This window comes from Balaenoptera musculus, chromosome 10, assembly GCF_009873245.2.
Source record: "Balaenoptera musculus isolate JJ_BM4_2016_0621 chromosome 10, mBalMus1.pri.v3, whole genome shotgun sequence".
NCBI classification, from domain to species: Eukaryota; Metazoa; Chordata; class Mammalia; order Artiodactyla; family Balaenopteridae; genus Balaenoptera; species Balaenoptera musculus.
Window position 1 is genome coordinate 94069243 of NC_045794.1, and position 69379 is coordinate 94138621.

The 69379-nt window shown below is 54.6% G+C and overlaps 1 protein-coding gene and 1 long non-coding RNA gene across 11 annotated transcripts; one reads left to right on the forward strand and one right to left on the reverse strand.

Moving 5' to 3' along the window:
- Positions 1-1589: 1589 nt before the first annotated feature.
- Positions 1590-60079, forward strand: LOC118901782 (TRIO and F-actin binding protein). 8 transcript variants are annotated; one of them, XM_036865378.1, is made up of 24 exons: positions 1888-1987; positions 2481-2610; positions 3561-3721; positions 8782-8921; positions 10424-10613; positions 12073-12241; positions 17297-19877; positions 23935-24049; positions 24747-25880; positions 29419-29496; positions 31672-31809; positions 41165-41221; positions 43850-43918; positions 44041-44130; positions 44522-44631; positions 46102-46627; positions 47265-47396; positions 53112-53259; positions 54989-55091; positions 55658-55817; positions 55896-56009; positions 57005-57091; positions 57852-58015; positions 59388-60077. In XM_036865378.1, the coding sequence occupies exons 3-23, from the start codon at positions 3608-3610 to the stop codon at positions 58011-58013; spliced, it is 6417 nt and encodes a 2138-aa protein (XP_036721273.1). In that variant the 5' UTR covers positions 1888-1987; positions 2481-2610; positions 3561-3607; the 3' UTR covers positions 58014-58015; positions 59388-60077. The 8 variants fall into 8 exon arrangements, with proteins under 8 accessions (XP_036721269.1, XP_036721273.1, XP_036721266.1 ...); XM_036865371.1 differs by lacking the exon at positions 31672-31809; XM_036865372.1 differs by lacking the exon at positions 31672-31809 and having other exon boundaries at positions 8782-8889.
- On the reverse strand, positions 29110-35790 carry LOC118901785. Of its 3 annotated transcripts, none has more exons than XR_005021467.1 (4): positions 35723-35790; positions 34749-34831; positions 29413-29434; positions 29110-29129 (listed from the first exon to the last, which is right to left on the reverse strand). It is a non-coding gene; the product is annotated as an uncharacterized LOC118901785 (long non-coding RNA). The 3 variants fall into 3 exon arrangements; XR_005021468.1 differs by lacking the exon at positions 35723-35790 and adding an exon at positions 35474-35675; XR_005021469.1 differs by lacking the exons at positions 29110-29129; positions 29413-29434 and adding an exon at positions 33473-33564.
- Positions 60080-69379: the final 9300 nt, after the last annotated feature.

Below are 69379 nucleotides of genomic sequence, written 5' to 3' on the forward strand. Positions count from 1 at the left end.
CATCTATACAATGGGGTTGTAGCTGCCCTTCCCATCACAGGGATGAAAGTACCACTGTCCCCCCCAGGAGGGGGCTTCCTCCAACAGACCCCTTCACTCATCCCAACACACCCTTGGCTCACCGGCCCCCTTCAGGACCCTGGCTGCTGTCCAACCCCAATCCCCCCACCCCAACTGTTTTCCCTGCCTTGGAGGAATGCAGCCAGGCGGCTCCAGAGCTGCGGAGAGCACTCAGGACAGCCCACCAGTCCTGCCCACTGACTCCCCCTCACCTCCTTATTCTTTCCCCTCAGCCTGAAATGCTTTTCCCAGGACCTGCAGGCTCACTGCCACGTCTTCTCCAGGTTTTTGCTCAAAGGTCGCCATCTCAGAGAGTCCATCGCTGACCACCTTATTTATTTATTTTTTAATGTTTAACATTTTCTAAATATTTATTTTTGGCTTTTTGTAACGTTAAATAAATAGAGCCATTGGAATTGTTTTATTGACTAAATATATATGTGTATATATATGAGATCCAGCTGTAAATACTTCCTGACCACCTTATTTAAAAAGTAATGCTCTCCCCACACCAGCCACTTCCAACCCCCCGACCCCTTCATTTTTCTCCTTAGCACCTATCACCAGCTGACATACTCCATATATTGCTTCTTTATCTTGTTTGGGATCTGTTTGTCTCCACTAGAATGTAAGTGCCACAAAAACAGGAGGTTTGCTCGTTTGTTCACTGATGTGTCTTCAGCACACACAACGGACAAAGTAGGGGCTCTGTAAATATTGAATGAATTGAAGTGTCAGGAGTGCCACGCTGAGTTGGTTCCAGATTTTACTGGTTGGTGGGGGCTAGAGAGCTGGGGCCATACCCTGAGTTTCAAACTCAAACCAAGCACCCACCCACCCCCTGGCTCAGAGAGGTCAAGTAACTTTCTCAAGATCCCACGGCCTCACTACAAGTGCTAGAGCCTCCCTGCTCCCTGTTTTGCTTGTAGTAATTGGGACTGAGCAGAAAGATCATTATCCTTGTTATGAAGGTGTGCTTTCACCCACTCCGTCCTGTGCCAGGATGACCTGTTCAGGGGTCTGTCTCTCCCCCTGGTCAGTGGGTTTCCCCTCTCAGAAGGAGCCACGTTTTATTCATGTTACCATATCCCTGGTGCCTGGCACAGGCCTGGCATGTACCAGGTACCTGTGAATGTCTGAGTGAACTAGTGAATGAAGATGCTCTGTATTGGCCAGTGGAGTCCAGACACACCAGGGTTTTAGTCTTGGCTCTGCCACTTACTAGCTGGGTGACACTGGCGAATTAGTTAATTTCTCTGATCCTAGTTGCTGTGAAATGAGGATGTTGATACTTAATCCTTCAGGTTACTACATCGTCATAGATGTAAAGATTTTGGAATAGAAGCTGGCACATAGTGCAGAATGTTAGCTTAGAAAAGAAGGCATATTTTTTAAAAAGGAGGAGCTTTGCATTTTGTGAGTGAGCTCCACATCAGTGGAAGTGTGCAAATGGATGTGCAAATGGTCGAAAACCCCTGGGCATTTCATTTCATCCTCACAGGTACTACTGCCACCTCTCCATTTTACAGATAAGAAAATTGAGACGCAGAGCCAAAGCCAGCCTAGGAGACTGTGGCGGGAACGAACCGAAGGGAAAGAGATTAAAAAGAACCAGAACCGCCAGTGCCAGCCCTCTCAAGAACCTCCTGGGAACCCTGCCACTGCTGCTCTGGCTAAGCGTGCGGCGGGTCTGGCACTCGGAGGCATCTGGGCGCCGCCCGCCTCCGCCCCGCCCCTTGCCCTCGGGTTGTCCAATCCCAAGGTCTTCATGTAAATGAAGCACCTAGAAAGAGCCTATGCGAGAGCGGCAGGGGCGTGGTCTTCGTCCACCTCCCAGGCAACGTTCTGATTCATTGTTAAAATAGAAAGGCTGTGACCCCTGGCACCCAACCCCAGCACCCCCTTGTGTGTGGAAACCCGAGCCGAGGTTAGTACCGCGAGCGGAAAGGTTGAGAGGGAGGAAAGGCTAGTGAGAAAAGGTAGAGGGGTGAGGGACACGGCGAGGGACTAACTAGCTGGATGGAGAGAGGTCCAGGGGTCCATTCCCCGGGTGGGGCATGCATGTCCGCTGAAGGTTTTTCATTGTTATATCCACACCTAAAGTGCATTTTAGAGAAGGATTCTGCCAATTGGTTGGGGGTGGGAGGGGGAAGCGGGAGCAGTGAGGGGCATGTGTATAAGAGCACCCCACACCCGCCCGCAGGGGATTAAGCTGCTTTCTCAGTCTGAGGCGTTGCTCCTTTATGTGGCGGGATTGGGAAGGAACCGCCCAGGCTGGGCAGGACGGATGCCTACCCTCTGCACTACTGGGAGCAGGGAACGACGCAGGGAGATAACAGCTCGGGAAGAATTGGAGACCCCGGGGCCACTGAAGGGCCAGTGGTGCCCCCAACCTCCACCGTGCCCTGCCACTTCCCCAGGTCTGATGGTGAAGGAGCCAGGAATCTTCTCCCTGGTTGCCCCAGGGGAGGATGTGAAATTCCCCAGCTCTCCCCCAAGATTGGCAACTAAGGCCAGATCCCCTGCGACGCTTTGGAGGAAACTCGACAGGTATGAGCAGATGACTTGGGGGCACAGTAAGGTGCATGTGTGTTTGGGGATATGGATTCCTCTCACCCCACCCCGCTTGCTGGGGTGAGGAGAGCATCTTCAAGTCACTCTTCTGACGGGGCTCCCCCCCACCCCACCAGGGCATGGGGTTGGAGCCCTCAGGGGCGCCCAGAGGAAGAGCCCTGTGCTCATCACAACACCAGGGGTTCTCTTTGGCTGAGCTCTGCCAGACTTGCAGTGTGACCTTAGGTTGTTCACTTTCATCCATGATTTTGTCCTCAATTCCAAAAATACCTGGCTGGCCACTTGCCTCACTCTCAGGGTTTCCCAAGGGACCTGTATGAGTTGGCAGTGTGATCCAGTGTCCCTCACGCCCACCTCTGAGAGGGTGGGGAGGCACAAAGACTGGGTTTGAATCCAGTTCAGCCACTGGGACTTTGAACAAGTTATGGAATCTCTGTGAGACTTAGCTGCCTCATCTGAAATTGGCATTAATTTTATCTACAATGCAGGATAACTGTAAGGCAAGGGCACTCAAACTTTGGGGTGTATTGGAATCGCCTAGGAGACATGTATAAAATGCATTGTATAAATGCCTTGTATAAGTGCCTCACCTCCAGAGATTCTGGCTGGGTGGATCAGGGAAGGAACTGGGAATATGCATTTTATGAGCAGCTCAGCTGAGCCTAATGCAGGGTCCTCAAAATACACTTTGAGCAACACTGCAGTAATGACTAGAAATCACATGTCAAATGTTTGGCCGAGTGCCTGGTGCTTAGGAGGTGCTTAATGAGTGTTTGTTGAGTGAATAAGTGAACAGGTGAAAGAATTGATGGATAACCTCATTTCCTTGGTCCTTGGCTATCTGGGGGCAAGCTGGGGCTGGAGTCCGGGTGGGCTGCCAGCCAGTCAGCTGGTCTTTGCCTCCCCCCACCCCCAATTCTTCCCAGGCCCCACCATTGGATTGCAGGAGCTGCCCTGGCCTGATTCAACTGATATGGAGGGGGTGGCTGGGAATGCCCCCTGTGAACACTTCGAAGCTAATGTGCTTGCCCAGAGATGCTGTCAAAACTGCTTCCACCCTGAGGAGGCCCACAGAGCAAGGCATCAGGTGGGCAGGCTTTCCTGAGTGGTCGTTTGGGACAGGGGAGTCTGTGATGGGGGTGCCTGGCAGGACCACTAACTTGCAGCTTAACTCAGACACTGACCTTCCTTGTGGTCAGAGCCTCAGTTTTCCCAGTCTGTTCAATGAGGTGGTGGGACCATGTTAACGCTTCCCAAATGCCAGTTATTCTCCTCCTGCTCTTATGATTTTTTTGCCAAGCCTCATATAACCTATTACTTACCGTACTGTCCATTAAATCAATACGCATTTTTTCACTTATATTAAAACAAAACTTTACATCACCACCACAAATAGAAAACTAGAATCATATTCTTCATATAGAAGGTTCAAAGGAAAGAATAAAAAAGGAAAAAAACAACAACCCAGAAATGTCACTGAATTCTAACTAGAGAGTGTTGTCAGCTAAAGGTTCTGAGCCTGAGCCCTGCTGTCTCTCTGTTAAAAAGGGAGATTGGTAGGTGTTAGCCATTAAAGATACCCCACATCCACTGGAGGCTTTCTCCTTGAAGGTACTGAAGGAGTGAAAGGGGAGGCATTTTCTCACTTTGTGATGGATGAGGTTTCAGGCTAAGCCCTGGTCCAAGTAAACCCAGAGCTATGAGAAGCACGGGACTGTGAATCTCCAAGGGCGCTGCAGCCTTGACCGCCTAATGGCTCTGTCATTCTCAGTGGGACTTGAGGCTCCTCTTGAGCCTGGAAGCCATCTCCATGCAGGCATTAGGCTCTAAGAGGTGACCATTATAAGGGAGTTGCTGTTCAGCTTTGGAGCCAAAGCAGACCAGAGTTCCAGTCCTAGGTTTGCCATTTACCCGCTGTGTGACCTTGGGTCATTGACTGCTCTGGTTTCACTCTCCTAATGGGTAAAGTGGGGCAACAAATCTTCTCACCCAGGGCATCTGGCCCTGCTTAGCCCAAGTCACATGTGGCTAATTCGATACCCATTCGTTTCCTTTCTTCCTCCTTCCCGACCAGAAAAATAAACCTGGGAGATTCTTTTCTACCCGTCCTGATACCTCTAAAAACAGCTCCCCTACCCTCGCCCCCAAGTTCAGGGAGCAGTTGCCTGAAATCCCTGTGAGTCCATCTCCCATGCAAATGACCTTCTCCCGATGGGTGGGGAGATGGCAAGCATGGAACAGGAGGAGAAACTTGGATTCAGACAGGTCTGAGTTCTAGTCTCAGTCCCACCACTTCCCAGCTGAGACCTTGGGCCAGCTCATGTGTTCACATATATTGAATAGGTGCTTAAAATGTGCCAGGCATTAGGCTAGATATTGGGGAAACAGTGACAAATAGAACAGACACAGTTCCTGGTTCATGGGCTTGTAGTCTAGCAAGAGAAATGGAGACTAAGAAAGTAATTATGCAAATAATTTTTGAATCATGGTTGTGATAAATGTTGTAAAGGAACAGCAAGTGGCATGAGGGTAAATGATAGGGCATTCGGGGAATGTTTCTCCAAGGAAATGATACTTTAGCTGCTTGGTAAGGGCTATGAGGGTGTTGCCAGTGAAGTTGGGGTAAGAGGAGAGGAAGGGAACAGTAAGTGCAAAGCCCCTGAGGCAGAAAGGAGGAGGCACACTGGAGGGTGGAGAGAAGCCAAGGATGGAGAATGGGGTGGGGGCTGGGTCTCACCGGCCTTGTGGGGACTTGTGCACATGCTGAGAACCTTGGACTTTTTCCTGAGAGGCATGGGGAGCCACTAAAGATTTTAAACAGGGGAGTGATGTGATCAGATTTGCATTTTCAAAAGTCACTCTGACTGCAGGACAGAGAATGGACATTAGGGAGTGAGAGTGAACAAGGTGACCGATGAGGAAAAAGTGCAATTACTCATATCAGAGGTGACAGACTTCTTTTTTAATTAATTTTATTTTGGCTGCACTGGGTCTTCATTGTGGCACGCAGGCTTCTCTAGTTGTGGCGTGCGGGCTTAGTTGCGGTATGTGGGATTTTAGTTCCCCAACCAGGGATTGAACCCGGGCCCCCTGCATTGGGAGCGTGGAGTCTTAACCACTGGACCACCAGGGAAGTCCCTGATGCTGGAGATTTTGAGATGGAGACAAATGGACACATTTCAGAACTAACTGAATAGGAGAATCTAAAGGATTTGGTAACTGAGTAATGTGGAGAGGCTGGAACATGGCTGACTGCTGTGTTATTTTCTGAGGCAGGGTTCTTGGAATGGGAGGCCCGTTTAGAGTTGTTTGGGGTGGTGAGTGGGAGGTGCCTGGGGGACACACTGGAGATGAGAGGAGTTTACTTAATATGAGGCGCTCAGGAGCCAGACCTCTGCAGGAGATAGAGGCTTTCAAGTCATCAGGATCTGGCGCTGATGAAAGTCCTGCTCATGGATGAGCAGTTTCAAACACGTAGAGTCACAAAATCTGTGTGTTAAAAAAGCATCCCCCAGCCAGATCCTTAATGACACTCCAGCACAAACTCATCCCTGAGGGGCCTGATAAAGGTATCACCTGGGGCTAGAGCCAGTTGACATCTTCACCTATGTTAGAAAATGCAAGGACTTCCCTGGTGGCGCAGTGGTTAAGAATCCGCCTGCCAATGCAGGGCACATGGGTTCGAGCCCTGGTCCGGGAAGATCCCACATGCCGTGGAGCAACTAAGCCCGTGAGCCACAACTACTGAGCCCATGTGCCACAACTACTGAAGCCTGCGCGCCTAGAGCCCGCACTCCACAAGAGAAGCCACCGCAATGAGAAGCCTGCTCATTGCATTGAAGAGTAGCCCCTGCTCACTGAAACTAGAGAAAGCCCGCGCACAGCAACGAAGACCCAATGCAGCCAAAAATAAATAAATAAATAAATTTATTAAAAAAAAAAAAAAAAAGAAAGAAAGAAAATGCAGAAAGGGCCCCAGGTCACAGAGCAAACCTTTCCCAGAAGCTTGCTCCAGCTCCCCTATGATCCTGGGCTCTGGATGCATCTCTGCTCTGCTCTCAGCTGAGTCTCCCAGGCTGGGAGGTGTGAGGAGGGCTTATCCCTGGAAATCACACAGCCTTGACCAGGTCATGGCCAGGTTCTGGATGGAGGGGGGAGGGTCTTGCTGTATGCCAGGTCCCACACATTCCTTTTCAATGCATCTATTCTTAAGTGTATTTAACATTTATTGATTTAACACTAATAAAATTCTATTGACTGTTTTTACATTATTTATTATATTTAAGATGTACAGATGTTCTAAGCCCTTTCACTCATATTAACTCATTTAATTCTCATAACACCCCTAGGGAGTGGGTCCATTAATCACCTCTGTTTTGTAGATGAGGAAACCAGGCTCAGAGAGGGAAGTCACTGGGCTGAGGTCACCCAGCTGGGAAGTGGAGGCGCCAGGATTGGGCCTGATGACTGTCTGAGGCCAGAGCCCGTGCTGACCCGCCAGACAGGAAATCAGAGCTGGGGATTAGTTGCTGGGCCTACTTGTGTGGATGGTGGGTAGTGACGGGGGCTGGAGGTGAAAGCAGGGAGGAGGTACCACAACAGGCTGGGGCTCCTGCTGGGCCCAGCTGGGCTGGGACCCCTTGATGATGCCCAGAGTGCCGCTCCCTCCTCATTCATGCGGCAAGGTCCCCAGGGTAGCCAAGGCGCCAGGCCGGGCTGCAGATCTGACACCTCCCGCTATGCAGCGCTGATCAGAATCTGGCTCCTGGGCAGGGGGCGAAACTGAATCCAGACGGGCCTTCCTTCTCTGGCTTGGATGGCGCGGCAGACACCCCAGCCCCACTCCTTGGCACTGCCCAGGTCCCAGAGTGGCGGCCTTCTTGGAACCTGGAGACTCTGTGCCCACCCCAGGGCTGTGGCCAGGCTGTGGCCTCTGCCCCGGTTCTGGGCTCCAAGGTCCCCAGGGAGCCCGTGCCCAGGCCCCCGCCCAGTCCTGCTCTCAGGTGAGCCGCGAGGATCGGGTTCCTGCGGTTTCATGTCCTGCATTGTTCTTGGCTGGGCCCCGGCTTATGAAACAGTAATGAGGGGCCCCTGCTCCCGCAGCCGGCCCCTCTAAGGTTTCCACTGCCTCGGCTGCCGCCGCCTCAGCCCAGAGTCGGGGCCTGGGAGGGCAGCAGCGTGGGGGCCTGAGTTGGAGCCCCCCGGGGACGAGGGTGCTGACAGCCGCCAGCCGCCACTGCCGGAGCCCGCCGCCCAGGTAATCCGAGAGGAGGCGGGGTGCAGGGTGCTGTGGCCGCTGTCCCCCTCACCGGGGGAGGGCCCTGCCACCCTGGGAGGTGGGGAGGAATGGGGGGGCCTTCCCAGAGGTGAGCAGCTGTTCCCCCCGGTGAGCCCAGCACCAGCCTTCGCAGGTGTGGCCCTGCTCAGGGCAGGAGGGAGAGAGAAACCCTCAGTCAGCTCAGGGGCCCTGCCCCCAACCCCTGGAGCCTTGACCTTCCAGCCCTGGAGCCCCGTGGCCCTCCTTTAGGAGCGCACATCTCTCCTTTTCTCCAAGGTCTTCCTTCCCATCTCCTCCTCCCTCAGACTACCTCTTCCTGCCTCAGACATTTTCCTTCATTCTCCGGGCTAGCTTAATCCTCCCTCTCCCTCCTCATCCTTGTGTTCTGGCGGCGACAGAAGACCCTTTTGGATCCTTGTGTGCACTTCACATCCTCAGGCACATACTCATACATATGTGCCGACACACACGTGCTTGCTTGTGTACACAAGTCAGGTGGGTATGCTGATGCGTGTGTTTATAAACACATATAAATAAACGTACACGCACTTATGCAAACAGACGCATCAGCGTACCCGCCGGGCACGCATACACATGCGTGCACATGCGCATACTTGCACACACGCAGGAATTTATACGAACACATACCTGTAGACATGTGCGCATGCACATACCCTGTGCCTCTGCCAGCCCCCAGCTTGGGTCCCAAGGAGCACTTCCAGTCTGATGGACAGCTCCCTGAGAAGTGGAGATCCCAGGAGGAGCTGTCTGGAGACTCTTCCACACCGCCTGGTGGGGGGAGGGGCTGCACAGGGGGAGGGGAGCCCCCACGTGGGCGGCGAGCTGCCTCCTCTCCAACTCTGTCTCAGGAGCCCGGGAGCCCTCCAAGTGCTGAGGCGCCCTACTGCGACCTGCCCCGCCGCCCGGCCGCCCCTGAGGACCCGCTCCGTGCCTCGACCTCCAACTGCCAGTCTGTGGTGGGTTCAGGCCTTGGGCCAGGGCCTGAGAGGTGGGTAGAACCCTGGGGCCTGAGGAGGGGTTCCCGGGGTTGGATGCCCTCACCCATCCCACCCCACACCCCTTCATGACGGCAGCCTCCGTCTGTGATGGCTGCTGGCGTGGGTCACGTGGTCAGTCCACTCGGCCTGGGTACAGGCAGCAGTGGGCATGTTCCATGGGCCCTAGCTCAAGGGATGGAGCAGCCGTGCACCCACCCTGCGGTGGGCATGGCCCACAGCCCACTCACATTTCCTGGTTCCCTTTGCACAGCTTTAAGAGATTAAACAGTCTCAGCACCCAGGGGCGCTTTTTATCACCCACCTACCTGACCATGCACTGCCCCTAGGCTCTGGAATTGCCTCCACCCCGGGGCCTGAGTTGGACCGAAGTCCCTCTTTGGGGCCATGGTGCCTTGGGAGGGCATGGCTGAGGGTCTAGAAACCTGGGTTCCAGCTTCAACTCCTTCCCTGATGGGCTGTGGGACCTTGGGCAAGTTATTCCCTCTTTTTATACCTCAGTTTCCCTGTTTAAAAAAGAAGAGGGAATGAATCAAATCAGCATTGTTTTGCGAACATGTGTTCCTCATAGGTAGGCATTATTTAAAAAAAAAACAAAAAACAGCTCTGCCATCAAATATGTTTCAGAAAGTCTGGTATAAACAAATTTGAATATCTTTTTTGCAGGACTTGTCAGAGCTTTTAGTTTGCTAGCATGCACTGTGCTTTTGGGTGGGGAAGGTAGAAGAGTGTAATATGTCTCAAACTTATTTGACCACAGACCTCTTTTAAGGGTCATCACTCATTTCTGTCTCGTAGGCCAATTTGTGGGTCACTCTTTTTTTTTTTTTTTTGAATTTTAGAATTTTATTTTTTATACAGTAGGTTCTTATTAGTTATCCATTTTATACATATTAGTGTATATACGTCAATCCCAATCTCCCAGTTCATCACACCTCCCCACCACTTTCCCCCCTTGTTGTCCATTGTGGGTCACTTTTTGGGGATACTGCCAGCTCTAACCTACTGGCTTCTTTAAAGCAGGGCTTTCTCTACAGCTCCCTCCCTTGGCATCCAGACCAGTGGCCCTGTCACTGCCCCTGGAGCCCTGCTCCCTCTCAAAGCCCACTATTAGCCCAGCATGATTCTGTCTTAATCTTACCAAGCTTGGGGTCCTCTGTCCTGCTCTAGTAACATGGTGGGGGCTGAGGCCACAGCCCTGGTTCACAGTGCATCTCTGCCTTTTCCTAGCTCTGTGACCTTGGCCAGTCCCTTGACCTCTCTGAGCCTCAGTTTCTTCATCTGTAAAATGGGAATCTTTACACTCACTTCGGAGGGAGGCTGTTGGAGCTAAACGAGGCAGCCCACATGAAGGGCAGAGCACAGGCAGCCCTCGGTGTTAGCTCCCTCCTCCACTCAAAAGTGAGGTGTGTGTGCACCTGGGTGGTGGTGGGGTGTTACTCCTTAATTCCCATCACTTTGAGGGAAAAAGTCATGGGTCTGTCTCCTCTCCCAGGGGCCCATCAGCAGGGCTCCCTGCAGAGGGCCTCACAGCCACCCCCAGGAGCCAGGAACCCGAGGCAGCACCCTACCTGGAGGGCCTGGCCTCCTCCCTGTGCGGCAGCCTCAACGAGAGCCCTGACTCTGGCACCAGCTCCAGCCCTGACTGCGAAGCCCCTGATGATACCAGCGACTCGTCCTCCGTGGTGAGAGGGGGGCGGGAGGCCAGGGCAAGAGCAGGTGTCTGCACCTCCTGGGCCAGCCCTGGGGTCCCACGCAAACCTCCAGATGGGGCTGAGCCTCTCACAACAGGGAACGGAGCCGAGGTCCTCTGGAGCCTTAGCCAGCATGTTGGGCCGCCCCAGACCATGCACCTGGGAGGGGCCGGGGGCTCTGCAGGGCCAGCCCAGGGGGTTGAGGGTCTGGCTATGAAAAGATGGAGGCAGGTGTTTCAGTTGACAGGGAGCTCCCCGTGAATCATCAACGGGCTCCGGCTGCCAAAAACTCTCAGTTCACGGAGGGCCGGGATGTTGGGTGTGGTATCCAGATCAAGAGTGGGACTGGACCTAGGCCCTGCCCTGGTCACACACTGCTTAGCCCCATGACCAGCCCTGGCATAGATCTCCGAGGGTCAGAGGAAAGGGAGCAGGCTGTGGGGCCTGGCAAGGGCAGGGGGCTATTTAGCCAGGAGAAGAGGAGACTCAGGGGAACTTCTTGGGACATTCGACCCTCAAAAGGTTGTCCCGGGACAGAAGAGGCAGGCTATCCAGGAGACCCCAGGGGGAAGTGATAAGACTCAGAATAAAACAACCCAGCCCTGCAGGCATTGGCTCAGGAAGGCTTACCACCCCACTCTGAGGTGGAGAGTTTTATGTCCCTGTTTTGGGGCAAGAAATCTGAGGCTCAAAGAAAGGAAGTGACTTACTTGAGGCCACACATCTGGGAAGTGGTGGGGCTAGACTTCGGGGGTTTTTTTGTTATTATAAATTTATTTATTTTTGGCTGCATTCGGTCTTTGTTGCTGCGCGCGGGCTTTCTCTAGTTTTGGTGAACGGGGGCTACTCTTCAATGTGGTGCGCGGGCTTCTCATTGCTGTGGCTTCTCTTGTTGCGGAGCACGGGCTCTAGGCGCGTGGGCTTCAGTAGTTGTGGCATGCGGGCTCAGTTGTTGTGGTGCACGGGCTTAGTTGCTCCGCAGCATGCGGGATCTTCCCAGACCAGGGCTCGAACCCGTGTCCCTTGCATTGGCAGGAGGATTCTTAACCACCGTGCCACCAGGAAAGCCCCTGGGGCTAGACTTTGAACGCACCTACTTCTCTCTGGATCCTGGGGGTGTCTCTGGGGCAGGGGCCGCTATTCGAAGGCCCTCCTACCACACGGAGTCTGACTACCCTGGGTTCAAGTCCCCTCCCATATAAACCATTTCCCAGCTGTGTGACTTTGGGCAAGTTCTTAGCACCAAGGGGCATACCTACTGCACAGGGTTGATTGAACATTCACTGAGTTAACACCTTCAAAGAGCCCAGCACAGTCCTGACCATACAGCAGGTGCTCTTGCAATGTCAATTCCCTTCCCTTCCATCTACCCGTCTCATGCTGGGAGTGCAGGCCCTGGGCTCTCTCTCCTTGCTCTCCAAACAGGCTTTCTCCTCCCCTTCCCTGGCAGGACTGGGACACTGTTGAGAGGCAAGAGGAGGCCCCCAGTGGGGACAAGTTCACCGTGATGATCCCACGGAAGCCACAGGAGGGGCCAAGGGCTGACAGCGCCCGAAGGGCTCCTCCTCTCCTCACCCGGTCCCCTGTAGGAGGAGACACTGCAGGCCAGAGAAAGGAGGGTGAGTACCTTCTGCCAGGCCAGGTTGGTCCCTGTGACCACAGGTGTGGTGATGGCCAGGGGCCTGGGAACCAGAAAACCATTTCTCTGGCCGTGTGGGCCCCTGGATACATCTTACTTTGACAGCTTGAGTCTCAATAACAGTAACAGTCCCCATATAATTATGGAGCAGACAATGTGCCATGCAATCTGCTTTAAATACATCATCTTGCAACTGGTGGGTCAGGGTCTTCAGGTTGCAAGTGATGGAAACTGGCCGAGTAAAAGTCTAGAGGAATGCCTTCGGGCATGGCTGGATCCAGGTATGCAAATGGCATCAGAAATCTGGTCTCTGCTCTTCTTCCTTCTGTGTTGGCTTCATTCTCAGATCCTCCCCTGATGGTGGCAGGATGAGTAGCAGCGGTATCAGGCTGTATCCTACCTAATTTTCAACTCCCACAGTAAGCGGGCACAATCTTCCCTATAGGTATAGCTAAAGTCCCAGGAAGGGTTTTCTCCCTGGGACCCAGCATGAGTCATGTGCCCAACCTGGAGATGAGGGATGGGATCAACCCCCTGTGCAAACTTCATGGTCTGAGAGTGGGAGAGAGGAGATGGCCCAAAGGAAATCAAGGAGGTGTTGTTTCCAGAGAAAGGCAGAAGGCTGCTGGTCAGGCCAAGCCCACAGATGCCCGTGACACTGGTCAGCGTCTCGCTGGCATGTGAACCCAGGATGCTGGACCCCCAGAGTTTGGGCCCTCCATCACTACTGCACTGCGTTGCCTCCTGGTCTGTGTCTTCAGCATCATCAGGATTTGGAGATGTGGGGCGGGGCATCCATGTCCTAACCCCAGGAGGCAGTCTTGGCTTCCTACGGCTCCTGTAGCATTCAATCATCAAACACATGAGCACTAACCATGTGTAAGCCCTGATGCTAGACACCTTGGGCGTTCAGGAGGAGACAGACACGGTCCCTGCCCCGAAAAGCTCATCATCTAGTAAAGCAAACAGATGGGAGATGACAAACAGCAGCTCAGGACAGAGGAAGGGCAGAAACAGCTGTGCGGGGTTGTGAGAAGGGCTGGGGGTGAGGGTCAGGGTGGGGCTGGGGTCTGGGGAGAAAGAGCTTCATTCCAGCCAAGGAAGGACTCAGAGGAACACCTTTTGGACGTGGCACTGTAGCTGAGGAAACAGCTGGGTAAAGGCATGGAGGTGTGAAAAGGGAGTATCCTGGTACGCACAGCTTTAGCAGAGATGGTGGTATATAGCTGGGCCAGACCACGCGGGGCCTCAAGAGTCTAGCCAAGGAGTCTGGACTTTTCTTTTGTAAGTAGCAGGGAGCCACAGAAGGTTTTTGCGAAGGGGAGCGATGTAATTGGTCCTGTGCCTTAAGAATTTCACTAGGGCAAAGTGTGAAGGATGAATTGAAGCAGGGCGAGGCAGAGGAGACTTTTGCAGTTTAAGAGACTATTGCAGCCACTGTAGTGATAACTGGTTTAGGCATGAATCACCGGCTGATGCTAAATTCCTGGGTGAAGGGTTGTCGGGGAACAGTATATTCACACGGTCTCAGAGTATCGCCCCTCAGATTACATATCGATTACAGAGGGAAAAGGCACCCTTAGGATGGGAAGATCTGGCAGACACCACCTTAACCAAGTGGCTGCTCAGCCTCCCAGCATGGGGCAAACTGGCCAGGTGCCCCCCCATGTGTTGCACGGTAGAGGACATGGCATCTTTTCCAAGTCCAAGAGAGTGGGAACTGATTTTTGGACAATTAGACAGGAGGCTGTGAGAGCAAGTGGCCGGTGGACAGGGAGGGCCTCTCTGGGGAGGCGACATTGTAGCTGAGATCTAAGTTCAGAAACAGAAGGAAGAGCCAGTGCAGAGCCTTAAGGAGTGGGCAGAGGTGGCAGGTTCGAGGAGAGAAGAAAGATGGGGTGATAGGAGCATATGGAGTGTAGGAGAAGGGGGTGGAGAGGAGGCCGGTGTTGGGGGCCACCAGCAACCTGACCCTCCCTCCCAACCTGTTCCTCCTCCAATCTGTTCTATGTCACCACCCATCCGGAGGCTCAGGTCCCAAATCTCGTGTTATCCTGATTCCTCTTTCCTCACCCTTTATATCCAATCAGCAGCAATTCTGGTCAGCACCTCCAAAACACACCCCAAATATGTCTCCTTTTTGCCATCTTTACCACTGCTCCCCGACCAAACCAGGAGTTATTGCCACAGCGCCTTCAGATCTCCTGTTTCTGCCAGGCCCCTTTAGTCCATTCTGCCCCCAGCAGCTGAGCCATCCTTTAAAAACATTCATCAGATCTTGTCAGCACCCCAGCCTCCACTGCCCTGCCCTATCAGGCCCTGGGGAGAGTGTGTATGGGAAGAAGTGCCTCCCCAGTGTGAATGGCCTGAGAGGTGGTGGGATTTTGTACTAAATCCCTGCTTTCTTGCTCTTAAACGCAAGGGTCGTGGGGTGGGGGGACCCTCACTATGTGACCTGCTTGATCAAAGGCAGTCACCACTGTCCGCCTGGCGGCAGGTTCCCAAATTGCAGCAGGAGGCCAAGGCCTGGGGGGAATTAGCCAAGTCCGAGATGTTGGGAATGCCTTGACATCCCTCTCGGGGCACCTCTCAGTTTGCAGACACACTCTGTGGGGCAGGCTGTGCCGAGCCCGGCTAGCTGAGGGACAAAACACAGATGCCCTAGAACATCTGCATAGCCTGCCCTGTGTGCTCACTAAGGGGGCTGCAGGAATGAAGTCAGATCCTGGGTGGGCCAGGCTCCAAGAGATGCTTGTGATGGGTGGGAAAGGGAAGAAACTGGGGCTGGGGGTGCTGACCCAGCTGTGAGCCACTGGGAGTGGTGGTAAACGCCATCTCAGCCAGTGCACATGCTCAGAGGGTGGGAAGACTCCAGGACGAGGCGCAACTCAGAGCTGGAAAGTGGTGGCACAATATTATTGCTCACTCATGGTGTGCTAGGCACTTTCCTAAGCCCAGTAGACACAGTAGTAAACAAGAAGGTGAGGCCCCTACCGAGGAAAGGCAGAGCCCTGCCAGCCATGGGAAATGCCTGGATTTTATTCCAAGTGCAGATGGGAGCCCCTGAAGTTTTTGCGTTTTTTAAAATCTTTTAGAAGAGTTGCAAGGATAGTACAGAGAGTTTCCATTATACCCCTTACCCGGGTTTTCCCAGTGTTGACATCTTACATAACCATAGCCCAATTATCAAAATTAAGAAATTAACACTGGTAACAATACTACTAACTAAACTGCAGACTTTCTTTGGATTCACCGTTTTTCCACAAATGTCCCTTTTATGTTGCAGGATCCAATCCAGGATCCCACATTGCGTTTAGTTACCATGCCTTTCAATTTTCTCCCATCTGTGACAGCTTTTCGTCTCTCCTTGTAAGCAGGGGTGATCTAGCTAGATTTGCTTTTGGAAAGGATCTCCCTGGATGGGTGATGACCTTGGGCCCAGAGTGCACATTGTTGGGGGGCTATTGCAACCATCCAGGTGAGAAAAAAGAGTGGCTGAGAGCGGGGAGGTGGGAAGAGGTGGATGAGAGGAGCGTGCAGATTTGGAACGTCGTGGGGCATCAGACCATCAGGCAACCACAAGGCAAAGTTTTTTTTTGGCCGAATCGCCGGCTTGCGGGATCCTAGATACCGGTCTCGGCAGTGAAAGTGCCTGAGTCCCAACCCCTGGACCGCCAGGGAATTCCCAACAGCGCAAATTTTAAGTGCTGCTCTGTGTGTGGTTCCAGTTCCTTGATGGGTGCTGGAAACTCAGACTTCAGTGACACCAGCTCAGAGAGTTTGGAGGAGGCAGAGGTTTCAAAGTGTGAGAAGAGGGTTTCCTTTTTTTTTTGGCCGCGTTGCGTGGCTTGTGGGATCTCAGTTCCCCCACCAGGGACTGAGCCCTGGGCCAAGGCAGTGAAAGTGCAGAATCCCAACCACTAGGCCACCAGGCAACTCCCCAGAGAAGAGCGACTCTTAAGTGCGGCCTTTAATGAAGGCAGTCGTGGCTCCTTCAAGACAAGGCCACAATACCCGTTACTTCTGTCCTGAAGTACCAGCCCAGGGACACGCACACAGCTGGTGGCCACCACATGCTTGGTGACCAAGGGACTGAGAGGGGTGTAGGGTGACACCATGATCATGGCGGCCCCTTCACGGGGATGGGAGTTGTGAGGGGGTCACTGATTAGCGAAGTTACATGAATCCCTTAGATCAGGGCTTCTTAAACTGTAACGTGCATGCAAATCACCTGGGAATCTTATTAAAATGTGATTCTGATGCAGTGCACCCAGGGTGCACCTGAGATTCTGCATTTCTTAGCAAAACCCCGGGTGAGGCCAATGCTGCCGGTTCACAAAAGGAACTTTTTAGAGCGATCACACAAGTCTCACTGGAAGAGAGGGGGGAATTCCTCGGAATCCAGTTGCAGGAGGTAGAACAGAAATGAAAATTTGTTGGTAGCTGCTATTCGATCTAGCTCTCCCTCTCTGGGGTCACACAGGCTATTTTCTTTTTCTTTTTTTTTTTAAAGTTTTTTGATATGGACTATTTTTAAAGTCTTTATTGAATTTGTTACAACATTGCTTCTGTTTTATGTTTTGGTTTTTTGGCCGCAAGGCATGTGGGATCTTAGCTCCCTGACCAGGGATTGAACCTGCACCCCCTGCATTGGAAGGCGAAGTCTTAACCACTGGACGGCCAGGGAAGTCCCTCACAGGCTATTTTCAAAACTGCTCTTTACGCGTCTGCCTCTTTTCTGACTTGTTCGTGGACCCCCAGACTATGTGACCTTCCGCTCTAGAGCCCACCCCACTTTGACTGAGTCATCCTGGTTTTCAATTTCAAATTCCTGACCTCAGCTTGAGAGCGGCATCTAAGCCCTCCTCCAATCTGTTGCTCAGAGGGGTAGAGTTGTTTGGTAGGGACAGTGGGTCCTCTAAGGAGACAGTGTGGGGTCTGCCCCAATCATCTGTCCCAGGGGACAAAGAAAGGTAGGCTGTGGGAGCTGCCTAGACCTCTGCCCTTACCTTGAACCTGCCTCTTCTCTCTCTAGGCTCTGGTGGTGGGAACCGAAGCGCCGGACAGCACTGGGCGAAGCTCCGGGGAGAAAGCGGGTACTTCTCCTTGGAGCGGCACCGGTCGGCGCTGACCCCGGCCCCTCCCACGACACCACAGAGCAGTCCTCAAAGTGCCACCCCCCAGGCTTCCTCTCTCCATCGCTCTGCCCAAAGGGACGTTGCCCAGACTGCTTCCACACAACTCGATACCTCCCGAGCCTCCTCTCCCCACCGAATTGCCCAACGGGACACCCCCAGAACCTCGTCCACCCAGCAGGACACCCCCAGGACCTCTTCCACGCAACAGAACACCCCCAGATCATCCTTTCCCTCAAGAGTCGCCCAGCGGGACACCCCCAGAACCTCGTCCACCCAGCAGGACACCCCCAAGACCTCTTCCACGCAACAGAACACCCCCAGATCATCCTCTCCCTCAAGAGTCGCCCAGCGGGACACCCCCAGAACCTCGTCCACCCAGCAGGACACCCCCAAGACCTCTTCCACGCAACAGAACACCCCCAGATCATCCTCTCCCTCGAGAGTCGCCCAACGGGACACCCCCAGAACCTCGTCCACCCAACAGGACACCCCCAAGACCTCTTCCACGCAACAGAACACCCCCAGATCATCCTCTCCCTCAAGAGTCGCCCAGCGGGACAACCCCAGAACCTCGTCCACCCAGCAGGACACCCCCAGGACCTCTTCCACACAGCGGAACACCCCCAGAGCATCTTCTCCCTCAAGAGTCGCCCAACGGGACACCCCCAGAACCTCATCCACCCAGCAGGACACCCCCAGGACCTCTTCCACACAGCGGAACACCCCCAGATCATCCTCTCCCTCAAGAGTCGCCCAGCGGGACACCCCCAGAACCTCGTCCACCCAGCAGGACACCCCCAGGACCTCTTCCACACAGCGGAACACCCCCAGATCATCCTCTCCCTCAAGAGTCGCCCAACGGGACACCCCCAGAACCTCGTCCACCCAACGAAATAATCCTCAAGTTTCCTTTCCCCCCAGAGCCACCCAACAAGACAACTCCAGAGCCTCTTCTACCCAACAGGACAGCCCTCAAGCTCCTGTTCCTACTGGTACTCCCCAGTGGGGCAACCCCAGACCTTCTTGTATTCAACAGAACACTCCCAGAACCTCTTCTACCCAAAGGGACAACCCCAAAACCTCTTGTGCCCAATGGGACAATCCCAAATCCTCGTCCTCACGGCGGGAAAACCCCGGAAGCTCCTCCTCTCAGGGCTGCACCCAATGGGACAATCCCGGACCTTCCTCTCCCCATCGTTCCTCTCAGCGGAACAATCCCAGGAATTCCTCTCCCCATCGTACTAACAAAGACATTCCATGGGCCTCCTTTCCCCTCCGGCCAACCCAGGGTGATGGCCCCCGAACCTTTTCCCCATCTCGCTCCAAGCAAAGTGAGGTTCCCTGGGCATCCATTGCCCTCCGGCCAACCCAAAGCGACAGGCCTCAGACCTCATCTCCCATCAGACCAGCTCAGTGTGACTCACCCAAGTCCTCCTCCAGCCCCACCCAGCACAACTCACCATCCCGGGCCACTTCCTCCTCCCATTACCCAGGCCACCACAGTGCCTCCCGGACCTCCTCGCCTCTGCACCCTGCTACCCGCGGTGCACTCCAGACCTCTCCGGAGCCCTGCCAGCCTCCCTGCGCTGTGTGCATTGGGCACCGGGATGCCCCTCGAGCCTCCTCGCCTCCTCGCTATTTGCAACATGACCCCTTTCCCTTTTTCCCAGACCCCCACGCATCTGAGAGTGAATCGCCCCACCATGACCCCCCCTATATGCCCCCAGCCGTATGCATTGGACACCGGGATGCCCCTCGGGCTTCCTCACCCCCCCGCCACACCCAATTTGACCCCTTTCCCTTCCTCCCAGAGACGTCAGATGCTGAGGACCAGTCGCCCCAGCATGAGCCTCCTCAGTTCCCCCCACCTGTGTGTATCGGGTACCGCGATGCACCCCGGGCCTCCTCCCCGCCGCGCCAAGCCCCAGAGCCCTCCCTCTTGTTCCAGGATCTCCCCAGGGCCAGCACCGAGAGCCTTGTCCCCTCCACAGACTCTCTGCACGAGCGCCTCCACATGCCCAGCCCTGTATGCATTGGGCACCGCGATGCACCCTCCTTCTCGTCCCCACCCCGCCAGGCCCCCGAGCCCTCCCTCTTCTTCCAGGACCCCACTGGGACTAGTATGGAGAGCCTGGCCCCCTCCACCGACTCTCTGCGTGGCTCCCCAGTGCTGCCCCCTCAAGTGTGCATAGGGCACCGGGATGCCCCTCGAGCCTCCTCCCCACCCCGCCACCCGCCCAGTGACCTAGCGCTCCTGGCACCCTCACCTCCGCCAGGCAGCTCGGGGGGCTCCCGGGGCTCGGCACCCCCGGGTGAGACCAGGCACAACTTGGAGAGGGAGGAATACACCGTGCTGGCCGACCTACCCCCACCCAGGAGGCTGGCGCAGAGGGAGCCAGGGCCCCAGTGCAGCAACGGGGGCCGCACCCGCAGCCCTGGCCGCGCAGAGGTGGAGCGCCTCTTCGGGCAAGAGCGCAGGTGAGCCCAGGGCTGGGGCAGCCAGGTGGGCTGGGGCGGAGGCTCGGCAGCAGGACAGGTGGAAGGTTCACAGGCTTAGGTTACAAACCAGGAAAGGGTTTAGACCCCTGCCCTGCCGCTTACTGGCTGTGTGACCTTAGGCAAATCACTTCACCTCTCTGTTTCCACACCTTAGGAGTTGTTTTTGACAATTAAGTGATATTGTGCATAGCCTAGTGGGTAAGAGTGAAGACCAGGGTCAGGCAGGCTGGGTTCAAATCATGGGTCAACGCCATTCGCCAACTGGTGTGATGTGGTAAAGTGATTTAACCTACCTGAGCCTCAGTTTCCTCATCTGTAAAATTAGAACATTAGTACATTAATTTAAATGAGGTTAAATTCTCAAACCCTTTGTTTGATCCAGAGTCACAGGTTTATTTATTTATTTATTTTTTACACCTTATGTGAGGGAGAAGAAAGTGTCTCAGATTTTTTTCTGCCTTAAAGGAGAAAACTCACAGGTCCCATGCATTTCAGAAAACAGAGATGTCAATTTAAAACGTATGGCCAGAGCCACATATTTTAAATAAGAGAACCCACAGGATGACAGACTTTTTTTAGAGATTAAATGTTCCTTTCCTGGGACACAGCAACAACACCTGAAGTCCAGGAATCCCACAAGTCTCCTTGGTCAGTGGCTCCATTCATGCGGGTGTTTACAACCCAGCAGAACGTCTGCTTTTCCCCAGTCTTGGGGAGGAGAAATGTTTCCTCCAGATCAGGCTGAGATTTCTTTCTCCAGCAGTTCCAGCCTCAGAGTCTTTAAGGATCAGGGCTGAAATTCCATTCGTTAAGTTCAAGAGAACAAAAAAACATAGGTCTGAAAGTCTCAAAACTTTCAGTATAGAATTCAATATAGCATATTTACCGAGGCTGAGGTGTACAACCATCACCACAACCTAATTTTAGAACATTTCCATCACCCTAAGGAGTGGGTAATATCTTGCATCCACAATTCCTCTCTTTGTTGTCCCTTAGACAACATTTTTTCTTAGATTTGAATCTGCATGAGAAACCTTATCTCTTATTCTTCAAATTCCTTTTCCAGTCAGTTTTATCCATTTAAAACCCGGGCGACAACCTCTGTGGTCTCCAGCGTTAGTGTAATTCTTTCTTTGGCCTCTTAAAAAAAAAAAAACTTTCATTTTTTTAGAGCAGTTTTTGGTTCACAACAAAATTGAGCGGGAAGTACACAGATTTCCCATATACGCCCTGCTCCTACACGTGCACAGCTACCCCACTATCAACATCCCCCGCCAGAGTGGTCCACTTGTTACAATCCATAAACTTACACTGACACATTATCACCCAAAGTCCATAGTTCACATTAGGGTTCACTCTTGGTGATGTACAGTCTGAGTTCAGACAAATGTATAATGACGTGTGTCTACCATCAGAGTATCACACAGAATAGTCTCACTACCCTGAAAACCCCCTTTGTCTTTGGCCTTTTATGATGACTATTTTTGGTCTGATGTCAATTTGCATACCTTTGACTTTACCTGATGACTCAGCAGGGTCTTTGAACCAAAGTTGAATTTTCTTTCCTTCTTTTTTTTTTCTTACCATGATTAACTTTTAGAGAGATAAAGCGTGTATAGTAGAAGTCTGGAATATTTATGCTTTTATTAATCATTTAATTGTTTTTACACAGATACTTCTATTCATTTTATTTTGCTCTCTTTGAAGTAGATTTACCTTTTTTTAAAGCTTTATTGAGGTATGATTGATATATAAAAATTGCATATTTAGCATATATATTTTGGTGAAGTAGATTATTTACTTTTAACCAAGGTTTTACGACTCTACTGAGTAATTAAAATTTTCCCTCTTGTATGGCCTTTTTTCCAAGTAGAAAACCATTCGTCCTCTGAAGATAAAATTTTAAAACCTATTTCAATATCTCTAAGGGACAGGCTGAAATTTATGAGTGGGTGGCTATAGAGCTGTACTCTTATTTTTTCCTATTCATTCATTCAACATGTATTTATTGAGCATCTACTCTGTTCAAGCATTGTTCTAACTGAGGCTGGAAATTTTTTCTTAAAGGGCTATCACATTAAAGCATTAGGAATTTTGCCTTGATATCTTCATTCCTGCCCTCTTGATGCCTTTGGAATTTCTTGTCTTAGAATCATATAAGCATTTCCTAGTATCTTGAATTCAAAACAGAGCCTTCGTGGAATTTGCCTGACTTGACGGCCGTTGTCCTTTAATACCCCCTGGAGGTGGAAGAGCCCATCCAAGCTTCTTTGTCATCCTTGGTGCAGCCACACCAACCCCCAGGAACAGGTGGCCCGAGGAAATACTGTTGCTTCAGCATCAGGAGGCTGGGTCTCTGTCGAAGTCTCAGGATTTTCTTGAGTCCTTCTCCCCCCTCTCTCCATTCCACATGGGGGGAACCTTCTCAGAAGGAATGCTCATTGAACAAGCTGGAGTTTATATGGAAAATGCATTCATTCGGAAGAGAACGCATGTTTGCCTCGCCACCCTGCACAGAGTACTTTCTGCCATTATCCGCCCCACCTAGTCAACGTTGGGGTTTTTGCTTCGCAGAGGCTCCTACACCCCGGTTCTGACGGAAATTCACTCTAAGGCATCAGATCTCACAGAGCAGGGAAACTCTCTTGCTTCAAATTGGATTAAAAATTGAACCTGATCAGGCAGCCGTCAAACTTAGAAACACTTACTCCAGAGCAGGGAACTTTGGTTTCCTGTGAGTCCAATGCTAAGAATGGCTAAAAAATCAAATTAGTTTATGGATCTGATTCCAATAACATTGGCAAAAGCCATAAGACAAGAACAAAGCCCAAGCCCTTAATTGTTTCACTTTCTAAAGCCTCTGTAGAGTTTCAGCCTAGTCCCCAAGCTGGAGACAGACTGCAGGGTATGGGTCCTGGCTCAGACCTGAGTAGAGATTCTTCTTCCTGTTTCACTGGCTGGGTCAAGGTCAGCACCTGGTCATCTTTCCCAGGCTTCTGGTTTGGTTCAGCCACCAGAGAAACAGCTCCATTTGTCAATTTAGATGAAGTCTGACTCTCAAACCCTCTTGCAATAAATATCCTAAATATACAGTGGAGTGGTTAGGTCTTTTGTTTTGACCCCCTTACACAGGGGAGGGGAGAGATATACCCAGATTCTGTTTGATGTTCCTACATTTCAACAGAGATGTCACGTTAAGTATTAATAGTCATGGCTAACAATTATTAAGCAAGACAACTAGCTGGAACTAGGGACTTTCTACAGTTTAGAGGTTGTCTTCGTCAGACGTGGCAACAATGCCTGAAGTCTGGGTGTCTTAGAAATGACATTTGCATGGACGGTTTTATGTTGGCCTTTCTGGAGTTGTGGGGAAAAGAGGATGTTTCTTCCTTCTGATCTTGCTAAGAGCTCTTTAACCAACAGCTAGATGGCTGCAGCTAGTACTGAGGGGAAAAACAGGTTGGCCTGGGAAGTCCAAAATTTACCATATGGACAGAAAGAATGGAATATGGGGGCATATGACATTCTGCATCTCCTGTCTCCACCTCATGGATTGCAGGAGTTGAAATGAGATAGTACAAGTGCCTGGGACACAGGAAGTGCTCCATAAATGTTTGCCATTATGATCATGCATGCACACTGCCTGGGACACAGTAGGTGCTCAATAAATCTTAATTCCCACAAGGACCAGTCTAGCCTTTGTCTGAGGGTGAACTGTGGGCTGCCAGTGGGGTGGCGGCCAGGCAGTCAAGGCCAAGGCTGAGCTCCCCGACCTTTGCCCACCCCTTTTCTCATTTCATCTTCACAACAGCCCCATGAGGCAGGTAGAATAGGGCAGTGTCGACTATCCCCATTTTGCAGAAGGGGAAACTGAGGCCCTGAAAGGATCCTCCCTCACTTAAGGCCCTTCAACGAGCTTGTGGTGGGTCCCTGGATCTGCTACATCTCTTCCACTGGGGGTGGGAGTAGAGGAGCTGGGGTGCCGGGAGTGGGACAGTCCCAAGGGCCCTCAGAGGGGCGGTGCGTTTGCTCATAGGAAGTCCGAGGCACCGGGGGCCTTCCAGACCCGGGATGAGGGGCGGTCGCGGCGGCCCAGCCAAGTTCAGAGCCAACCTCTCCGAAGACAGTCCAGCCCTGCCCTCAGCAGGGAGGTGAGCACTGCCAGCCTGCCTGGGGCCCCTGCACCCCCAAGGGGTGAGCCACAGCTTCTCCCCTCCCCCAGGTGCTGTGTGGGGGTCCTGGGAAGGGAGGTTCTTTACGAAAGGGTCAGAGTCCCAATCATGGGCGTCCAGCTCCTCCCTCTCCCAAAGAGCCAGCAAAACTGAGACAGACCCCAATCAGTCCATCTTGAAGATGGCCCTTCCATGCTGTCCCCGTCCTTCATTAGGCACCTGCCATCTTGAGAAGTTTTCAGGGAAAACCTCCCCATACAGTCAGTCCAGCTCTAAGGGCTGTCTCTTCCAGGGTGGGGATTGGTATTTTTAAAGAAACTCTTAGATGGCAGGGCCCCATCCAGTGAATGGAGTATTGGTGGTGGAAATTCCGGCACCTGATAGCCCAGGTTGGAATCAATATCTTGCGGGGGAGGGGGAAGTCCGGAAAGTGAGCAGCTGTTTGCAGATCTTTTTCTGGAACTGAGGAAGGTGGGTGAGAGGGAAGGGCTGACACCCCCAGGGAGGGAAGCCAGAGACCCTAGGTACTTTTTGACCTGCTTTAATCCAGCCTGCTGTGAGGACAGAGCTTGCAACTCCCTGAAGCCTGGCTAAGACCCCAGTTTGCTGTCCTCCTAGACAGACACCACCCAGTCAAGGTCCTGGAGCCTCACCCGCCCCCTCACCTCATCCTCAGGTAACCAAGCCCCTCGCGAAGCAGGCAGAACCGGCCCGGCGGAGCCGAGCAGAGCCCCCTCATCCCAGGAGCCCCGAGAGGCGGCCTGAGGGGGAGCGGCGGCTCCAGGGGTCCTCGCCGCCCCCGAGGACGTCAGCCAGGACTCCTGAGAGGGAGCAGCGGACAGAGAGACCTCTGGAAAGTGGCCGGGCGGGCCCAAGACAGCCTCTGGGAGGGTGGCGGAGTCAGGAGGAGCCGCTAGGATCCGGGGACCCACACAGACACCTGGAGAGAGGCTGGGGCAGGCAGGAGGAGGGCCCAGGCCCGGGGGGCTGGCTAGGACTTGGGGGGCCCAGCCGGGGGGCTGCCAGAGCCCCAGAGGAAACATGGAGGGGCCCTCCCAGGGAGTCTGAGGAGAGCTGGAAGCTGCTGGGTGGCCCCCCCTGCCACAGGGGGCAGTCAGAGGCCTGGGAGGAACCCCCCAGGGGTGGGCCATGGGAGCCCCCTGACAGGCCAGCTCAGCGGGGCTGGGGCAGCCTGCAGGAGCTGTCCAGTCCTCACCAGCCTTTGAGGCCCCCAGAGAACTCCAGGGCAGGCCCAGGAGAGTTCTCGAAACCCCGGAGGCCTGAGACACCCCCTGCCATGGGCTGGGGGGCTGAGGGAGCCTGTCCACACCTGCACGGCCCTGAGAGGCAAGCCGAGCCTGACTGGAGGGACCTGGTGGGCCTGCTCGGGGCACCCAGAGAGGGGGCCTGGACCCACTCGGAGGAGCCGACGCTCGCCTCCGCTCTTCCGAGGCTGGACTGGGAAGGCCTCCTGGAGCTCCTGCAGGCCCAGCTGCCCCGCCGGGACTCGGCCGGACACTGGGGTGGCCCGGGCACAATTTCCCCAGGCACGACGGGTATGCTGGAGCTGGAGCCAGAGCGACACACCCAGTCTGAAGGAGGGGCAGGAGCTACCCTAGTCAACGGGTACAGCCCTGGGCAGTGGCCCCAGAGCTCCGCCCAGCCGCCCAGCCCTGCCGGCATCTCCACCCAGTGGCCAAAGACCAACGTGACAAGTGGACCAGAGACCTCAACTATGGCTGGTCTGGAGGAGACAGGCCAGCTGAGGGGCAGGAGCTCTGCAGAGGGCCCCGGCTCGCTACAATGGGAGGTAAGTCAGTCTCACTTCCGAGGGGCAGCCTGAAAGTCAGTCCCACCCCACACAAGTGTCCCGAAAGGCCTCCCCTCAGCTCCTGCACACAATCCTCCCTCCCGACCAAAAGCTTTCCCTAGCACAAACTGCACAGTGATAATGAGAGCACTTTTTTTGAGCGCTTACTGTGTGCTAAGCCTTGGTCTGAATGTTTTATGGTATTTTCCTCATTTAATCTCCACAGCAGTCTGATGAAAAAGGCACTATTTATTTACAGACAAGGAAACTGAGACACAGAGAGGTTAAGCCACTCACCCAAGATCACACAGCTAGTCAGGGCCAGGGTAGGGGTGGACCCCAGGTCTACTCTGTGCAGATCACCCTGAGGCCTCAAGCAGGATGCACTGGCCAGGGCCTTCTCCCCTCCTGGCCCTACAGTACTTGGTTTGTGTTGCCTCTGGTGGCTTCTACCTGGCCCTGTGTGGGACTGCAGCCAACGTGGTCGTGTCCCCTCCCCACTGTTGTATTCCAAGTTCCTTAAAGTCCAGGAGTGAAGCTTGACAGCTTCACTTACCTTTCTCTGGCCCATACAGCTCCTCTCAGGCACAGAGAAGGGGTTGCATAAATGCTCACTGGGCTGAGCTGGCTGCTGAGACAGCTGCTTAAATGGGGGCCTATATGTAAGGTAGGCCCAGTGCCTGGCACATAGTAGGTGCTCACCAAATCCCTCCCTGTCTCTTTGGCCCAGGGGCAGGGTCACTGAGTCAGTGGTGCTCTGGTGCCGCCCAGAGCATTTATCTGAAGATGGTCGGTGGCAAGGGTCCTGGAGGCCAGAACCCTGCAACCTGGCCTCAGCTCACCAGGAATGCAGCAGGTGGTTTTGGACACCCAGACTCTCTTGGTCCTGGTCTTCCTCTGTAAAACGGGACCAACTACTTCCCTGACAGGCACCACTGGGGCGATGCGGCAGCTCCTGCCCATTCATCCAAACCCTCCTCATCTCCGCAATGTGCAGCCCAGTACTGCCTCCCCCACGGATGACAGGGGAGGGCTTATGGTGTGCCGGGCCCTGGCCTTGGGGCTTCGCACGCTTTGCCACATGTGCCTCAGCTAGATACGAGGCCCAGACTCATTCAGCATTTGCTGGGGGTCACACATGTATAAGTCGAGAGAAACGAGATCAAAGTATTGACTCCAAAGCCCGAGTTTTTACTTTTTAAAATTTTATTGAAGTATAGTTGATTTACAATGTTGTGTTAATTTCTGCTGTACAGCAAAATGACTCAGCTATACATATATATACTTTTTCATATTCTTTTCCATTATGGTTTATCATAGGATATTGAATATACTTCCCTGTGCTATACAGTAGGACCTTGTTGCTTATGCATCCTATATATATGAGTTTGCATCTGCTAATCCCAAACTCTCAATCCTTCCCTCCCCACCTCCGTTTCCCCTTGGCAACCACAAGTCATGAATGTAAGTCTGTTTCTGTTATGTAGATATGTTCATTTGTGTCATATTTTAGATTCCACATATAAGTGACATCATATGGTATTTGTCTTTCTGACTTACTTCATTTTGTATGATAATCTCTAGGTCCATCCATGTTGCTGCAAATGGCATTATTTCATTCTTTTTTGTGGCTGAATAGTATTCCTGTGTGTGTGTGTGTACACCACATCGTGTATATACACCACATCTTTTTTATCCATTCATCTGTTGATGGACATTTAGGTTGTTTCCATGTCTTGGAAAAGCCCAAGCTTTTAACCACTATTTTGTGGAGCCTCTGAGCCCATGGAAGGACTAGGGAGCCCCCTTCCCTGCATTTCCCTGAGGCTGCTCTCGATTTCTCCCCTGATCAACTCAATGCACAGACACCAGAGACGCAGGGATGAGCCAGCTTGGTCCTGCCCTCAGGACCAAGAGGGGACTTGGGGCCCCACGTGAGAGGTTGCTATCAGGCTTGTTGGGCAGGCAGGTGGACCACCACAGGCAGCTCAAGGAGAAGATGCTGCGTCCCAGCGGATGCTGGGATGCTGCAGGCTGGTCTGGTCAAAAGAGAAGAGGGATGAAAGAGAGATTCTCTAGCTAGAGTTACTCCATGGTGAGGCTCAGGGGTCCCTGGGAGGTTAGGAGATGGTGACTGGGGAGGGGCAGGAGCACCAGGTGCTTCAGGCCATTTCACAGATGACACAGCAGAGGTATTCACCAGGTCCTGCTGGGGCTCCAGCTGGTCACCTCTAGGAAATCTTTGGCATGGCATTCAAGGCCTCCTGGCCTTCCTTCCACTCCAATTTGCCCTCTAGCTGTGCTAAGCTGGCTGCAGAGCTCTGTGAGCACATCTCCCTGCCCTTGTGCCTGCTGTTTCTGGCCTAGGAAGCTCTTCCCTTCCCTCTTCACTCACCAAACATCTGTTCAGTGTTTGAGTCTTAGATCAGCTGCCCTGTTCTGAGACGCCTTCCCTGAATACTCACGCCACCCCTGGATTCGTGATGTTTCCCTTCCGGGCTTGGTAGTTCTTCTACTCTTCATCTGGTCACACTCAGTTGTCATTTTCCCTTAAAAAACATGAGCTCCATGCGGGCAGGAGCTGCACCCACTTTATCTCTGTACCTCTGGCCCATGGCCCAGGGTCTCACACAAAGGAGATGAGCTCAGTGGCTGGTTGATCAGTGAATACATGGATGCTTGAGGGCTTGCAAGAAACAGACGGAGGGTGGGTAGGTCCGTGGGTAGTTGATGGATGAATGATGGATGGCAGATGTGTGAACGGGTGATGGATAGATGATATATGTTGGACAAATGAGAAACAGATGTTGGATGGATGACAGATGGGTGGATGGATGAATGGATAGACGGGTGATGAATGGAACAGATGATGGGTGCTGGATAGATAGATGTTGTATAGATGGGTAAATGTGGAATATGGATGATGGATGGTGAATGAATGTTGGAAGGATGGGTAGATGGATGAATGGATGTTGGATGGATTGAGGAAGGATACGTGGACACAGTTTTTTTTTTAATTAATTAATTTATTTTTGGCTGCGTTGGGTCTTCGTTGCTGTGTGCGGGCTTTCTCTAGTTGCGGTGAGTGGGGGCTACTCTTTGTGGCGGTGCACGGGCTTCTCATTGCGGTGGCTTCTCTTGTTGCAGAGCACAGGCTGTAGGCACGCGGGCTCAGTAGTTGTGGCTCATGGGCTTAGTTGCTTCACGGCATGTGGGATCTTCCCGGACCAGGGATCGAACCCATGTCCCCTGCATTGGCAGGCGGATTCTTAACCACCGCACCACCAGGGAAGTCCCGTGGATGTGGGATGGATGAATAGATGCTGAATAAATTGAGGACGGGTGTATTGGGATAATGGATGTTGGCTAGATGAGTGGGTGGATGACATAGGATGGATTCTGGATGGTTGGATGGATACATGGGTCTATTGATGTTGGATTCCAGATGGATGTTAGATGGATGGATGATGAATGGATGCATAAGAAGTTGGGACCTGGGGAATAATCTGACCTAAGCTGTGTTCTTTCTTACCTCCAGTTCCAATCAAAGGAGCCTGAGGAGTCAGCAGGAAGCAGAGGCCAAGACTCACTGGCTGACCAGAAGCAGGCAGACTCGGTAGCTGGGTCATGGGTGCGGCACAGAGGGAGGGGAGGGGAGGGGAAATCAGGTTGGAGGCGGGCTGAGGTCCTCAGATCAGCTCTGGGGTCATCCAGAGCAAGGCTGGCTCTGCCAGGGGGACATCGAGAAGAGGGGCTCTAGATGAGCTGGCAGCGGGGCCACCTCATCTGGGTGGGTGGACAGTCCTAGGGTCAGAAGCCTAGGGCTCTGCTTTCAACTTGCTAGGATGCCCTGAGAAGGTCGCTGCCCTTCCCTGGGCAAATGGCAGTTTGGCCCTGATGGTCTCTGAAGGCAAGGTCCTCCTGATTCTGGAGGGTTGGCCGGGCTGGGAGAAAGGGTACAGCTTCCAGGAGCTGGAGCCAGAGAAGCACTGAAGAGGGCCGAGGAGGTACAGAAGTCAGCGGGGCCTGGAGGAGCTCCAGGGTCCTGGGGCGGGAGAGATGTGTGCAAGGGGTGGGACCCGCCGAGGCCGCTCTGAGGCCTGGCTGCAGCTGGAGCACATGCTCTGCCCCGCCCCTCCCCACAGACCTGCCAAACAGACTGTTCTCATCACCCGCAGCCTCCAGAGAGGTGAGGTCAGAGCTGAGGGCCTGGGGCAGCGGGAGGCGAGGAGAAGAACACCAGGCTGTCTGAGGCTGTGCTTTTCTAATCCTGCTGTTGTTCTGCTGTTCCCCATGCCGCCTCCTGAGAAGCCGGGTGTGACGGGGGGGGGGGGGCGGGGGGGGCGGGGGGGGTGTCTGTCTGGCAGTCTGGAGCCCCCAAGTCTGGCCCTGCCGCTAGTCAGAGCTGGGGGGATTCTGCCCAACCCGTGACTGTGCAGATGAGGAAAGGAGGGGTAGGCAGTCATCTCAGATCACACAGCCGGTCGGTGGTTGGGCTCATATTAGGACCCAGGGCTCAGGACCCCCTACCCAGCGCTCTCTCTGCTACCCCCAACACCGCTTCCTGGCTCTGCCCTGATTGCCTGCGTGGCCTCGCATAGTAGAAGCAGCATTCTAACTGCTTGGTGGGCCAGTCTTCCCATCTGTGAAATGGGAGGGGACGGGGACTGGTCACTAAAAGCACTTCCAGCTCTCACAGGGACTCCGGGAACTTTGCTCTTCCTCTTTCTGGATTATTTCTTCATACTTCCTGGGGCTAGAGTTTTGTGAACAAAGAGGAAATAGCAATACAGGGGTCCCCCTCTAGTCTCCATGAAATGGGCCTGCCCCAGCAACCCAGAAAACCTCTCAATCCACCCCCAGGAAGCCTGGACTGGACAGAATTGATAACTGCCTCATTCATTCATTCACATACCCTTCGTGAGCACCTTCTGTATGCCTGGGTGTGGGCCAGAGGCGAAATGAAGCGCCAGCATGGAGCCCACGGTCTAGTGGTCAGGGCTGTGATGGCGATGTGGTGCAGGGTGGGGGCAGTCCTTCCCCCCAAAGCCCCCTGGATCTGTGCTTTGATGCTTCATGTCCCACATCCAGAGAATCTCTGGATTCTGAAGAGTTGGGACACCTGGGCTCTGCCCTGCCTCTGCCAGTAACTTGCTCTGTGACTTTGGGCAAACGCCTCTGCTTCACTGGGGCCTCAGTTTCCCCAACAAGGATGACTCCAAAGAGGGTGCACTGGGGACTCTGCCGGGCGTGTGGCTGTAGAGGTCTGTGACTCATTCCTTTCACAAAGGTGAGGAGAGTAGGCAGATGGGGGACTCAGGATTAGGGGGCCCTTGACTGACCCCTTGGCTCCAGAGGGTTGTTGCCTTGGGGAAGAGGAGCCCAGAGTTTCTCCATCTTTAGATATTTCAAGAGGAGCTGGAAATATGTAGTTATGTGTTAAACCACTTGATTATTTAACACTGGAACCTAATGCAAAATCATCTGAAAACCTTATTCGGGCTGAATACACATCTGTGGTCCGCACTCCCCTCCCGCGGGCCACCTGGGGTCTGACCTGAGGGTGGAGAAGTGCACATCCCCAAGGGCGCTGAGCCCCAGGAGCCCTGTCAACCAACACCACGCGGTGTGAACACGTGGCAGTCCACCTCGGCAGTTCTGGGAGAGGAGAAAGATGGCAACCCTGGGCCTTTGAGGTGGGCATGGCAGCATGGGCAGGGGAGGCTGTCGTCAGGGACACCCCCATCCCACCAAAGGGACATGGGGGCCAACACTGGACCCTGTTTGACAGGCAGACAAGAGGCCAGCGGAGGGCAAGGCTGGGAGCCCACTCAAGGGCCGACTGGTGACCTCATGGCGGATGCCCGGGGACCGTCCCACGCTGTTCAATCCGTTCCTGCTGTCTCTGGGGGTCCTCAGGTGGCAAAGGGTAGGCTGGCTCCAGTGGGGTGGGGGTGGGGTGAGGGTGGGGAGAGTGGGGAAGGGGAGGGAGGAGGCTGGTGTCAGTCAAAGAAGAGCCAGTAGGGGCTGAGAGGGAAAGATGTGGAGGCCCCAAGTGAGGAAGGAGAGCTGGAAGCAGAGCCCAGAGCTTCCGTGGTCTCTGCAGCGAGGGGGACGTCCCACCTGCAGGACCAGGCTGGGGCTGTTTTCAGCTTTCAGGGTGAGGGGTGATGGAATAATCCACCCAGCTGAAAGCTCCCAATCAGCAAATAGGCCAAGGGGAGCCAGGCTGGGGGCAAGGGTGAGAGGGAGGGAGGGCCTGCGAGGGGCTCTGGGATTGCAAAGTGTGTCTCAGACCTGGGTCTGAGCCAGTTGCACAAACATCTGGCATTACGTAACCCATTCTCTGCCCAGAGAGGGCTATAAACACTCAGGCCTCTGGTTCATGGTTTTCTCAAGGGCGGGGAGGGGAGGCAGCTGTGACTTGTGCTCTCCTGCCCCCTTCACGGTGGGAGGGAAGAGGCCTGGCCATCTCCAGGAGCCACAGCCTGGCTCATGGGGTCTCTTCTCTCAGTGACAGGCTGACTCTCATACTCTCATCGGCTTGGGGTCTAGCTCTAGGCTGAGAGCCCGTACACCCATTCTACAGATGAAGGGACCAGCACTCAGAGAGGTGAGGTAGACTTGCCCGAGGTCGCACAGCTATGGTTTAGAGCAGCGTTCGCCAACCTTTTTGGCACCAGGGATCGGTTTTGTGGAAGACAATTTTTCCATGGACAGGCGGTGTGGGGGGATGGTTCAGGCAGTAATGCAGGCGATGGGGAGCGATGGGGAGCGGCAGATGAAGCTCCGCTCGCTCGCCTGCCACTCATCTCTTGCTGTGCAGCCCAGTTCCTAACAGGCCAAGGACCGGTACCAGTCCACAGCCTGGGGGTTGGGGGACCCCTGGTTTAGAGGAACTGGCCTCTTCCTGATTTTCCTCATTCCTAGATGCGAGAATGGCAGCAGCCAAACTCACCAAGCCTCAGTTGCCACATCTGTCTAATGGGGAAAAAAAAAATCTATGGAGATGATCAGGGCTGCAGGGAAGGCTCAGGGAAATCAGAATGCACAGAGGTGTGATGGGGTGGGGTACGGGGTGGGAGGGGCGTCCAAACACTAGCTTCTCCATACACTTCTTAATTTCCTCGCTGCTGCTCTTTGGGGGTTAAGGCACAAGGGTAAACGGGCAAACGTGGTTATCTGGGCAGAGTGGTATCTTCAAGCCATGGGCAGGAATTACCTTATCAACCTAACTAAAGGTCACTAACACACAGCAGTTCCGGCAGGAGGGGGCAGGTAAGTTTTTGGCTGGAGAGAAGGGGGAGAGAAATGGGGAAATGGACTCTGGGATGATGATGATGGTGATGATAGCCAGCATTTATTGTGCACCTACTATGTGCTCAGCTCTGTGTTCAGTGCATGGCACATCTAATTGCATTGAATCCTCACCACTAGGCATACTAGGTACGGTTCATATTGTCCATTTCATAGATGAGGGAATGAAACTCACTTGTTCCAGGTCACACAATGGGGGAGAGCTAAGATTTGAACCCTGCTCTGGCCGACTTCAGAGCCCACCCCCCCACCTCTGTGCATCCGTATCTCCCTGAGTCCTCCTTGCAGCCCTGAGAGTCTCTGCAGATTTCCTCCATTGGACAGATGTGGCAACTGAGGCTCAATGAATTTGCAGCTATTCTCTCACCTGGGAATGAGGAAAATCAGGAGCTGAGAGATAGAACTGCTAGTGGAGCCACCCAGACAGTTACTTAAAGCAGCTTCACACATCTCTTGGGCTGGACAGTGAAATTAGTCCAAGGTCAAGAGCTAGGAAGCCTGGGCTTGAGTTCTGTCTCTGCTCCTAACTTGTGTGACTTTGGGCCATTGTCTCCCTTCTCTGAGCCTCACATTGTTATCTTCAATAGAGTAACGCTTTGAGACTGGATAACCCCAGGGTTTGGTGGCTCTGTTTAATAAGTCACTCCTGGGTCCCTGAAGCTGTGCCATCTCTGTCTTACCAGGGCAAGTTGCAATAAGGCAGTCATTCCTTCATTTGTGCATTCATTCACTCGACCAATGTTTGCTAAGGACCTAATGTGGGCTGAGGCCCTAGGCTTACCATGATATACACAAAAACCACTCTGTTCTTGCCCACAAGGAGCTCACGGCTTGTGAGGACACTGACATATAACTGATTAGAACACTGTGTGGTCATCACTTGAGTTGGGGAGTGTACAGATGCAGGGAGCTCTGGGCAGGGAGTTCACACAGGCAGCCCTGGGAAAGGAGATTCTAAGTCTGTGCTGGGGGCACTCTGGCTTCCTTTGGACTGAGACTTGAAGGGTAAGGAGGAATTTTCCAGGCAAACAAACATGTGGAGGGAGGGAAGGGAGAGAGTGAGTGTGTGTGTGTTGGGGCATAAGAGGACAGGAGGGCAAGTGTTCCAGGCATGGCACAGAACAACATGTGCAGTTACGGAGGTACAGAGGACCTGGCTTGTTCTGGGATTTCCCAGCATTGTGTAGCCCTAGCACGTGAAATGTGTGTGTCTAATGATAGAGGACAGCAGGCCGGGGCCAGATGATAATGGACAGGACTGCGGGCACAGGGATGGGGCTATCAGCAGTGGAGAAGCGGTGAAGAACTTTGAGCAGGGGAGTGTTCTCATCTGTGTTGAGGGTACTAGAAGGGAGTCCCAGAGGCCAGGAAACCAGCGAGGAGGCTGGTACTGCCAGGTGTCCACGCCACTGCGGTAGGGCATTGGTGGTAGCTGAGGTGTTCTGTTTGTCCACGCACTCTCCCAAGGACCAAATGCCTGAGTGAGGTACAGGGTAGGGTGGGAACACTCAGCACAGGGATGCCAGAAGGCCAGTGTCTAGGAGGACTTACCCTTGGTCTCATTCCTCAGGGTGGAGGAGAGAATTCCAACGGGAAATGCTGGGAAAACTTCAGCTCCCTGGGCCTCTGTTTATCTGTGAAATGGGGATAGTGATTATAATCATGACAGCAATGATTTTCAAACCCCAAACTGAGACGGCAGAATCACTGAAGTGGTAATTATTCCAAGCTCCCCTGCGCCCCTACCTAAGGAGAGCTAACTAGGGATAAAGGGGTTGTTCTAGGTGCTTTACTTAAATTAACACTTAATCCTTACAGTAGCCTGTGAGATAACAGCATTATCCCATTTTACAGAGGATGAAGTTGAGGCACAGAGAGGTTAAGGACCTTGCTTAAGGTAACACAGGGTTTAAATCACAATGCCCCATAAGCCACCTCATGCATTTACCAACAAATTCCACCACAGTACCTCCTCAGCTGCGGGCTTAGAGGAGCTTCTGCAGGGCAAAAGTACTCTTACAAACCACCAAGTGTTCTGGGAAAGTGAGAAACGGGTATAGCCCACACCCAAGAACCCAAAATGAGGTTCTTAAGGCGAGAAAGACCCCCGGTGAGGAAGGCACGTTTAGGGAAGGCCCTACCCATTCCAGAACTCACTTTGTGCTTAGATTACTTGCTAGGAATCCCGTCTCTGCTTACTGTGTGACCCTGGGCAAGTTGGCTCACCTCTCTGAGCCTCCGTTTTCTCATTAGTAAAATGCGGACAAGGATATCACCTGTCGGGTTTGTGGTAAGGATGAAAGTCCATTACATGGGTAACGAGCGGGGCTTGGCGTGTGGGACCCGCTGAATTGGTAGTAACGGGTGCTTTGCCCATGTCACCATCAAACCGAGGCGCCGAGGCCTAATGGACCCATCGCTCCGTCCGGCGGTTGGCGTGGGTCGGGAGCCGTTGCTGGACGACGAGGGTGCCACACCCGGCTGCCCCCACCCCGCACTCCCTAGCCGTGGCCCGACGGAGTCACCTGCACGCTAGGCCCTTCCTTCCTCCCAGCTTGCCCGCCGTCAGAGCTCGGCCCGCCCTCACTTCCCTCCGCCCCCATCCGCCCGCCCGGACTGCCCCAGCTCACCCGTCCCATTGCGGCAGCCCCCGCCCCCGGGCCCCTCCCGCGCTCCTATTGGCCCACCCGCGGCCCCCGCCACTGTTTGTCCCGGCTTCCCCGCCGCCCATTGGCCCGCCCGGGTCCTCCCAGGAAGTTTGAAAAAAAAAAAAAAAAAGTTTTATGGGCGGATGGAAGGGGCCGGGGCAGCGCCGGGGAAGGGAAGGGCTGGACGAGCGGCGGCGGGTGGCCGAGAGGGGCGGCGGCGGCGGCGGCGGCGGGATTCCCGCGCCGCTGAGCCCGGCCCGAGAGCCCTTTCCACCTTCCTGCCTCCTGCTCTCGCCGCCCCGGGGTGCCGCCATGACGGTGAGTGCCTCCCCGGGGGGCAGCCCCTATGCGCCCCAGGTCCGGATGAGAGCAACGGCCAGAGCCAGAGCCGAGCCGCTCCCCTCCTGGACAGCCCCCTCCTCACTTCTCGGAGGCGAGAGGAGGTCTCGGCCGGAAGACAGGGCGACCCCGGCGGCACGGGTCAGCCGTCCTGCCTCACCTTCCCCCGGCCTCCGCCTCACCTTTCCGGGCCAGAAGCCCGGGCAACCCCCGAGAAGATGGGAACTCTCGGTCCCAGGCACCACCCCCTCGCTTTTGCGGGACCAATCACGGACAGAGTCCGGGTGGCCTTTTGCCTTCTCCCTTCCAGCTACCCCCCTTAGTGTGAAAACCTGATCTGATTCCCCTAAGCTGCCAGATCCGTAGGGTCTCTCAGGGTTCTGGGCCACGGGAGGAGCGGAGGTGGGCCTGGCCTGGATCTGGGTTTCGCCGGGGCCTGGAGAGAGGCGCTCCCTGGTTCGGATGGGTCGCGCTGATGTGGGCCTGGGAAGGCTGTACGCCTGTGTGGGCGCTGGCCGGAGGTTGGGTGGGTGAGAAGGCGCCGCCTCGTCCCATCCTGACCAGAGCCCATCCTGGGACTTCTGAAGCAGCAGGATACCATGTTCTCCCGGGCTTGCCACTTCCCAGTGGCCCTGGGACCTTGGGTGGGGCAGGCCCGCTATTGGGGGTGGGGAACACGATGGCAGGGATTTGTCTTTCTCTTGGGGATGAGCCCTACCCAAGCTCTCTCAATACATGTGCCTTATTTATCATATTGCACCTCATAGCTGAGTTCACCATTACTCCCATTTTACAGTCGGATAAACTGAGGCCTGGGGAGGGGCGTTGGTGAGTTGCCAGAGGTTACCCTGAGTGTAAGGGAAGGAGTAGCCCTTTTCCACGTCACTCTGGCCCCTTGACTGTGATGTTCTGGAAGAGAGGGGCAGGACTGCTTTTGGCTTCTGGCAAGTGCCTTAGGGAGGCTCTGACAGCCTGATGAGGAGGGTGGGGAGAGTTGAGCAGGGTGGTGTATGCAGGGGCCCTGCCCCTGTGAGTGTGATGACCTGCTCACTGCCTGGACTTCCTCAGGCTCTGCACATCCTGCCACCTCTCTGCTGGCCCTTCCTGTTGTCAGCAGCCTCCCCTTCCCTGTCAGGGAGGAGTAGAGAGGGATGTGGGGGGAGGAGCTGAGTCAGCGTCTTGGCGGCCCCCCCCCCCACCGGCAGGCTAGTGGGGGTGGTTTCATTGTTGACTGGGTGCCTGCCAGGCCCTGAACTGGGTGCTTTCACATTACCACAATGGAACCCTGAAGGTTGATGGTAACTCCCCATCTAACAGATGAGGACACTGAGGTGTAGAGAGGTGAAGTTACAGGCCCCAGGTGACACAGCTGGGCCCTGGCCAAGCCAGAATTTGTAACCAGGTCTGTCCCAGTCTTCTCTCAGGATGAGATAAGAAATGTACACAGTTGCCTTTCCTGGGGAAGCACACACTGAACAGGGGTAAGGCTGCTAGAAGCAGCATGTGGAGGAAGACAGCACATCCCTGCTGATGGGAGGGGGCTTCCCAAGGGAGATGTCCTCCTGGGACTTGTCAGGTGGAGGTGGACTGGGGGAGGAGGGACAGTGTGGACAAAGGCTGGTGGCCATATTCGGGGAATTAAATGGTGAAAACATAGAAAAGGGACTTGGGAAGGAGGGCCTCAAAGGCCAGGAGGAGCAGCTTGGGCTTTGGTCAGGGGCGCTGGGGAGCCATGAAAGGTTTTGGAGCGGAGGGGAGGCTCACAATCACCTTTGACAGTGTTTACCGGATTCATCCTGGCCGCTTTCAGACCTGAGCCTGCTCCAGGCCGGTGTCCTTCCTGTTTCTTCTTCATACCCTTTTCCTCTCTCCTGGCCCCATCTCCCCGACCTCAGGAATCTGAACGAGCAAGTGGCAAAGGTGCTGTGACTGGGTAAATGCTTAGAGGCTTCAGGAAGCCAGGCCTGGAGTCAGGATCTGCTCCACCTCCTTTTGCGTTAGCCGGGTGCAGCCTTGCCCCTGGAGCTTCATTCCCCAGCTGCTAGCTGGCATCAAATTATATACCTGTTCGCTTGTTTATTGTCTGTTTCTGTCCTGAGTTTTCACCAGGGCAGGGGCCACATCTCTTGTTCACAGCTGATTTCCTGGCGTAGAACAGGGGCCTGGTTCCAAAAGAAAAAAAAAAAAAAGAAAGAGAGAGAGAGGAAAAAAAAAAAGAAAGAAGAAGAAAGAAAGAAATTTTTACGAATGTTCCCTGAGTCCTCGGGTCTTGGGGCATGAACAGTACATGTCCCTGACTGAGTTGCTTCTAGTCTAGCCTGTGAGGGATAAGTAAATGGCTTCAAGACAATCACAGATGCAACAGAGGCCGTGGGAGGTCGTCTGGTGTGGTGTGTGGTGTGTACTGGGAAAGGGACCTCTGGCGTGGCAATTAAGCCGGGTCTTAAGGCATGAGAAGGGGTTTGCCTGGTCGAAGGAGGAGGAAGAGGAGGCCTGGTATTTCAAGCAGAGGACACAGGCATGTGTGGAGGGCCCTACTAGTCCTGATGTGTTGGGCATCAGAGAGGATGTGTGATGACATAAACATGGGGCCCCCTAAGCAGTGGAGAGTCCAGGTTGAAGCTTTTGTGCCATTCTAAGGCAGCTGGACCTTGTTCTGAAGCCGTCTGGAGCCATCCCTGGAGGTTTTAAGCGGCTTGTGACATTTGGCCTTTTGGATCGGGTCTCCTGCCAGAGTGTCCTTACAGGAGGCTGTGTCGATGGTCCAGGCCAGCGGGAGGCAGTGCTGACCTGTGGCCAAAGGAAGGAGGGCCCACTGTGAGGACCTGTCAGTGCTCCGGAAAGGAAAAAGGAGAAAGGGAGCTTCCTGCAGGAGGAGGAATGGTGTCTGGGCCTGAGGAGCCACGCGTGAAGGTGCAGGGGAGGAGATTTATGTTATCAGACCTTTTGACCCCTGGGCGGGGGGGTTCCAAGGTAACTTCAGGACCTCTCCTGCCAGCAGGTTTAAAAACTCTCCCCAAGGTCACCGCACCATCTCGTGCTTGATGCGGCACGTGTGCAGCATGTGTGTGGTGTGTGTGTACTGGCGTCTCCATGTGTGGCCCATTCAGTTCTCTCACGGAACTGGGGGGAGGGCAGGGCCCTGCTATCATTAGGCACATCAGGTAGCCGGGCTCAGGGAGGGGATGTGACTTAGGAAGGTCACCGTGACCCCACTTCCCAGGCAGCCCTCAGGGTCCCAGCCTGTCATTCCTGCCCTTCCTCAGCCTCTGGAAGCCCACCGCTGATCTCCCAGCCCTGGCTCAGCTCAGTCCGATTGGCTGGGTTATCTGCTTGTCCTTTCCGGGGGCTCTCTTCGGGTCAGCACAGTGATGCCAGCTCCGTGGTCCATCCCAGAAAGCCTGGCTTCTCATTCTCAGCGCGAGGAGGTGGAAGTGCGGACTGCCCCAGAAGCACAGGAATTTAGATCAGGGAGGTAGAGGAGGGAGGATATTTATTCAGCACGTTTCCCCTGGGGCCACAGCATGCCAGGCCCTGGGGCCACGGGGGGTCTCCATCTACATGTGGACCCAGGTGACTTGGTGGCCCTGAGTGTGGCTACCGGTCTTCAGTCTTAGCTTGGAACCACCCTGAGCAGCTTCCGGCCCACGTGGGGAACAGGGCGGGGAAGGAGAGAGAGCAGACAGGGCATACGCAGCCTGGGGTTTCCCAGGTCTGGGCAGAGCCTGTGTTCCTTCCCTCAGACAGGTCTCCGGGCAGGGGCTGCGATGCAGGAGTTGGGCTGCCGGCCGGCCGAGATCCAGGGGCCCTGGTCCCAAGGCCATGGCTGGAGACGGCTCAAGATGTCCAGGCCGCTGGCCCAAGCCCCTGTCAGGTCTCTTGCTCCACCTGAGGAAGAGGAGAGTGGGGCTCCCTGACAGGAAGGCGGGTCAGGGGAGGTGGCCAGGTCAGGTGGCTCCAGTTTCCAGGTTTCCAGCCGCCACCGCCATCGCCGCCCACCCCACTGAGCCATGCCACCCGCTCCCTCCACTGCAACCGGACACCTTGGCCTGGTGAGGCTGTGATGCAGGTGCTGATAGGTGGGCTCAGAGCCATGGCAACAGGTGGCCGCCTCCTCCCTGCCGGCCAGCCTGGCCCGCCAGTGGGCACGAGCTGAACCTTTGCAGGAGGACCGGGACTTAGACGAGAGAGTGGTCTCCCCAGCAGGCAGGGAGGGTCTGTGGATAGGCCTGGCCAGAGAAAATGCCTGGATGAGCAGTTTCGTCATCTAGGGTTAGGTGGGGGGACCTAGTTCACAGGCCCCCGTGGAACATGCTACAGCTGGGAGCCCCCAGACCCCGGGGCCGTGCCCCCCTGAGCAGCACCCGGCAGGTAGGGCTTGCTGGGACTGAGGTGCCATCTCCCTGGCCCTTCCAGAGATCTAGGGGGTGACCAGGAGGTCTCTGACCTCATCCTGGGCCTGGCTCCATCTTTCAGGCTCTCCAGGAGATGAGGGAAAGGCAGGGCTGGTTGGACCATGGGAGGGTTAGTGGGTTGGGAATGGGTAGGAGCATTAAGGCATTGTCCTGCTGGGCCACTTGGGCCTCATCAGCGAGAAGAACTGGACGGTTCGCTCAGCCCTGCTGATCTGGCCTGTCCTCTGAGCTCTCTAAGGGTCCCTTTTTACAGTCAGAGATCTCCTGCCCCCTGTCCCACTCTCAGGTGAGGAAGCCGGCTGGTGGGAAGGGAGCTCAGAGGTCTGTGGTGGGTGGCCAGTCACCCAGCCCACCTCTCAGGGATTGCCGGATGTTCGGGAAAGGGACCAAGGCTGCCTCAGTGGCTGGGGAGCCTGCCTGGATTTAGGGGGCTACCTGGGCCCTCAGCCCTCCCTCCGGGCTTCCGAGGACCTCACTCGGGGGCAGGATGGGCAGCCCCCCTTCCTCCCCAGGCCCCTTTGGTTCTTGCTGGGCCTGACTCATCTGCCCCCTCCTCTCCCCATAGCCCGATCTGCTCAACTTCAAGAAGGGATGGATGTCAATCTTGGATGAGCCTGGAGAGGTAGGAGGGCTGAGGCGCGGGTGGGGTGGGGGGTGGGAGGTGGGGTTGCTGCAGGGCCCAGGTGGCTGAGCTGCTTCCCTGGCCTGTCGGGCTTTCTAGAGACCCTGGCTTCTGGGTTGGGTGGAGACGGTACAGGGTGGGGGCCGGAGTGGGAGCCCTGAGGGTAGGATGTTTCTTGTCCTGTTGGAAAGAAGACCTTGGGCTGTGGGGTAGGAGGGCAGAGGCTGCTAGTCATCTCAGCCTCTTGGAGCAGTCTGCAGTCTGTAAAGGTCACCAGGGATGGTGGCCTCCTGGTGCTTCACGTCCTGCACCCCGTCCTCTCCTCTCACCAAGAGCCCCTCAGCCCTCCCACCTCTTGACGACCCTGGCTGGGTATCCAAGGGTCTGGGATGAAAGGGTTCACAGAGATCATCCAGCCTGAGACACGTACAGATTCCCAAAGACTCAGCTTTACAGCAGCTCCCCCCAACCCTGGGGGTGGGGCTCAGACCACATTTCTTGAAGTCTCACCAACCTGGGGCCCCATCGGGTGAGTCACAGCTTCCTCTGGCCTCGGTGACCTCATCTGTGAAATGGACGTACTGGATAATGATAGTTCTTTCCAGGGTGGATAACGGAGTTACAGAGGTTAAGCATGTAAAGGGTCCCACACAACCCCCAGTGCCTGCTTGGGCCTCAGCTAATAACCCTTCCCTTTCTCTAACGTGTGCATCTTTACAACCAGAAGAGACAGTAGCCTTTCACCAACTCTACCCTTCTGGCTGCCAAGCTGAAGCTGGAGCTGGCCTCCTGCCCACCCAGCCTGGGAAGGGACATCTCCCCGCCCAGGTCCTGCATGCGCCCGTGGCTTGGGTCTGTGTGCAGCCCGCATGCCGGGGAGGGCACGGAGCCAAAGGGAATCTCATTGTGTTTCCTACCCACATGCTTTATTCCCTCCAACCTACAGCCTTCATACCCGCTGCCTGCTTGCCAGTCCTCTGGTGGCTGGACTCCAGGCTCACACAAGGCTGGGCACCCTGCCAGTGACCCTTCCCGGCCTCCCCCACCCAGGGTCTCTGGAGGGCAGAGATTATGGGCTCCACCCAGAACTGGCCGTTACTCATTCTCTTTCACAGGGTTTTGGAATGTCCGAGCTGGAAGGGCCCTGGGAGTTCAGCCAGCCCAACCCCTCGGTGCACAGACAGGAGACAGGCCCACAAGGGCTTTAATCTCTTCCGGGCCTAGCAGCACCTTGGGCAAACCCTGGCCTAGAACTTGGGGCACCTGAGGCCCATCCAGCTGCCATCTCAGGCAGTCACAGACTAGGCCTGGAGGGGCCAAAGAGATCATTTGACACAGAACCCCTGCCCTACTTTACAGAGGGACAGTTGTCCTGAGCAGCAACTCGGGCCATTCAGAAGAGCAGGGTGGTTCTAAGGTCAGCCTCTTAGAACGATCCCCAGCAACCTAGTGCCTGACCCTATGCGAAGTGCCATGAGAGACATTCCCGGGAGGGTTAGAAATTTCTAACTTCACTAGGAGGCTTAGGGTCTTATTAGCCCTACTTTATAAGTTAGAAAACTGAAGCTCAGAGAGGTCGAGACACTTGACTAAAGACACACAGCTAGCAAGGCATACAATAGTTGTAACCTTGGTCTCTTGGATGCTAAAATCCTGTTTCTTAGGGGAGGCAGTGTGGAAAGAAGTAGAAAGTATCATCCTGGCACATCCTTGAAAACTTACTGTCTTCTTGAGGAAAGAAAACGAAGTACTTGAAGTAATAAACAAGGGCTTAGTGATGTGGGAGAGCACCAGGAGGACATGCACTGACCCTGGCAGTGGGTGGACCTCGACTGGCATTCCAGTGAATGGTCAGAAGCCCAGAGGTGGGCTGAGCTTGGCACTTTCATATCAGGCTGTTCTGATGCCCCCACCCCTCTGTTATGTGTCTTGCCAACCTAACCCTGGTTGGAGCAGAGAGAAGCCCACATCATAAATGTACAGATAATGTATTCACATAGCTGAACACGCATGTAACCAGCACCCAGATCAAGAAACAGAATACGACCAGCACTCAGATGCTTCTCCCTGGGCACCCTTCCAGTCCTGCTCTCTGGCAGACTTGTCTTTGACCACTGGGGTGATTGATCTGGGGTCAGTGTACGGAAAAAGGTTTTTGAAGTTCTGGCCTCCGACTTGCTAGGCAAATGACCTTACACAGGTCACATCCCCTTCCTGGATTGCACTGGGTGGGATTTGCATGTAGGAGCCTTGGTGATCTTGGTGGAAAGTTATCAGGAAGCCTGTGGAAGTGTCAACAAATCAGAGAAGGGCCCTGAGAAAGAAAAGAAGGGTGTGGTTACTGAGGAGAAGCTGACCCATTTCACAGATGCTGTCCCCGCAGAGAGGAAATGGGGGGGCTTACTTCAAGTGTGGATTTTGTGACTCTGTACTGTCCCCTGTCCCCTGCCCCCCACCCCTCAGCAGAGCAGATGAGGGTGCCAGGCCCCTGCTGCAAGCAGAATGGTTGACCTGGCAGCGCCCAGGGTGCCCGCGCAACGATACACACACACACACACACACACACACACGCACGCTCTCACTCCACACCCCCGCATCCCCTCCCTCACTACCATCTCTCCTTCACAGTGGAAGAAGCACTGGTTTGTGCTGACCGATTCAAGCCTCAAGTACTACAGGGATTCCACTGCTGAGGAGGTGAGACGATGAGATGGGAGGGCTCCCTCCCCCATCAGGTGCCGGGGGACACCTGGAAGGGGCTTGGGGGTCCCAGTAGGGTCACTGGAGTCCAGGGACCATCGTGAGCCCTCCTGCTGCAGGCAGATGAGCTGGACGGTGAGATTGATCTGCGCTGCTGCACGGACGTCACCGAGTATGCGGTGCAGCGCAACTATGGCTTCCAGATCCACGTGAGCCTGCGGGCGGCTGGGGGGCGGCATGCCTGGAGGGCCCCCCAGAGGAGGTGCCGGGGTGGGGCGTGGCCCACCAGACTGGCTCCTATCACTCATTTACCTGGAGATCCTGTCCTCAGAGCCAGTCAGAAGCCCTGCTGCCAGCGCTGAGCATTTCTGGGGCGATCCCGGATATCATTGGCAGGGCTATTTGGATGTTGGAGAGATCTTGGAGCCGATGGGGTTCTCCTGAGGCTAGTGGAGGGGAGGTTTTGCATGCTCTGCTCGCCTCCAGGCTCAAGACCTTAGATACCCACCTGGGAGGGAAGGGCACCTCTTTGGAGTCCATAGTGGGGAGGGAGCAAGGGGGCTGGCCAGGTGGCAACCTACCTGTGGGGTGGACTTACAGACCAAAGATGCTGTCTATACCTTGTCGGCCATGACCTCGGGCATCCGGAGGAACTGGATCGAGGCTCTGAGGAAGACTGTGCGTCCAACCTCAGCCCCAGATGTCACCAAGTACGTGCCGGGCTGGACCAGGGCCTGGGGGAGGCACTTACCCCCGCATCCTGAGTGGGTTTCTGGCACTCACCTGAGGGCCCTGTGGCTCTACTTGCTGGGCCTCAGTTTCTCCACCATCAAAATAGGGAGAGGGAGAGAGCAGGGGGTATCCGTGGCACTCATCCAGAAATACCTTGAGGATTTGAGGTTTGCCTCTTGTCCCTCTCTATCTCCCCACATCCTGAAAAGGTGGGGAGAGGCCTTGGCTCTTTGGAGAAGATGCCAGTGAGTCACAGCCCCATGAGGTGGCTGATGGACTCTGTGCCGCAGGGGCTGTGTCTGAGCCTGTGTCAGGGAGAGGGGATGGCTACTTAGTCTGGGTGGGGAGCTCACTCCCTGTGGAGGTCACTGTGGGTAGAGGGGCAGGAGAACCGAGTGACCTGGTGGTAGAGCCCCACACAGGATAAACCCCAGATGCCCGTAGGGGCTGGGACTCCGGCTGCTGGGCAGTAGGAACGGAAGCGTGGTATCGAGGGGTGCTGAGTGTGGGTCCACCTGCCTGGCCACACCCTGGCTGGTCAACCTTAGGCCAGTTGCTGTCTGGCCTGAGTTTCAGATTCCTCACCTGTCACACCGAGGTGTGTCATGCGAGGACGTGCATGGAGGCCCTTTGTAAACTCTCAGCTACTGTGCAGCTGGACTTTGATTTAGTATATAGGCTCCACTGCTACAACAAAGAAACCCCAAACACGGGTTTAAACAAGGGAGAGGTTTCTTTCTCGCTCCACAGCAGCCCACAGCCTTGCCTCTGCGCCAGAGCACTGTTCGCATTCTCATGGGTCCCAGCCAGGAGCCAGGCCAGGGCACGCCTGGTCCTTCAAAAGGTGCCACCTCTCATATGCACTGGGCAGGGTGGAGTCACACGGCCACGTGTAGCTGCAAGGGATGCTTTAGTTTTTGGCCGGGTAACCACGTACCCAGTATCGCTATGGAAGAAGAAGGGAACTGCCGCAGTCATTACGGGTTTCCACAGTTTGTGCCCTGTGCCCCCACCCATAGGCCACCGTTCATCTCACCAGCAGTGACCCTGGGCATCTCCCCTATTCCACTGTGAGCCTCTTGAACCTAGGGCCTTGTCACACAGCACACCCTTAATACTAATGCTTCGATCACGTTCTCAAAGGGCTTCCTGGTCGCTTTGCACACATTTGCTCACCTAGTCCCTCCTGTGAATGGCACTGTTGTCCCATATCACAGATGAGGCAACTGAGGCTCAGAGAGAGAGGCCAGGTACCCTGGACCCTCTGCCGGTAAATGGCAGAGCTGGGATGGTTCCCAGGGTCTGTTAATGATGAAGCTCTAGTTCTAAGCTGCTTCCTCCACTGGGGTCTGTCCCCCGGCCCCGGTGCACAGGTGGCACTGCAGAAGTGCTTATTTTGGGACCAAGAGGGCAAGGTCTCGCCTGATGTGGCTCTGCTGGCCCCCTAGGCTCTCAGACTGCAATAAGGAGAACACGCTGCACAGCTACGGCACCCCGAAGGGCTCCCTGAAGGCGGGGGAGCAGCGGGCAGGCTCGGAGGTCATCGGCCGGGGCGGCCCCCGGAAGGCGGACGGGCAGCGGCAGTCACTGGACTACGTGGAGCTCTCCCCGCTGACTCAGGGCTCCCCGCAGCGGGCCCGCACCCCGGCCCGCGCTCTCGACCGCCCGGCCAAGCAGGAGGAGCTGGAGCGGGACCTGGCCCAGCGTTCCGAGGAGCGACGCAAGTGGTTCCAGGCCACGGACAGCAGGGCCACGGAGACACCGGCCGGCGACGGTCCGCGCCGGGGCCTGGGCGCCCCCCTGACTGAGGACCAGCAGAGCCGGCTCAGTGAGGAAATCGAGAAGAAGTGGCAGGAGCTGGAGAAGTTGCCCCTGCGGGAGAACAAGCGGGTGCCTCTCACCGCCCTGCTCAACCAAAGCCGCGGGGAGCGCCGGGGGGCCCCAAGCGACAGCCACGAGGCACTGGAGAGGGAGGTAGGCGGCACGGCTGGCCTCTGGGAGCCTCCTCACCCTACCAACACCCTTCCTATCCCTGCAGTCACGCTATGGCATTCACCTTGCATACCTACAGTGATGGGGAGCTCACCCCTGAGCCACTGACCCCCCCCCCCCCCAGATTCCTTATGAACTAGAATCTTCTTTCCTGGACCTTGGGGATTTTTTGTTTTTGTTTTTGTTTTCCCATCTGAGTTCTGTCCTCAGCAATCACAGAGAAGGGAAGAGGGAAGAGAAGGGAGAGACCATTTATTGAGTACCTTCTGCATCCCAAGCCTTGTGCTAGGCCCTCTTTACCTACATTGGCTCATGTAATCCTCACAGCAGTCTCATGGTCCCATAGGGTAGACCTCATCACTGTTTTACTGATGGGAAACTGAGGCTCCAAGGCATTTCTCCCCACCTACATAACATGGGGGTGACCACGGTGTCCTGCTCCCAACCCTGTCGAGCTGTCTCTGGGCCAGCACTCTCCTGGGTTTCTGACCTGGCCATCCAGGAAACAGCTAGAATGTCCCCCTTGCCTGCATCTCCACACGAGGGCCACTTCCTCCCATCAGCTCCATCCCCACTTTCAGGTCCTCACTGACCTCGCCTTCCCGTCCCCCCCCCATAGGTCCAGTCCCTTCGTGCCCAGCTGGAGGCCTGGCGTCTCCAAGGGGAGGCTCGGCATCTCCAAGGGGAGGCTCCTCAGGGTGCACCCAAGTCCCAGGAGGACGGCCACATCCCCCCAGGCTACATCTCACAGGTAAGGCCAAGGAGCTGTTGTGTCGGGGGTGGGGGCAGGTTTCTGGTTGCCACATTGTGAGAAAACGGCTAATATTCTGGGAGCCCTTCCTGTGTACCGGAACCCGTGTGAGGCATTTGACATTCATTATCTCATTTAATCTCCCCAGCGGGTGGACGTGAGCACTGTGCCCATTTTTACAGACAAGGCCACTGAGCTATGAGAGGTTATGTGACTTGCCTGAGGTCAACCTGCCTGCAGATGTCAGAGGTGGGATTTGAGCTCGGGTCAGGCTGACTGCAGAGCTTGTGTGTGAGCCCCCATGTGATCCTCTGTACTTAGACCCCTTCCCCTGCACGTCTGGGGCAGAGGGGGCCTGGTGGAGAGTGGGATCCCTAATGGGCAGGCCCCTGGAAGTCGCTCCCTAAACACAGGGAAATCCTGCCCATGCCTGCCAGGCCGAGGCCCTGCTCAAGGTGGTCTGCGGGACGTGGGCACCTCCAGTGGCCCTCGGGAGACGCACGGTCTGCCTAGGACAGCGGCTCTCAACCAAGGCTGATTTTGTTCCCTTGGGGACATTCGGCCGTGTCCGGAGACACTTTTGATTGTTATGCCTGGGACAACTAGCTCTCCAGAAAAAATACATGTGTGTGTACACACTGACACACTTGTATATGTTTATTGTAAATTTCACTGATACAAAGAATGTTTAGTGTGCAACTTACAAATAAAAAATATGTAATGTTTTTTATTGTGAATTCCATATAGCAAATTGATTTTTCTCAGAATACTTTCATTGCTTTTTCTGAATGCTCGTATCCACAGCTAGCTGACAAACGAGTGTCGTTCTAACACGAATGTCGTTTGGCATTTTTGTTTGTGTGAATGCGTAAGACAGAAAGACATATGTTGAAACTTTACTTGGTCAATGTCAGAGCAACTTCTTTGCTGGATTAGAGGATAGCTTTCGGTTGAGACTATTTGAGAATATTCTTTTAAGAATATTTCTCAGGTTTTTGTTCTGTGTACAACGTGATGGTCATAGATAGGGCACGCCGCTTTGAAGTGTAATCTGTACTGTGAGCATTATTAGCTTTTTCTCATCTCTTGCTTAAATCTGGACAATCAACAAAACAATAAATCAAGCCCTGATTTGTAACGTTTACCAATTTCCATGGTGTAAATACTCCCGCTATGGCTGATGTCCCTGAACACAGAGTTGGGAAGCTATGTGCCCGCCGTCATACGACATTTCCACCCTACAGATACAGGAGATGTAAATAACCTCAAAGCATAGCTACTAATAAAATGCAGTGAAATAATTAGGAAATGATGAATTTTGAGTATCAGCTTTGTTTTTAATGTAACAATTAATTATAAGTTTATATAATTTCTAATAATGGCTATGCTAAATAACCGTGCCACCGAATTCCTAAAAATTTGACAATCGGCTGCCCCCAGCCAGCACGCCCTTGCCTGAAGCAAAAAAGAATGCTGGGATCCCAGGCTCTGGGCAGGGGGACCTTCTAGAAGTTCTGAGGGGGCGTGGGGCTCTCAGGAAGTCTTCCTGGAGCTGTGGGTGGGAGCGTGGGCTGCAGCAGGAGGTGGAGGGCCAGTGGGTGCCTATCGTGGAGACCCCCACTGCCAAGCTAAGGAGCTGGGATCGCATCCCACACATCTGAGGAGGTTTGGGGTCTGACAGTGACATCGGGAAGGTGGGGTTGGAGTGCAGGGGGCTTGGGAGGGGGTAGGGCCAGCGTCAGGAGCTAGGGCGATGCTGAAGGAGAGAGGGATGTAGGAGGGCATGTGGAGGGAGGTGAGCTTAAGGCTGGGCCACTGCCCCGAGGAAGGCAGAGGGGAGCGGCTGGGAGCTGGGGCCACCATGCAAGGCCAAGGGCCGTCTGGGGCTGAGTGGTTGATGGAACGTTCAGTTGAAGGGAGACCAGGGCCAAGGGGCGTTGGGGTGTGATGTAGAAGCCTAGCTTGGGGATCACCTGACATGGGGAAGGGGGAAAGGGAGGGCCCAGTGTTGTCAGGGCTCCCTTGAGGCCAGAGGAAGGTGGGGCATCTCTAGACAGGGTGAGGTCCAACACCACCACCACCTGAGGCATCTGGGGACCTCAGAGACCCCCACCCAGAGGGCTTCAGACTTTGCTCTGTGGAGGGTCCATTCTCCATTCTGGGTGGGTTCATTCACAGGCACCAGTACCAGAGCAGCTCCATCCTTGTCCATTTTACTATTAGAACCTGCATTAGATTCCCTTTGGAAGAAGGTTTCTGTCACTAAAATGAAGTTTGAAAAGCACTGCTCTGACTTCTCAGCTTACAGATGGGAAACTGAGGCCCAGAGAGGGGGCGAGACCTTCCAGCTGGCGGCAGACCTGTGTCTGCAGTCCAGGCTTCCTGGTCCCCAAGCTCCCACTGGGCACCCCAAGGCTGTCAGCATTTCGTCCTGCTAGGTTGGGATGGGCAGGAGGAGTGGGGGGTGAGAAGGGCATAATGGGGAAACAGCCCAAGATGGGGTGGGGGAGGGCGCCAGAGAAGAGGAGCTGAGCCATCTGTGTCCCCTCGGGTCCCTGAGGAGGCAGCTGGAGAGTCAGTGGACCCTGGAGAGGTGACAGCAGGGGAGGAATTCCCCAGCCTGGTATCAGGCCGAGTGGGCACCCCTCTTCTAGCTTGTGGGGCTTGCCACCACAGGACAGCAGCGGGGGGGCCTGGCGCTTCACCCCGCGGGGCTTCAGTGCTTACTGCAGTGGGGGCCACGGGTACTTCTTTATCTACTTTGATCCATGTCAGAGGTGGCGGCCAACACGTTGGGCCCTCGGGAAGGCAGGTCAGAGGGAGCAGCACCTGGCCTTCTGGGAGCCCCTCCTCGTGGGCTAGTTCCCACCTCCTGACGTCAGCCTCCAGACGCCCTATTGGCTGCCGGGTCTGCCTGCCTGACCTGGCTCTTTAAGAACAGCAGTCCCATCTCCCATAGTGCTCCGGTCTCTACAGGTCGGCGATCTCTACAGATGGACGCTGGCTTACCTCAGGGACCCTCCTGAGTTGGTCTTACGGGGTCTGTTTTACAGATGAGGAGATTGAGGCTGAGAGGGGGAAAGGAGCTTGCTCAAGTTCACTCCATGGTACAGCCAGGACTAGGACCCAGTCTGTGGAACTCCAAAGCCATGTTCTGTTGCCCTTACTGGGGGCACACACAGAGGACAGGCACAGAGGCTCAGTGGGACAGGTGTCCCTTGCCCACCACTCGGAACACCTGGACCCAGGGGGCCTGACCCTTGCCCTTCCCCCACACTGGCCCGTGCAGCCCCCAGATGTGGCTGCTGGCGAGGTGGGGGTCAGTCCCCACCGGCCGTGAGGTGCCCTGTGGCATGGGGGAGAATGCAGCCTCTTAACCGGCCCTCCGTGCCTCAGTTTCTTCCTTGGCTGTTCCCCTTCCCTTTTTAATGATCGTAAATATTTTTTTTTTTTTTCTTTTTTATATTTTTTATTTATTTATTTATTATTTTTGGCTGTGCTGGGTCTTCGGTTCGTGCGAGGGCTTTCTCTAGTTGCGGCAAGTGGGGGCCACTCTTCGTCGCGGTGCGGGGACCGCTCTTCATCGCGGTGCGCGGGCCTTTCACTATTGCGGCCCCTCCCGTTGCGGGGCACAGGCTCCAGACGCGCAGGCTCAGTAGTTGTGGCTCACGGGCCCAGCCGCTCCGTGGCATGTGGGATCTTCCCAGACCAGGGCTCGAACCCGTGTCCCCTGCATTAGCAGGCAGATTCTCAACCACTGCGCCACCAGGGAAGCCCCAATGATCGTAAATATTTTTAAATTATATAATGAATTTGTTTACATTTTCAAAAATAATTCAAACAAATCAAAAGGTTAGAAACAAACACGTGAACTCTCCTTCCCGTGCCTGCTCCCAACCCCAGGGAGCCTTGGTTACCATTTGAGCACATCTATAGAGTTTCCTGTTGCAGCCGTAACAAATTACCACTAACATAAGTAACACAAATTTATCATCTCACAGTTTTGTAGGGTGGAAGTCTAACACGGGTCTCGCCGGGCTAAAATCCAGGCATCCACAGGATCGCGTTCCCTTCCACAGGCTCTGGGGAGGCTCCGTTTCCTCACCTTTTCCAGCATCTGGCAGCCGCCTGCATTCCTTGGCCCGTGGCCCCTTCCTTCACCTTCAGAACCTGCGAAGGAGAGTCAAGTCCTTCTCACTTCCCACTGAGCTCCTTCCGTAGTCCCTTCTGCCTCTCCCTCTGCTCCCCTGCCTCCTCTTCCACATCCAAGAACCCTGTGATTACTTTGGGCCCAGAAGATAATCTAAAATAATCTCCCTATTTTCAGGTCAGCTGATTAGCAGCCTCTATTCCCCTTGGCCACGTAAGGTAACGTATTCGCAGGTTCCGGGAGTAGGACATAGACATCTTTGGGGCACCATTACTTTTCACAGTATCCGTCCATACCTTTCTCTGTGTTTTTATGTACACGTACTCAGACCTACAGCTCTAAGTGTCTTGTGTCCGTGACTGGGGTCCCACCATGTGTATTGTCAGAAACCAGCTTTCATCACCTAATTTTTGGGACAACTTTCTACAGCAGTCCATGTGGGCCGCTCTGTCTTTTAACAGTTGCCTGGGTCCTCTGTAATGCTCAATCCCATAATTTATTTAAGGGCTTCCCTGTTAGGTATTTAGATTATTTCCAGTTTTCATCTGTTACCAACCTTGCCGCAGGGAATACCCTTGTCCAAGAGTCTTTGTACATGTATGACTTTCTGTGGGGTCATTCCTAGGAGTGGACCTGCTAGGTTAAGGGGTCGTTAAAATTTGATGGTGCCACCAAACTGCCCTCCACGCACACGGTCACGGCTGACTCTCCCAGCAGTGGGTATTATCAATCATTTAAAAACTTGCCAGTCTTGTCTACACAGCCCCATGCTGTGGTAAGCCATTAATTTCAGCTGACTTACTCAGCACCTGCCACAAGTCAGGCCGTGGCCCAGACCCCGGGGACTCTGAGCTGGATCAAATCTTCCTTCTTTTGGGGGAATTTATGATCGGGCAGAAGCAGAGCCTTTGGAGGCAGGGGAGAGGCTGCCCAGAGTCAGAGCTAGGAGGATCTTTTTTTTTTTTTTTTTTTTTTTTTTAATTTATTTATCAGTAATAGTGGCTCACGGGCTTAGTTGCTCCGTGGCATGTGGGATCTTCCCAGACCAGGGCCCGAACCCGTGTCTCCTGCATTGGCAGGCAGATTCTCAACCACTGCGCCACCAGGGAAGCCCTAGGAGGATCTTTAAGCTGGTCTAATGGCCAAGTGAATTACCCAGGAAGAGAAAGTTGTAAAAGAACGTTCCAAGCAGTGCGAATATGAGCTAAAGCTCAGAGGTGTGAATATGCCATGAACTGGTTGTGTTTTTTTTTTTTATAACTATGGGGCTTCTTGGTGGGGGGAGGGCCAAGGATGAGACCACCAGGGTCAGAAACTGGAGCAGGGACTTGGCTCTGCGGGATGGGGAGCCTCAGAAGGGTTTGAAGCAGGAGAATGACAGGGTGAGGTTTGTGGATGGCGGGGAGCAGGGGCAGATAAAGGCTGATGATGCCAGGGTCCTGGGGGAGGTGGTGAAGCCTGGACCAGGGCAGGCCTGCCCCTGAGGCTTCTTGTCACAGGCTGGGAAAGGGCCACCATCCAGGCAATGGGGGCAGCCCCGTGACCGCCTGGCCTCCCACCCGCAGGAGGCGTGCGAGCGCAGCCTGGCGGAGATGGAGTCTTCGCACCAGCAGGTGATGGAGGAGCTGCAGCGGCACCACGAGCGGGAGCTGCAGCGGCTGCAGCAGGAGAAGGAGTGGCTCCTGGCCGAGGAGACAGCGGCCACAGCCTCAGGTGAGGTCCCCGGGCAGGAGCGGCACGGTGGGGCCCGGCCCCTGAGCCTCCAAGCAGAGGCTCCTCCTGACTGGATTCGGGAGGCCTGTAAATAAGAGGTGAGGGCCTGGGTGCCAAACTTGGGGTGAGGGGTCAGGAGCTCCTAGATCTGGCCTCTAACCCTGCTTGCAAAGAGGAAACCGAGGCAATAAAAGACCCCAACTCACAGACCGTGGGTTGTGACTCCTCTCCCTCAGGGGCCTGCGGCCACTGGGAAGCCCCCCTCAAGCCACACACATGCCCTGAGCTCCAACTCCACGCCCAGGCCCGTGCCGTGTGCTGGGGAGAGACCGCTCATCCACAGACGCTGCTCTCATAGGAGTGCCGTCTCACTGGGCATGTGGGCCGGACCCTGGGGAGAGCAGGGAAAGGTGTGAGCATTTACCAAGCCCGTTACCCACGTGAGCAACCTTAGTCCTTGCAGTGCCCGAGGGAGTGAACCCATTTCACAGATGAGGTAACTGGGGCTCAGAGAAGTTAGCGACTTGTCCCAGATGGCATAGCTTGGAGGTGGCGGAAGCTGACGTGGGAGCTCAGAGCACTTTGACTGCCAAGCCATTCCCTGAACCCTTCCCTCTGCTCTCCCAAGTCAGAAACAGGAATGCCCAAGATGCTGGCCACCTCTCCCTCTCTGTCCTCCGCACACCTGCTGTGTGTGCCTGGCATCCTAGACACTTTCATAGGGTTTGCAGAATAATGGAAATGATGAAAGAGGCCACATGATCTGGAACTTAACCACCTGCCAGTGCTTCAAGCACTCAAGCCCAGGGCCCCTCATCCCAAACCCTGGGGTCAGTGCGTTTTGCATTTTAGAAAGATAACCTGGTATGTATATTAAATATCCTCTCTCAGCAGGGTCTGGGCTTCACCCTGAAATCTAGCACTAAGGTTTTGGCAAATTTTGGAAATTTCTCCAAGTCACACTTAAGTGGGATAATCATGACCACAAATAGCCTTGTGTCCGTTCAGGTTGGGGATTGCCACCAAAAGAGTTATAAAACACTTTCAGTGTTCAGAGCTTTTGGATTTTGGAATTATGGATAAGACTATGAATAAGGGCTTGTTTAATCTTCACAACAACCCTGTGTGAGTGTGGAAAGAGACTCAGTCCTTGGGGGCTCACAGCCTGAAAACAAACCAGTGGGGGCCAGTGTCTGAGTACTGACTCTGTGCCATGCATTGTTCTGAATGCTCTACACCTGTCTCCCAACAACCCACGACAGAAGGTGCTGTTGTCATCCCTGTTTTCCAGATAAGGAATCCAAGGCACAGAGGGATTAAGTCCCCTGCACAAAGTCACACAGATTTGTACCGACTGCAGAGCCTGCGTTCTTGACCACTAGGCTGGGCCAGGCAGGTGGACCTTGTTAAAGAACCTTCCAGGCTCTGCAGGGAGGACTGTGTGGGGTCTTACCAAGAAATCACTAACAACAAGAGGTACCAGTGGTCAGACATTGAGGTGTCTCCCCAGCAGGGTCCATCAGACAGGCACTGTCATCCTCCCTTGATAGACAGGCTCAGAGAGGTTGAGCAGCTTACCCAAAGCCACTCAGTCCATGACACAGCCCGGCCCAGTGCTCTTTGCATACCACTCTCTGCTCCTGTCTCCATATGGAGTCCCAGAGGAAGTGGAGCTTGTTGCTGCTGACCCCTCCCCAATCTCCCTTCCACCCCTCTGCCCTGCTTCCAGCCATCGAAGCCATGAAGAAGGCCTACCAGGAGGAGCTGAGCCGGGAACTGAGCAAGACACAGAGTCTCCCGCAGGGCCCGGATGGCCTCCAGAAACAGCACCAGTAAGATGGCAATTGGGCCCGGCGGTCTGGGGACAGGGGCTCCCTTTGAGCCAGGGGCCCAGCTGTCCACCCTGCTGATTGTGAGTGGGGGACCTGTGCTAAGACCCCTGGCGGAGGGCATGTCAGTTTGCCCCCAGCTGAGACGCCTGCTCCGGTCACATGGCACCGGGAACAGAAGCAGCGGGACCTCAGCCAGACCCCCACGCCAGTGCACACGGCAGTTCTCAGGCCCCTTCTGGTCTAGCCAGTCTCAGCCTCCACCCTTCTCTTCCCCTCTTTAGTGTCTCCTAGAGCTGGGCTACAGTATCAGCCAGTAGGTGCCCCTCTGCCGCAGAATGTTGGGGCTATGGAGGCTTTAGAGATGGGCTTCTCCAACCCATCCCCTCATAGAGGAGGCGCCTGCAGCCCAGAGAGGCTGTCACCAGTTCACAGCCCCACAGCTGGCTGAAGGCAAAACTAGGACAGGAACCAGGAGCCCTAAGCTGCTTTGAGTCTATGTGACCTAACCCAGCTTGGCAGAGGGCGAGAGAGCCCGGGCCATCCTTCCCCTCCTCTGCCCTGGGCAGGTCAGATGTGGAGGCGCTGAAGCGGGAGCTGCAGGTGCTGTCAGAGCAGTACTCGCAGAAGTGCCTGGAGATTGGGGCCCTGACGCGGCAGGCGGAGGAGCGTGAGCACACGCTGCGGCGCTGCCAGCAGGAGGGCCAGGAGCTGCTGCGCCACAACCAGGTGGGCCTGGCCCCGCTGGGGTGGGGGTGGGGCGTGGGCATCTCGGGGCCCCTGCACTGACCATCCCACCCCTCCCAGGAGCTGCACACCCGCCTGTCCGAGGAGATTGACCGGCTGCGCAGCTTCATCGCCTCACAGGGCACCGGCAACGGCTGCGGGCGCAGCAGTGAGCGGAGCTCCTGTGAGCTGGAGGTGCGTCCACCCCTTGTGCCAGGCCGCCCAGCTGGTTCTTGGGGCCTGGGTGTGGGGAGTGTATCCAGACAGGCTGGCTCTGCCCTGTAGCCGGGAGAGGACGGGGCAGCTAGGAAGGATGCCTGCTGTGCACCCAGCACTACTGGGCTGACTGGGTGAAAGCCCTCCCATGGTGGGTCCTGCCACCCACCTGCTGTGTGACCATGGCAAGTCACCTCACCTTTCTGAGCCCCAGTGGCTCATCTATAAAATGGAGCTAGCACCTCCCTTACTGGGAGAAGCCGGAGTAAAAAATGTGTATGTGATCCCAGGGCCACCCTAGCCTTTTGTTGTATTTAACAAAAATTTATATACAGCTTTACTCTGTGGCTGGCACTTCTGTAAGCCCTTATATCTGCTAATTCATTGAGGCTTCCTAACAGTCCTATGAGAAAGATGCCATTACTGTTCCCATTTTATAGGTGAGGAAACTGAGACACAGGGAGGTCAAGTATCTTGCCCAAGGCCACATGGCTAGTCAGTATGGGAGCTGGGATTTGAACCAGGCAACCTGCCTCCAGAGTCAAAGCTTTTAAGCCTTCTTTGTCCTGGCTGAACCTGTCTCCTCCTTGGTCAGGTCAGGGTAGCAGTACCTGCTCATCAGGGTTTGGGGAGGGGTTAATGAGGAAGCCCAGCCCACTCTGGTTCACACTAGGGCCACACTATGGCTTCTTTTCGTGCTCTTTGCCCTGAAGTGGAGGGCCTGGCGCTGTGTTGAGGCCATAGCAGAGGTGACCATAAGCTACCCACTCACATGGTATGGACAGGGTGAGAGAGCAAGGAGAAATCACAGAGGACTTCCTGGAGGAGTCTGCTCCTGGGGACATGGGTCTTGGTGCAGGTTGGGAGCTGCATTCTAGGGGCCTGAGGCAGAGAGAAGCCATGCTTCAGGGGTGCGGTGAGCCAGGGTAGCTCTCGCCTCTGGCCCTGCGTCAGCCTGGCACCTGTGACCCCAGGTGCTGCTGCGAGTGAAGGAGAATGAGCTGCAGTACCTGAAGAAGGAGGTGCAGTGCCTCCGGGATGAGCTCCAGATGATGCAGAAGGTGAGTCCCAGCCGGCCAAGGCAGGGTGTCAGCGGGGTGGGGAGCCCCTGGATCCAGCTGTGCCCCATCTTGTGAGCACCTGCTCTGTGCCGGCCACTCCTGGCCTCATCAGGCTCTCCCCGTGCCTCCCCCACGTAGGTGTCACTATTCCCATTTACAGACAAAGAAACTGAGGCTAAGAAATGTAAGTGACTTGCTCAAGGCCACATTTGCTTTTATTTAGTCAGAAAATATTTATTGAGCACCCACTATGTGCCCAGCACTGTGCTGGGTGCTGGGTGACAGCCGTGGACAAGACCAAAACCCCTGCACGTGTGGAGCGTGCGTTGCAGTGAGGGATAAGCCGTGTTGCTGGGAGTTGGGGGACCAGGATTCGGGGCCCAGTCTGGCCCACCCTTGGTGCCATGTCCCTTTGTCTTTGACACCCGCTGCATGTTGGTGGCTCTGAAGCGTGTGTGAGCCAGACTCATGGAAGGGGCCCAATCACTGGGCCAGGCTGACCTGGTTCTCCTCCCAGCCACTCACTGCTGTGTGGTCTCAGACAAAAGCTTCACCTCTCTGAGCCTCAGCTCTCATCTTGAATGGGATGAAAATGACGCTGAAACCTGTGTCACTGGGTGGAGCCGGGGGCCATCTAGGGGGGCCACCTGGAGGGAGGAGGCCATGGGGGCAGTGGAGGGGCCTGGCTGCGTTGCGCCGGCAGGTGGGCAGGGCCAGGAAGGAGGGCTTCGTGCCCTCACAACCCCTTTCCGCCCCCCAGGACAGGCGCTTCACCTCGGGAAGGTACCAGGACGTGTATGTGGAGCTGAACCACATCAAGACGCGGTCGGAACGGGAGATCGAGCAGCTGAAGGAGCACCTGCGCCTTGCCATGGCCGCCCTGCAGGAGAAGGAGGCCGTGCGCAACAGCCTGGCCGAGTAGAGGTGGGCGCCCCGGGGTGGGCGGGGGTGAGGCCACCACCTGGAGGCCTGGAGGTGTGAGCTCAAGGCTCATCCGCACCTGACTCCCCCTGCCATCTGGGCCAGGGCACTTCCTTCTCCTAGCCTCCGTATCCCTTTCTGTAAATGGGGACAGTGGCACCAGCAACTCGGGGTTGTCGTGGGGATCTGTCAGGCTCAGCCAGAGACTGCTTTGTAAACTTGAGCGTGTTTCTTCAGAGGTGGGCCAGTGAGTTCAGGGTCTGATCTTCGCCCTGTCCCCGCCATGTGACAACGGGTGCTTCTTAACACAGAGCCACAGCCACAGTCCGAGCAGTCCACACCCCTCCTCAGGGCTGGCAGTGTCCTAACTGATCTGCCTGGGCTTGGGTGGCAAATCCGGTGTGGCCACCCCCTCATCAGACCCAGCAGCACAGCACACATCACTAATCACCCACAGCGTTCCTTCCTCCGTGCTTCACACCCCAGACATCACTGGAGGCCGTGCTCTGTCCTACTTCTTCTCACAGTCATCCCTGACTTGGCAGGGTTTGAAACATTTTTATGATGCCTTTTCCTACTGCCCTGTCTACCTGGAGCTTCCTCTTTCTAACACATCCTTGGGGACTTCCTAAGGCACTCGGGAGAGGCCACCCTGTGGGCCAGGCTTGGGGGAAAGCCCGGAAGAGAGGATCTGGCCCAGCCTTTGGGGCCGAGAGGCATTGGAAGGACCTGCCAGCCACCCTTGCCTGGCCTAAGCCAGACTCCCACACTCTTTTTTTTTATTGAAATGTAGTTGATTTACAATGTTGTGTCAGTTTCTGGTGTACAGCAAAGTGATGCAGTTATATACAGAAATACATACATTCTTTTTCGTTATATTTTATTACAAGATATTGAATATAGTTCCCTGTGCTATACAGTAGGACCTTGTTATTTATCTATTTTATATATAGTAGTTTGTATCTGCTGATCCCAAACTCCTAATTTATCCCTCCCCCCACCCCTGCTTTCCACTTTGGTAACCATAAGTTTGTTTTCTGTGTCTCTGTTTCTGTTTTGTAAATAAGTTCATTTGTATCATTTTTTTTTAAGATTCCACATATAAATGACATCATAAGATATTTGTCTTTCTCTGTCTGACTTACTCCACTTAGTATGATAATCTCTAGGTCCATCCATGTTGCTGCAAATGGCATTATTTCATTCTTTTTTATGGCTGAGTAATATTCCACTGTATATATATACTTTATCCACTCATCTGTCAATGGATACTTAGGTTGCTTCCGTGTCTTGGCGGTTGTAAATAGTGCTGCTGTGAACACTGGGGTGCATGTATCTTTTCTAATTAGTAGACTCCTCCACTCTTGTCTTCTAGGTCCTCATGGTCCAGCCCTGCTGCAGATCCCCAGCCCAAGGAGACCAATCGCCCTCCTTCCCTGCTGGATGGACGTCAGAAGCCAAGCTTTCTCCCCACCCTCTGTGGGCCGCACATGCACTCACACCCACTATACACACACACACACACACACACGTCCACACACATACACATACACACGCACACTCTCTGCGTATCTGAGCGCACCCCTAGCACTGGGTCTTACCTTGCACCTTCTTCAGGATTTTATATGTGAAGAGATTTTTTTTCCTTTTTTTTTTTTCCCCAAACACTTTATACTTTTTAAAAAGCAATTCCTGGTGGCGTGTGCCTCTAACACTGGCTCCCCCTGTGTCTCTAGACGCCTGCTTGGGCTTCTGGGCCCACAGCCCGGCCCGGGGTCTAGCGGAGGCCCAGCAGCAGCTACGGCAGGGTTGACTCTGCTGGGAGAGGCCGGGAGCCAGCCACCCTCTTCCTGCCCTACCTCCCACTAACTACTTCCTGCCCTGGGGGGACCCACTCCCTGGGACTCTGGACGGAGGGACAGATGGACAAAGGGAGCCAGCAGCTGTCCCCATGGCCCCACCCCCTCCTCTGAGAGGTGCTGGGCATGGATCTGCGGGGACCACCCCGTGCAGGCGTTTCTCTCCTGCTCCGTGAGCCTTCGTAACTTAATAAAATGTTCCGGCAGCTCTGGTGTCCTGGGTGGCTGGGCAGGGAGGGTAATGGAGGTTGGGGTTTCTTAAAGTGGCTTCACCACCCGCCCCCCGCAGCGCTCCACCCTTCCTGAAGGGGTAGCATGTGGGCTTCTGAGGGTGGGGCTGAGAATCTGGTTCCTCCACCAGGCTTTGCAGCTCCACGTGGGGTTTGCAGACCAGCAGGAACAGCAGTGACACCAGGGAGCTTGTTAGAAACACCAAGTCCAGGCCCCGCCCTGACCTACTGAGTCAGGATCTGCACTTTAACAAGGCCCCTCAGTCTGAGAAGCCCGGGAGTGGGCACTGGACCCAGCCTTGGAGGGAGGACTGGAGCTGAGGCTTTGCCAGTGATTGACCTCGGGCAAGCCACGCCCCTCTCTAAGAGCCTTAATCTGCTTCTCCACCAAATGGGTACCTTTCAGCCCCAGTCCTATATTGAGGCTGTGCCCAGAGGGCTTGTCCAGCCCTGGCAGGGTTGGGGGCGGGAGCAGTGGGCGTGGCCACCCCAGGCCCATCAGGCCAGGAGGCTCATCCCTGCCGGCTGGCTGTGCTGATCGTGGCCCCACGTGGGGCTGAGAAGAGGCCCCAGTTCCGGGGTACTGCCAGTCCAGCCTGGGCTCTCCGATTTGCAGGGCTGTGGTGAAGGTGATGAAGATGGGACAACTTGAGCCAGCCCCACGCTCTTCCCATCAACCCTCGGGCACCTCCTCTGGGCTGGGCACTGCGTGTATAGAGTTGAACAAGAACTGGCCCTACCCCGCACTGAGGCCACAAAAACAGGTCACATTGGGTTGGTTCCCGGAAGGCTGTGGGAACCCAGAGGAGACCCCCCAACCTAGCCTGCAGGTCGAAGAGGGTTTTTGGAGGTGACTTTGGAATATGACTTTTCTAGATGGAAAAATCAGGAAGGGCATTCCAGTTCCAAGGGAACAGCATGTGCAGATGCCCTGTGAACTTCCCTGGTACGTTCAGGGAATGACCCGCAGGGGAGTAAGCTTGTGGGGTGTGGGGGAAATGTGCCCCATTCACCTGCCAGTGATGGGTTTAGGAATGAGCATGGGATGCGATGCAGTTCCAGCCAATGAGATGCCAGGGAAAGTCTTGGTTGGGGTGGAGGGCTGGAGGGGATCATCTGGAAAGGTCTGCCTTGCTCTTAAAAAGGAGCACAAGGAGGGAATTCCCTGGCGGTCCAGTGGTTAGGACTCCACGTTCTTACTGCCGAGGGCCTGGGTTCAATCCCGGGTGGGGGAAATAAGTTCCCACAAGCCGCATGGTGCAGCCAAAAGGGGGGTGGGGCACAAGGAAGGGAGGCCTCTTCCTCCCAGCCTTTGGACACCGTTGGATGAATTCCCCACGTTGCCACCATCTTGCCTCATTAATATGCTAAAAATGGCCAAGCAGAAAGAAAGAAGAAACAGGACCCCGAGCCATCAAATCACCCAGGCTTGGCACTGCCCTGCCTCAGGACTTCTTGTCTCATAAGGAGCACCCCATGGGCAGCCCCAGTATCCAGCTGGCTGAGTCCAGCGCCCTGCCCATCCTCACCATGCTCTGTTGTCTCCCACCAGCACCCCCAGACCTCCCTCGAGTCCATGCTCTGTCTTCATGACTCCCTCAGCCCAACTCGGGCTGCCTGTGTAGCACCTGGGCTATGGGAAGGTCCTCACCGGCTCCCTCCCACGCCACCCTCTCCTCAGGCAGGGCTGCCTGGACAAACCAAAAAATCAGGCCAACCTATGAACAGGTGCCCCACCTCAACCATTTAAAAACAATGAGAGATCACTTCCACCCCACCCCACTAAAACATAGCTCAAATTAACAGGACTAATGATACCAAGTGTTTGAGGATATGAAAAACGAATTCTCACGAACTGCTGGTGGGATGTTCTTGGTACTAGCACTGTGAGAAAGTGTTGGCTTTTTTTTTTTTTTTTTTTTGGCTGCACTGCGTGCTATGCGAGATCTTAGAAGTCCCAGCAGTTTCTTACAAAGTTAAATACACACCTACCCTGTGACCTAGGATTTCTACTTCTGCATATACACCCAAGAGAAATGAGTGCTTAGGTTTATAAAATGACTAGTACAAAAATATTCATATCAGTCTTACTCATAGTAACCCAAATCTGAAAACAGTACACATGGCTATCAACAGTAGAATGAATAAATGATGGCATATTCATACATTAGAATACTATACAGCAATAAAAAAGAATTATTAGGACTTCCCTGGCGGTCCAATGGTTAAGACTCCGAGCTCCCACTTCAGGGGACATGAGTTCCATCCCTGGTTGGGGAACTAAGATCCTGCACGCTGCGAGGCACAGGCAAAAAAAAAAAAATTACTGCTACATGCAACAGCATGATGAGTCTTCTAGACATAATGTTAAGTGAAAGAAGCCAGCCACAAAAAGTCCATTTACAGGAAGTTCAAGAACAAGCAAAACTGTCACTATGGTGATAGTCATCTGGGCTCCGGGTAGGGTGGGGCACATTGACTAGTGGGAACTTTCTGGTGTGCCAAAAATGTAGCATATCTTGACCTGGGTAGTGGTCACATGTAAAAATTTGCCACTTTGCACACTTAATGATTTGTGCATTTGTGTGAATCACATCTACTTAAAAAAAAAAAAAAATCCAGGGTTCCAGCAGGTGCCCAGGTGAGGCTCCTGGGGAAAACCCCAATAACCTGTCACACAGGGAATTTGGCCAAAACTACAAGGTTTGGCTGCTAGGTCTGGCCTCAGACAACCAAGTATGTGCTACGGAAAGAGCACAGAGTGGGGTATCAGACAAACCCATCGGGGTTCAAACCCCAACTGCTGCCTCCAGCTGGCTACATGAATCTCACAGAGTCACATCCCTCTCTGGGCTTTATTTTCCCGTCTCTTAAATGGGGACGATAATGTCTACCACAGAGTGTTATTCAGGTATTAAATTACCAACTGGTTCAATGATCTATTACTGTGTAATCAACTACCGTAAACTTAATGGCTTAGAAAAACAGTTTTTTATTATCACTCCTGGTCCTGTGGATGGACCAGGCTCAACTGGGCCATTCTCTTGGTGTCTGTTTTGCAGTTGCAGTCAATGGTGGCTGGGCTGGACGTCCAAGACGGCTTCTTCATTCGTATATCTGGTGCCTCAGCTGGGATGAAGGTGACAGCTGGGGGGTTACAGGACAGATGTCTCCCTTTCTCCACGTGGCTGCTTCACGTGGCTAGCTTGGGCTTCCTCGCAGCATGGCAGTCTCAGGGAAGTCTGTAGTCCAACTTCTTACATGGCAGTTCACTTCCCTTAGAGAGTTTCAAGTGATGCTGGTGGAATCTACAAGCCTCTTATGACTTAGACTTGGAAGTGCTGTGGCACTGCTTCCAATCACATTAATCAAAAACAAGTCACTGGACTTCCCTGGTGGCGCAGTGGTTAAGAATCCGCCTGCCAATGCAGGGAACACAGGTTCGAGCCCTGGTCGGGGAAGATCCCACATGCCGTGGAGCAACTAAGCCCGTGCGCCACAACGACTGAGCCTGCGCTCTAGAGCCCACGAGCCACAACTACTGAGCCCACGTGCTGCAACTACTGAAGCCCGCGCGCCTAGAACCCGTGCTCCACAACAAGAGAAGCCACCGCAATGAGAAGCCCGCGCACTGCAACAAAGAGTAGCCCCCGCTGGATGCAACCAGAGAAAACCTGCGCGCAGAAACGAAGACCAAATGCAGCCCAAAATAAATAAATAAATAAATAATAATTAAAAAAGCAAGTCACAGGGCCGGCCCATAGTCAAGGGGAGGGGACAGCCCCTGATCATGGATGCTGGGGGGTGATTCACTGGGAGCTAGCTTTCTTCTCTGTGCTCCGGCTTCTCCACCTAACTCTCCACCTCCTCCTTTTCAGTCTCCTGAGAATTCTCTTCTTCTGTCCTGCCCTCTTATGTTGGGGTTCCCCAGGGTCTGTCCTCAGCTCTCCTGTCTTCTCCTTCTACATGTTTTCCTGTGACAAGCTTGATCTCTGTCTTTGATCTCTTGTCCTTGGCTTTTGTCTGTCTCCAACCCAGGCCTTTCTTGGGAACTCCAGACCTGGGCAACCTCAGTCTCAAGGCTGCTATCAAGGCCCTGTCTTCCCTCCAACTTGCTCTGCTTCAGTTATTTACAAGAGGCCACAATCAGCACAGAGGATGCAGCAAACCCAGCCTGGGAGGTCAGGGGAGGCTTCTTGGAGGAGGGGGCCCTGGAGCTGAGCAGGAACTAGCTAGACTAAGAGGGTGGAGAGAGTATTCCAGGTCAAATGAACATCACATTCAAAGGCACTAGATGGGAAAGGAAAGCCCATTCGGGGACAGAGCAGCTGGGTTTGGCTTGAGTTTGGAGTGCGTACAGGGATCCAAAATGAGGCCAGAGGAACAGGCCAGAGCTAGAATTCAATCTGCAAGGAGGGTGGGGACCCTGCGTCCAAGCTCTAGCTTCATTCTTTTTTTTTTTAAAAAAATATTTATTTATTTATTTGGTTGCGCTGGGTCTTAGCCGCAGCTTGTGGGCTCCTCAGTTGCGGCTCAAGGGCTCCTTAGTTGCCACTCACCAGCTCCTTAATTGTGGCATGCAAATTCTTAGTTGTGGCATGCGTGTGGGATCTAGTTCCCTGCCCAGGGATCGAACGTGGGCCCCCTGCATTGGGAGCGCAGAGTCTTAACCACTGCACCGCCAGGGAAGTCCCTCTAGCTTCATTCTTAACCCAGTGGGGAGCCATTGGGGAGTTTTAGGTGGGCCGTGCCCTGGCTCAGGACGGAGGTCTGGGCAAAGACGGGGCTGTGGGCGTCATCAGCACAAGGGGTTGGTGAAGGCTCTGAGTTGGTCTCAGGGTGGTAAGTAGCAGGGTTGGGGGCCGGGGGTTGGAGAGGAGGACAGGACCCTAAGGAAGAGCAGTAAGTAGGTTCCCAGCAACCAGAGGGAGCGGATGCTTTGAGAAGGGAGTGGCCGACTGAGGCTGGGAGAAAAGGCCCACCAAGGGCCCACTGAATTTCGCCAGGCCACAGAGGGTGGGGAGCCATGAGGGGGACAGAGGCTGTGAGGGGAGGACAGAGAAGTTGTGTCACTTCCTTGTCACCTTTACTCTTTACACCTTGTCAGACTTCACTCTGGCTCCTTTTTCTAAGGCCTAGAGCTTCAGTCACCCCAGGCCCACCCCATCCAGGGGCTCTGGGACCATCTCACCCTCAGCTCCAGGGACCTGCAGCTCCTCTGGGAAGGGGGGACAATGTCACCTCAGAAGGCACTAATGATGCAGACCCTCCCCTCTCTGTCCCACGACGCCTGAGAGAGGCAGGATGAGGAAGGAGTAAGGGCTGAGGTCAGCGGCGGGGGGTAAGGGGACCAAGACAGCCCTCCATCCGTATCCTAGCTCCTAGCTCTGCAAACTTGGGCAAGTTATATAAATTTTCTGTGCCTCAGTTTCCTCATCTGTAAAATGGGGATAGTAGTGCATACCTCGCAGGAGTATTGTGAAGCTCAAAAATGAGCCAATACATATAAAATGCTAAGAAGAGTGCCTGGGACAGAGTCAAATGCAATTAAAATGTTAGTTGTTCTTATTGTGGTGGTTGTTATTGTTATGGGGTGGTGATGAGGATTAAATGAAATGACGGAAGTAAAATGCATGGCATGGGGCCCAGAATACAGTAAGTATTTCAAAAACAGGAGCTATTATTTTATTATTATTAGTCAGAAGTCAGCCGGCTGTCCCTGCCCCCTGCCATTCCCAGGAGACCTGGTTAAACTTGGTCCAAACCCTGACTCCATGGCCTGTGATAATCCAGTCCTCTTCCCCCCATTTTGGCAGATTCCCACCTGTCACTTTTCAGGGCGTCCTGAGACTTCCCTTCTCTTGGGGTGGGATGTGTTGCCAGGTACAAAGCCAGACCCCTTCAGGGGCTCTATGATAAATCCTCTGGAAAAGAGTGTCCTATTAGCAAGCTCTCACCAACTTGCCCCTGTGCCGTCTCGACCCTGGCAGGTGGGGGCAGCTGGCAGTCTGGGAGGAGCCCAGCGTGGCCGCGGGGTACTGCCCCACCAAGCCCTGGGGTAGCTGGCTACCCCTTTACCACCCTTGGATGCTACTGCTTATCTTTGTCCCCAAGCCCATGCCTCATTCTGCATTTTCCCCGGTCCCCAGCCTCTGATTTTCCCCCTCCCATCCAATCCACACACCACCACTGTGGGTTTTCTAAAACAGGGTTTTCCCTTTGTGAAACCCTGCTCTGAGCTCCTGCTGCCCTAGGATCAAGTATTGGCACATGAGCCCCTGCCCCTTCAGGATCCCTGGGCTCTGGGTTTCCACTCCACGAAGGCACCTGCAGCTCCTAAGGGTGCCCAGCCAGGCACTGGTCTATCCTCACCCCTCTCCTCCACATGCACCTGCCCACTCCCCGCCCCTCCTCTGGGAGACCCAGTAGAGTCAGGGCTCAGATCAGTCATCACCTGCCACCTCCAAGATCCCCCAGATGGGGCTAGATGCCCGCTCTGGCTTCCACAGCCCTTCTACTTGACATGTTCTCTCCACATGGCTCCCCCAGACTGTGAGCCCCGCAAGCCAGGGACCAGCTCTGATTCACTTCTGTTTCCCCAGGACCCAACACAAAACACATGGAGTCTCGGTATGATGTGTGTTTGTTGATTGACTTACTGACCGACTGACTGACTGGAAGTGAATGACTACCCAGCCAGGCACCCTCCAGACAGGGCACAGCCACAGCCTCAGCCTCACCCCGATGCCAAAGGGCAAAGGGCTGGGTCTCCCCATAAATCAGCCTGGAAGCCCAGCAACCGGCCTGAGGTGCTAGGAGCTAATGGCAGTTTCTGGCACATGAAAGAGCCTAGGCTGTAACTGTGAGTCACCCCTGTCATCCCAGTGTCCCATCTGACTTTACCAGTGGACTCTGAGGCCCGGGAAATGAGGAACTCACATTGAGGGAGCTCCTGCCGTGAGCAGACTTTTAGACAACAACTCTTTGAAGTGCTGTGCCCATTTACAGAGGAGGAAACTGAGGATCAGAGAGGGGACATGACTCACCAAGGTCAATAATTTAGTGAGTCACATCACGGCATGTCTGGCTCCAGCACCCAAATCTTCTTACTCAGGTCATCTGCCCAAACAGAAAGATATCTACCTTTTGTGGCGCACTTACTGTGTGCCAGGTCCTGGAATAGGCATTTGCATTCATTATCATCTCCTTTAGTCCCCTGAACAGCCCAGCGAGGGAGGTGCGCAGTTACCTCCATTCTATAGGTGAGGGGGCTGGGACTCAGTAGCGCAGAAGTCACAGAGCTGGAGTCCAGGTCCGTGGGTCTCATAGCAACAGGGGCTTCCCAAGCTGACCAATTGGAAACTGCCCAGAGACCATTGGAAACTGCCCAGAGACCAGGTGCCCTGGGTCCCTTCCTTGGGGCATAGGTTTGGAGGGAGGTCTGGGTGCACCTCTGTTGGGCTGACTTGGATGAGTCACCTCCACACTCCTGCCTCAGTTTCCCTAGTTAAGCAGATCAAGAGCTTCCTCCCAAGGGGGCTAGGAAGGCCGGAGGCCCCTAGAAAGGGCAAGAAGGTGCCTGAATTGTTGCCCCTTCACCATCCGGCAGCTCCAGTCTCCCCCCTTTGTCACAAGGGGTGCCAATCACACCTTCTTCTCAAAGCCCCTGAGCTCTTGCAGTGTGGATCCCTGCCTGGACCTCCAACCCCACTCCCTGAACTCCCAAACCAGACCCTCCCCAGCTCTGGGCACCCTGGACCCAGTCGGCCACTCTCTCCAAGCTCCCTTGTGGTTCCTCGAGGTCATGGTTCAACGAGGTCAGCGGCCATCTCTGTGTCTCCATCTCCCCCATCAGGGCAGGGCATGGAGGCTGCATCCCAAAGATGCTCATTTGGCTTGGCCACCCACTGGCCCGGTGACCTCAGCGGAGGCGTCTCTAGCTTCAAGAGGGGGCAGCTGGCTGCACTGGCAAGCAGGTGTGAAAGGTGACTCATGGTGGGCACACTTCACCAGCAGTGTGACGTTGCTGCATTGTTGAGGAGGAGCCGAGATGGTCCTGCCGAGAGACCTTCACCTGGGACCCAGCTGGCGGTGACCCTCAGGACTCCAGCGGATTCTCACGTTCTCCCATTTCCTTAGGAAGACAGGTTTGGAGGTATCTCTGGCCCCACGCCCAGGGTCCCCCCATAACCCAGGCCCCAACCTCAGGCATCCTCTCTCCCCTTCACTCACTCCTTCACTGATCCATTCATTCAGTCAAAGTCTATGCCTGTACGAGAACATTCATGGCCGCATTGGGAGTAGAAGTGTTTAATAAATTCCCCACCACGTGTGCCAAGCAGTTATAAAAAGCAATGAGGACATTCTTACATGCTGATGCGGAGAGATCTCCAAGATGTGCTGTGAAGTAAACAAAACAAGGTGCAGATCTGGGTGTGGGGCGTGCCACTAGTTATGTAAAAGAAGAGAAATAGGGCTTCCCTGGTGGTGCAGTGGTTAAGAACCTGCCTGCCAATGCAGGGGACACGGGTTGGAGCCCTGGTCCGGGAAGATCCCACATGCCGCGGAGCAACTAAGCCCGTGCGCCACAACTACTGAGCCCGCGTGCTGCAACTACCGAAGCCCGCGCGCCTAGATCCTGTGCTCCACAACAAGAGAAGCCACTGCAATGAGAAGCCCGCGCAACGCAACGAAGAGTAGCCCCCACTCGCCGCAACTAGAGAAAGCCCGCGCGCAGCAATGAAGACCCAACGCAGCCAAAAATAAATAAAATAGATAAATAAATGCAAAAATACAAAAAAAAAAAAGAGAGAGAGAGAGAAATAACAGTTGGTATGGTTGGCGTATATGCTTAGAGATGCTCAAAACCTCTCTGGAAGGAGTCACACACGTGCACATGCTCATGCACACGTGTGTGTGCCCACATACATGAATGCACGTGCACACACACAGCGTGAGAAAACGCAGGGGGAAGGGGGCCCTGGACATGCAAGAACCTGGAACAGCGGTTGCCTCCAGAGCGGGCTGGAGGGTGAGTGACAGGGGTGGAGGGACGCTTATTTCAACGTTAGATGCTTTTCTGAATTGTTTCCCAGGGGTGTGTGATAGCTAATCGCAAATAAGTAAAAGCTTAAAAAATAATAAAATTGCCCCAAAGGAGCATGGTATGGGAACGACAGAGCTGAAGCCAAGCCCGGGGTTCAATTTCTGGTTCTGCTGCGTACTTGCTCCAATCACCCTCTGAGACCTCGATTGATAAATGGGATTCAGTGAGGTCA

Excerpts from the sequence above, each read along its gene's own strand:
- LOC118901782 (XM_036865378.1), top strand. The coding sequence starts at position 3,608 with ATGGAGGGGGTGGCTGGGAATGCCCCCTGTGAACACTTCGAAGCTAAT. Across the intron at positions 41,222-43,849 it reads TCTTGGATGAGCCTGGAGAG|TGGAAGAAGCACTGGTTTGT; the intron begins GTAGGAGGGCTG and ends TCTCCTTCACAG. Across the intron at positions 55,818-55,895 it reads AGCTGCTGCGCCACAACCAG|GAGCTGCACACCCGCCTGTC; the intron begins GTGGGCCTGGCC and ends CACCCCTCCCAG.